Source organism: Dermochelys coriacea, chromosome 4 (assembly GCF_009764565.3).
Source record: "Dermochelys coriacea isolate rDerCor1 chromosome 4, rDerCor1.pri.v4, whole genome shotgun sequence".
Lineage (NCBI taxonomy): Eukaryota > Metazoa > Chordata > Testudines > Dermochelyidae > Dermochelys > Dermochelys coriacea.
The window spans coordinates 123,155,924-123,228,012 of record NC_050071.1 but is presented as its reverse complement, the minus strand read 5'-3'; the positions used below and the strand labels follow the sequence as shown (position 1 = coordinate 123,228,012).

The 72,089-nt window shown below is 42.0% G+C and overlaps 1 protein-coding gene across 1 annotated transcript; it reads right to left on the bottom strand.

Moving 5' to 3' along the window:
- Positions 1-15,690: 15,690 nt before the first annotated feature.
- Positions 15,691-67,887, bottom strand: CPZ (carboxypeptidase Z). Its single transcript, XM_038399860.2, has 11 exons — positions 67,677-67,887; positions 46,279-46,302; positions 44,844-45,218; positions 43,940-44,155; positions 41,739-41,935; positions 40,896-41,057; positions 30,461-30,619; positions 23,710-23,845; positions 22,263-22,402; positions 18,304-18,403; positions 15,691-16,262 (listed from the first exon to the last, which is right to left on the bottom strand). The coding sequence occupies exons 1-11, from the start codon at positions 67,762-67,764 to the stop codon at positions 15,898-15,900; spliced, it is 1,962 nt and encodes a 653-aa protein (XP_038255788.1). The 5' UTR covers positions 67,765-67,887; the 3' UTR covers positions 15,691-15,897.
- Positions 67,888-72,089: the final 4,202 nt, after the last annotated feature.

Sequence of the window (72,089 nt, the reverse complement as noted above, 5' to 3'; positions counted from 1 at the left end):
AACTCAATCTTTTTGCTGTTAGGCTTAAGTTCTGTTTTTATTAAGAGCGAGAGAGAGAGAGAGAGAGAGAGATTTTATTGATAAAAGTTGTTTGTCATGTCTCGTTAACATTTTTTGAAAAATATGAAAGGTTATATGTGAAATGTTTAACCCAGCTGCTGTACTTCCTAGCTCTTTCTCTAGTGATGGTGGAAAATCTTGATTTAAGTGATTTAAAGTCAAAATTGAAAAGATTTTTTATATCAATATTCAATGATGTTTCAAACATATAATTCAGTGGAGTTGTTGTAGCTCTATTGGTCCCAGGATATTAGAGATATACGGTGGGTGAGGTATTATCTTTTTTGGGTCAGTTTCTATTGGTGAAAAAGACAAGCTTTTAAGCTACACAGACCCAAGCAAGAGTTCTCAACAACAGAAGTTAGTCCAATAAAAGACATTAAGGCACCCACCTTGTCTCCATAATTAAGTGGAGAAAGTTTTAGTATCAATAGAATTGAAGTAGAAGGAACAAATTTAGCTGGCCATTGCTCCTCCGTAAATGAGCCTTACACTATGTGATCAACGCACATTTAAATGAACAGTTAATTCATTTTATTGATTCAAGTCTCAGTTGAGTAAACAAGAGTAGTCCCATTGACTACAATAGCCCTACTCATGTATTTAAATTTATGTACTGGCTTAATCACAAAATCATAGAAATGTAGGTCTGGAAGGGACCTCAAGATGTCATCTAGTCCATCCTGCCGCATTTAGGCAGGATTAAGAATACCTAGATCATCCCTTATCAGTGTTTGTCTAACCAGATCTTAAAAACCTCCAAGGATGGGGATTCCACAACCTCCCTAGGTAATCTTTTCCAGTGCTTAACTATCCTTGGAGTTAGAAACATTTCCCTACTATCCAACCTTAAGTGTTTGCTGAAAAATAACATGATTCAGAGCCACAATGCATGAGACAATGAAAATGGCTGAAGTTGGTGCAAAACTTTTGGGAACTATTTTATTACATATAGTCTGATTCTGCAACACTTATTAAAGCTCAGCACCTACCCAAGAACAAGCCAACTCAAGATACAATGGCTGGAAGCTAAAGCTAGATTCTGACTAGAAATGAGACACACATTTCTTTTCACTGGGAGGATAGTTAACCACTGGAACAAATCCCCAGGAATTTCTTCATAGGGAAATAATAATAAATAATTTACAATAAAGTGTTGTTAAAAAGTATGACTTTTTCATGCAAAGTTCTGTGAAATTGTTTTTTTTAAACTTCTTCTAACTCTAGTTATTACTTTCAAAGAATGCACAAAAAAACTGCAGATCAAGGAGAAGAAATACAGCACTCACAAAATAGTTATCTTTGCATATTATTCTCTCCATATTTAGCTTAAGTAACTTTTTAATTAATGAAAATCCTAACCCTTAGTTAACAGAACTGCCTAGTTATATATACAATGTGTAACAAATTGCAGTTGCCCATTTTGCAGCATGCACTCAGTATAAGACACAGTGATTAGAATCGTGAAAAGGAAAACAGTGTTACAGGGCCAACAGTTAAGCAATTAAAATGACACCTATGTTATGCAAATGGAAATATTTTACATATGAATGCTCTGATTGGGATAACAAGCTTCCTGAGTAAAGTTCTGTGGTACCCTATTGTATCTTAGATACAAAAAGCTGCTTGACGCAGCAGATAAATGGTACATTGCTGCACTGAAATAGCAAACTGAACACAATCAATGAAATCAAATGAAGCATTAAGCACTATGGCCTACCTGCAAGTGGCCTGATACTAATGTGATATGGCAGCTGAGAGCAGCTTCATACAACTTTCTCAGCCTCCCTAAGTAATTGGTAACCTCTGACCTCATCTCACATGAGTAGCTGGGGGAGAACTACTCCCAGTTAAGCAGACAGGTCAAGCCGAAGCCTGATTGTCTGAACTTTCAAACATGTGACCCTCTTCCTCAAAACTTTCTTTCTCACACCTAAAGATCATGCCACTGGCCCCTGGTACTGCACTTTGATCACTGCTTGGAGTCCTTTGTTTACCTTATATATTAGCCCAGTCAAATGTGCCTGAACTGTACAGTATCAGTTTTAACCTGGTCCTTTAAGTTTGTGTAAAGAGAAACTAGAAGTGAGCTGTAGCTCACGAAATCTTATGCTCAAATAAATTTGTTAGTTTCAAAGGTGCCACAAGTACTCCTTTTCTTTTTGCGAATACAGACTAACACGGCTGCTACTCTGTAGCCTGATCTTAGCAAACTTCTGTCTTGTTTAGCACTGATCTTGGATATATGCAAAACTAATAGTGTTACTAATGTAATCCTGATTTTGGCATGTGCAACTTTAACACTTGGAGTATCTGAATGTAGTTTAACTGAAGTGATTCACTGAACTTTGGGTACCAGTGAAGAAAGGATCGCTCAGATTTTGGAAAGCAGATTAGGTACAGTGATTTGCTTAGCATATTCAACCTCCAGGTGGAATATGGCAGAATGTATCAATCATGTACTACTTCTGTGAAAGCAGAATTGTAGTCTAAGTGGCCAGTATTAGTTAGTACACACCATAAAAGCATGCTCCCACTGAAGTTTTGCAACTGACTTCAATGAAAGCAGGTGCAGGCCTTGGAATTTTAAAGGCGAGCACAAAGGGTACATCTACACTGCATCTGGGAGCATGCTTCCCAGCAAAGGTAAACAGACATACACTAGCTCTGCTCCAGTTAGCACTAAAAATAGCCGTGTGGCCACAGCAGCACTGGCAGCTGCTCAGGTTAGCTGCCCAAGTACATACGTAGGGCTCAGATGGGTTAATACTCTGGTGGCTGGCCGGAGCTGCCGCCCATGCAGCTACAGCCAGTGTGCTAACTCAAGCAGAACTAGCTAATATTTGTCTCCCTTGAATGGGAAGCAGGTTCCCAGTAGCCGTGTAGACTTATCCCAAGGTTTTGAAAGAAGCCAAGGAAAATTAGGTGATCAACTCCTATCCAGTTCCAAAGGCTCTGGGTGTCTTTAGCCTCCTTTGCAAATCCCATCCAAAATATCTAGAAGTGATGCAAGAAAGTTTGGTATCTCCTCCTCCTTTACAACATCCCACCTTACTTGTGGATAAGTGCTAGGTTGGAATACTTTGTGTAGATATGATTTAGTCTCTGTTCATGTATCTGCATTTAAAATAAGCTTTAGCTTTGTGGTTTTCTAATGCACAAACCTTCTCATCACACAGAATCCTCTGCTGTGGCTCATGTTAAATAACTAATTTTCTCTAATAATTGAGCAGACATTTTGAAGGTAATTATTTATATTTGCTTCAAACCACTAGGAGAAATGATATTTGTCTGCTCTGCCATAATTTATTTTTTCTTTTTTGTTTTTTCCTTTTTATAAATAGCTCTCAAAGCAGGCCAGTAATAAATAAATGATACTGTTTGCTATGTTGTTGTTAATCATTTCTGTTGTTACACGATGGTGAATTTCACATAGGCAATAACTGGTGGACTTTATCCTCTTACGTCACATACTGCTCTAGTTTATCACAAATACTATCATCCTGATTTTACCAGTAAATATGAAACTCCAGGACTTCAAAAATGTAGTACTCACTTAAACTAGTCAAATCCTTTCATAGTTTAGAAAGCCAGCTGCCTTGCAGTGACCGTCAATTTTATTGTACGAATCAATTTGTCTCCACTGACGGAAAATAATTGCAAAGCAAACAAATTATCCATGGTACATTGAACTCCATTCACTCCAGGGACTCTGAGCTTCCAGCTTTAGAAGATTTTTCTCTGCATCTCTCAAAAAATGACCCCGCTTTAAAAAAAAAAAAATCAAGACTCTTATTTCTGGTAGAGATCCTCAAGATTTTTATCCCTGCTTAATTTTACAATATTTGACCAGGCATAAAGATACCACCCCATACAACTAATCTGGAAAATTAAGTCCCAAATCTGCGACTTTGCGTGGTAGAAGTTTAATAAAAGCAAAGAAAACTGTAGCTGAAAATGAAGAATACACATGGAGGGTGAATGTTTGAAAGGCCAAACTCAACCTTATGTATAAATACAATCCATAGGCTACATATAATAATACCTAACCTTGACTGATATTGGTGCACAAATATGGGTTTAGGTACCTAAATTTCTGGGCCTGGGTCTGAACATTTTGGCCTTATAACCTATCTTTGATTGCTGAGAAGCACCACTGCAGGGTTCTCAGGGCACTCCAGTTTCCAGCATGAAGTCTTTAGCTCCACCACTCAGATTTCAATTGGTGGAGGTGAACTCATTCCTGGCTGTATGACCAGGTCACTTCCTGATATCAGCTATGGGGGTCTATTTACATCTAACCAACACCAAATGGAGGGGTAGAGGGAAACATATGGCATGTAGGGTGCTCTCTGACATAAGTTAATTAGAAGAGAACGTTAAAGGCAGTACCTTAAAATGTATTTCAGAAAAGAAAAAATGCAAACACTGTCTCATTTCCATTCTTCGCAGTATTTCAGGCCCAGTTCTGCCATCCCTTTATAACAGCAGCAGTCTCTACTATCTACTGTGACACTTCTCCCCTGTGTAAGGACTACTCAATTCAGAGTTATAGCAAAGCCTTCTCTTTGGTACTTAAAACTGAATTTTTGGGTGCAGCTTACTTTGACCATCTGTGCTTTATTTAAAAAAGTGTCTCTGTAAGCATCTTTAACCAGCTGTGTATTTAAAATGACAAAGTACCAGTATTTTTACTGTTTCCCCTTTTATTGGAGGAAATGTGATCTAGTGGTTAGAGCATGAGCTTGGGAGCCAGGACTTCTAGACAGACTTTCATGGGAATGGGAGCCAGGGCCTGGATTCTATTACAGACTGTCACTGACTCTTGGTATGACCTTAGGCAATTCTCTCTGGAAAATGGATACAATAATACAGGTATAATAATAATAATTAATACTCACCTACTTTGCTCTGTGTTGTCTTATTTAAAGCCAATTAATTAGGGACACATTTTGTTCTTGCGTTCATCGATGTGAATTCAGCATAATTCCATTGAAATCAATAGAGCTATTCTGGATTTAGACTTATATAATTTACAAGAGAAACAAAGTAGGTGATAAGAAAAGGAGTACTTTTGGCACTTTAGAGACTAACAAATTTATTTGAGCATAAGCTTTCATGAGCTACATCTGATGAAGTGAGCTGTAGCTCACGAAAGCTTATGCTCAAATAAATTTGTTAGTCTCTAAGGTGCCACAAGTACTCCTTTTCTTTTTGTGGATACAGAATAACACGGCTGCTACTCTAAAAGTAGATGATGTAATATCTTTTACTGGACCAACTTATAAAAGATATTACCTCACCTACCTTGTTTCTCTTATATCCTGGGACCAACATAGCTATAATAACACTGCAAATAAATTACAAGAGAACTTGGCTCTTAATGTTTGTAAAGTGCTTTCAGCTACTGAAATGGAAAATCCTCTAGAAATACAAAATATTAATAAACATCCTATTTCCAATCATTCACTAAATGACATGCAATATTGTTATAAATCATTATAATATACACTTACATTATACAATATATTGTATTATATTATATATACTATATACTTACTCCTTATTTACATGATAACATTTAAGGTAATGGGAATTTATTAGAAATTGGTAACTGGCATACAACAGTGGATGGACAAACAGGAAGCCAAAAGTCATTCATTTTCTCTAGTCCTTAATTCCAGGAGGGGCCATTCACTGACCTTATTATGGTTGTAAATTGATAATACTAAATATAGATATATAGGTTTAAGGATATTTTAAAATGTACTGGAATTAATTCTGATCTGTTCTGGGCACTTTAAAGAATTAATGGTCATATATTAAATTATTAGGCATTTTTATCCATCTTCCACCATTCAAATCAGCTGATAAACACAGAAACATGAATTGTGTGGTGATCATCACAAGTACTCTGACTCATTATCTAAAGGAACCAAAAGGTGTCTGCTTCTAAAGTCAGATATTTATAAAGTGAATAAACCACAAACTGGCAGACGGTACATTAGGGACTGATTCTCCTCTATGTAATCATTTACTGCTTTAAACCTAGCTTTGTCAATGTCACTGGCTTAACTAAATCAGTTTAAAGTGGCACCTTCATTTAAGACTCTGCATGGTGATTGTCCTGCTTATCAGGCTATCCTAAAAATATGCTGGGCCTGATTATCGACTGATTTACAGCAGTTTAACATCAGCATAGCTCTATTAACTGTCGTGTACTGTAGTTATTCCTGATTTACACCTGCAAGAGTGAACGGATAATGAAGACCATTGTGCTCATTTCAAATTCATATTTATTTTATGGAGTTTTAAAAAAATCATTTCAGGGGAAACACTTTACTAAGGTAATTTTGACTCATTTACGAGCATAAAATGAACAAGGGGCCAAACAATTACAAAGTTAGTGATAGAAAACACCAATTAATGGCTCTTTAACTATTGTGAATAGACTATAGACAACTCCAGGAATGAAATTTAAACAGACTTTTCCATTGTTTAGAGTCATTGGTTTCCTTCACATCGGTTTTTCCCCTGGCACTCATCATAATTAATTGGGTGTGCCATTTATCATGGAGTAATTAAGTGGCTTCTACTGTATTTGTCATTGCGAGCAAAGGAAAAGAGCTCATTTCAGCTTAAATTTTTATCACGGGCAAGCAATTTAAAACAAATAGCTTCACAATTTCCAGAAAAAAGACATGTTAACTCCCAGCAATAAGCCCTGCCCATAGAAGAGCTCATTCCGATGGTCTGCATCTGAGTTATTTGCATTGCAAACTCATTTTTACAGTGTCACAACTTTCTGCAGGAGCAGGATTCCCTCTCATGGTGCTGCTGTGGGAATTTTTCCCTGAATGCTCTGGTGTCTCGTTGTGGCAAAGTTACAGGAGGAGATAATAACCACTACAAGAGAAATCCCTACAGGTGGCCCAGACCCAGGCCTTGCAGCCATATCACTTAAAGGCGTGGCAGGCTAGTGGTAACTGCTGTTACTTCTGATACTCCTTTTGTAGTCATGACAAGGCAGTGTTGTTTCTAAGGGCTTTTCTACACTAGAAAGTTTTACCCACAAAAGTTCTGCCGGTATGGTGCTGTCAACATGGCTATTTCACATTTGGCTGCCTTTGACTGTGCAGTGTGTGCGTTCTCATAGCATCAGGTTGGATCAGCAAAAGATGTTTGACACTGTAGGTAGGCATCCCAGTGTCCCCGCTACACCATCTGGTGCACTACCTTTTGGGAAATTTTTGCAGTGTATTGTGGGATAGTGTCACTTCTCTCAGGGAACTGCAGTAGACTGGAGTCGAAATTCCCACAATTCCCTCTGCTTGCTCTGTTTTTAAAAAATTCCCGCAGTTCCTTCCCATAATCCACTCTTTTTGTTTTTTCTGTTTTCTGCCAAAGATAGGGATGCTGCCCAGATCAGAGGAGCTCTCTTGTCTATTTTAAGGCTCTGCCAAATTATTTTTATTTTCAGAACCACAGCAACTACTACAGCGGCCACTCAGGCAGCTGGGCTACTGAGAAGGCGTGGATGATAAAGACAGAATGAAACTGACCAGCTGCGGATGGTGGAACAATGGGTTCTGGGCCACCTGTAGGGATTTCTCTTGTAGTGGTTATTAGCACTAAGTGGTAGGGCTGGATCGTGATGGAAACCTGGGGTGACCAGCAGTAGCTGCAGAATTTTCAGATGGGGGAGACTATATTCTTAGAGATGTTTGCTGAGCTCTGCAGAGCAGAGACACCAAAAGGAAAGCTGCTCTGACAGCTGGAGAAATGGGTAGCAAGCGCTCTCTGGAAGCTTGCAATACTGGAATGGGCAATCAGTTTGATATTGGAAAATCTATGGTGGGGCTGTTGTCATCCAGTTGTGCAAGGCCATGAGGCATCTGCTGCACAGGATTTTGACTGTGGGCAACGTGCAGGAAATACAATATGGTTTCAATGCAAAGGGCTTCCCTAATTGTGCACCCTTCCATAACCTTGCCTCTGAGTGCATATGTTGAAAGGTTTCAGAGTGGTAGCCATGTTACTCTAGCAGTAAAAAAACAAAGAGTTCTTGTGGCACTTAGAGATTAACAAATTTATTTGGGTATAAGCTTTCATGGGCTAAAACCCACTTCATCAGATGCATGGAGTGGAAAATACAGTAGGCAGGTATAAATACACAGGACATGGGAGTTGCCTTACCAAGTGGGGGGTTAGTGTTAATGAGCCAATTCAAACTAAGTTATGCTACTTCAGTTACATAAGTTAGGAAACAGAAGTTGACATAACTTAGGTCGACTTACAGCGGTGTCTACACTGTGTTTCCACCTCTCGGGGAGGTGGAGTACAGACGTCAACCAGAGAGTGCTCTGCCATCTACTTAGTTTGTCTTTACCAGACCCACTAAATAGACACCTCTGCATCGATCGCAGCAGTGCTGATTTAGCAGGAAGTGTAGACAAGCCCTCAGTATAAAGATGACTTATACTGGAATGCTAGTCCTCTTCCGGAATGGGAATAATTATACTGGTATAAAATGCCTTTGCATTGATAGAACTGCCTCCAGACAAGGGGGCTTGAATGGCTTTAATTATACTGGTATAGTTAAAGTGGCAAAAATTTCTAGTATAGACAAGGCCTCAGTCATAGTATCTTCAGTTCTCCTGTACAGTACAATTTTTTAGGGCTAGATTGGGTATCCTTTACTCACCTTGGACTACTTGAGAGTGTAAGTGTGCTCCATGGTGAGTAATGGCTGCATGATCTAGTCCTTTAATAATTAACTCATGATTTTAAAAAGACTTTTTTTCCTCCATTACATTCATATACTATATGTGCCACCTGCATTTCCTTCTCTGTGTATTCAATTCTATTTATTAGCAATTTACTCCTGCAATAGATTGAAGGTTTCACCTTTACAGTCAGATTTTATGGATTATTCGTCAATTGGGTTTTGAATGTGTGAGGCAAGAGGTGATTGAACCAACCAGAATGTGAACATTCATTTGAATACCGGACACTTTAAAATCAAATACATTTTGCTGTAATATCATTGCAACTACCTTCTTTCAGCATAACAGCTATAGTGCCTGGTCTTTGTTTTAGCTGGTGGTACTTGAGGTTTGTTATTTACTGTGCAAATTTGATTGTGATTTTTATCTATGCAGTTTTATCTTCTGCTGACAAAAGTTATCTTTATTTCCAGTTAAAGATGAATAAAGCAAACAGTGAGTACTGAAGTAATTTTTTATTATTCTAACTTATGTAGATTTTATCAGTCATGTCCTCATTAACCATATATTATTGGTGTCATCTGCAGTCACTGTTATATGTTTAGTTGGAATATAAATCATCATTTTTATATGGCCTTAAATGTAATTAGTGTTATTGGACGTAAATTTAATATTGTTTAGAACATTTGGGCAACAGCCAGCAGTAAGAATTGGTTGCACCTGGCTAATTACATCTTTTTTCTATGAAGCGGAATGGAGATAAGCAGAAGGGTAACTCTGGGGCTGTGTTAGCTAACGAATCAGTTATCAGTTGGTTACTGATTAGACATTGAAGCAATGATCCTCCTGCACCAACTTCACTGTGCTGGGCATTGTATGGATGCCAGACTCTTGCCTCCCAAAACAAGTCCTCTGCTCTCAACTTACCCATGGTCAGAGATCCCATGATGGTCAGAGGCCACAAAGTGCCTTCCCCTCAAAGCTGAAAAGAGAGAGGAGGAAGGAAAAAGAAATAATTTTCTCCCAACAAGCCACTGGCCTGCCACATAATGTCTGTACCCACTGCAGTTGGATTTGCGGTTCCAGGATCAGGCTCCTGAGTCATCTCAAGACCGATATGTAAATCCATGGTAGAGATCATCCTCGAATTGAGGGATCCCCAATCAATGATTAGACAAAATCATTGATGGACATACATAATAGATGAAATCCCGGGTGTTTCGCCATTTACTTCAATGGGGCAAGGATTTCGTCCAGTACGTTAGAATAGAAACTCAGACTTCATATAGTGGACTGAGCATGCTAACAGAATCCAGAAGCTCCCAAATTCTAATCTGGGCTCTAACACTTACTTACTATATATGGCTTCAAACAAGTCATGTAAACTTGTCACTGGACAATTCATTGGAAGGATTCCCGCAAATCAGTGGGAGTAGTTTCAGTGTGTGACACTGGCAGGCCAGCTGCCAGCTCATTATTGAGGTCCCTATGTCTCAAATGAACACTGACAACTACATAGCTGGAATTAATCTAGCTCACTTGTGTGTTCATAGTGTTAAATAGGTATTAGAATTAGAAGAATGTGTTTACTGTTTAAACTCTACTGAATGTTTGTGAGTATCTGCATGCATTAATCCCACTTATATAACATCTATATCCCATATTGCAAGGTAATATTTGAGCGGTTGTATAGTAAAACTCTCTGTGTAAATCACCATACAGGAGAGAGACATAGAATCATAGACTTTAAGGTCAGAAGGGACCATTATGATTCATAGATTCATAGATACTAAGGTCAGAAGGGACCATTTTGATCATCTAGTCTGACCTCCTGCACAGCGCAGGCCACAGAATCTCACCCACCCTCTCCTATGAAAAACCTCACCCATGTCTGAGCTATTGAAGTCCTTAAATCATGGTTTAAAGACTTCAAGGAGCAGAGAAGCCTCCCTCAAGTCAACCATGCCCCATGCTACAGAGGAAGGCGAAAAACCGCCAGGGCCTCTCCAATCTGCCCTGGAGAAAAATTCCTTCCCGACCCCAAATATGGCAATCAGCTAAACCCTGAGCATATGGGCAAGATTCACCAGCCAGATACTACAGAAAATTCTTTCCTGGGTAACTCAGATCCCATCCATCTAATATCCCATCTCAGGGGATTTGGCCTATTTACCCTGAATATTTAAAGATCAATTACTTACCAAAATCCCATTATCCCATCATACCATCTCCTCCATAAACTTATCAAGTAGAATCTTAAAACCAGATAGATCTTTTGCCCCCACTGCATGATCATCTAGTCTGACCTCCTGCACAACACAGGCCACAGAATCTCACCCACCAACTCCTGTAACAAACCCCTAACTTATGTCTGAGCTATGAAGATATTAGTGTGAAGGGCCAATTTTCAACAGAAAGTTTTATGCCTTTCTGAAAAGGAAATGTCTATCAATACCAGCTGGACTACTGTGGGAATGTTACAACTGGAATGTCCTACATACTGTCAACAAGAGGACAAAAGCCTTTTTTTATTTTGCCCTCCTCCCTGTAAAGGTGAGTCATGCATGTGGACTCTTCCTATCATCTGAGCTTGAACTCAGAACACATGGCAGGAGGGGAATAAAACCCCTAACAAGAAGGAACTGATTATCTCTGCTAATTGGACTTGGGGGGCAAAATGTTTCTAGGCATAAGAAAGAGATCCCCAGCTGCTTAACCTGAGTTAGTCCCCTAAAGGACATATAGAGCTTGCTTATTATACAAGATTCTGTTAACTTTTGAAACATAAATCGTGTGTGTGTGTGTGTGTGTAACCTGCTTTAACCTTATAAATAACTAATTTATTTTTTTAGTGTTGTCTTTGGTATAGAATCTAAAGTGCAAATTGACCTGAGGGAAGTGACTGATCCTTTGGGACTGGTAGTAACCTAAATATTGCTGTGTCATCTATCACAAAAGTGCACTCACCTGAGTGGTAAGGTAGAGCAGAGTACCCACGAGGACTGTCTGTGACTCCATATTAAGACTGTTATAGTGCCTGAGGCATTTCCACTTGATAATTCATTTGGTGAAATCTAAGTATAGAATTCAAAACCAATTTGGGGTTTGTGCCCTGGTTCCTAGCAGTCTGCCTTGAGGCAGGTATTCATGCTTTTGAGTCACTGCAGGTAGTGTTGCACATGGCTTTAACCTCTCTGAGTTAAATACATATATCAAATACATATATGTTGATTAAGATATCCCTTCTTTTGAAGTTAAGGCCCATATACATACTTACAATTGCCTTTCAAATATATACTATAGTTATGTTACATCTCCATCAATAATTCATCTTTTCAGTCAATACTGCAGTGATGAGTATCCATAAGTAATATCAATAATATACCAAATTTTCTTTATTTCAAAATGTTGTTTCCCTGTTCAAATATTTTGGCATACATTTCTAATAACTGGCCTTTTGTACTATTAAAAGTTAAAGAAAAAGTTAGAATTGGAGGGGAAAGTGGTGATATTCTCCCATGCTCTGCCCACAAACCAATTTGTCTCACTCATGACATCAAAATGTGACACCAATTCATGGTATACTGTGCAGATCTTAATAATATGATCATCCTTCTTCTTTCATGCATGCAACAGTGAAAGAGTTAATGGTGACATTTAGAGTAGCATCACAAGGTTCTGGGGTTAACCCACTGAGATGAATAAGGAGAATGCCCACCTCTCAGAGATATTATTTCAGTCTGTTGCAGCCATCATTGGTTCAGTTTATGTTCTGTTCATATTGTGAAGGCTGTCTTAACTGCCATTTAAAGCAATTGTTTAAAAAAATTAAACTAAGATCTTAGCAAACAATTGCTTCTAGGAAAAGGGACTGGCTTGCTGAGCTGCTAAAAACCTGTCCACTTCAACAGCTACTTCATAGGACTTTATCAGCATGCAAATGGAGATGTCATTTGAAAGCAGCCTAGTTCACCTGTGTGATGGAAGCATAGTATATAGGTGTGAAAATCAGGAGAGTTATGCAAATATAAACATTATATATTATAGTCAAAGAGAAATGGTCAATCAAAAGTGGCTAATGATTTTGGGGGCCTCCATTTTTGGTTGCCCAGCTTGAGAAATTTTCTTCTCCTTCCCTCTTTGGAAAAGCAAGAGAATTCTTCAGGAGACTGCAGGGACCATAACTGTGGCCACCTCCTACACAGGGGGGACAAAAGAAGGCATTTCTGCCTGCCTTCCCCCGTCACATTGGTGCAAGGGACAAATATAATCTGACCTGGAGTTTCTTTAGAATAATAGGAGTTTTCACAATTCTTGTGAAGTGTAAATTAACTTTCCTTTTCCCTTGGCATTTTTGCTTATTCTACATTATCTCTACTGTATAATTAAAAGAGAAACTTCAAATATAACATTAGCAAACACTTCTCCCCATTCTTCACCTTCTTAAAGGCTATTAATTACCTCTGTATACTGTGAATCCATTGAGGAGTTTCTGCACCGGCATATTAATGATGAAGCTCTCTGAAGAGTGTTCCCTAGACCTTTAGCAGTTCCAAATGCCTGTTAATGAAAAAAGCTTTGTGGATGGCATCCTGCTTGAATGAACAAAGGTAACAATGGAGACTGGGAAATTAATTATTAAGGCGGATGCTACAAAAACATAGGTCAATAATGTTCAATATGTGGTTGGAATGTAATTGAAAAAAACATAGGTTTTGACTTAGAAGGAGAGGGAGTCTCACTAGCATGTGCTGTAATTCACGTATAAGATAAGCTATTTTTGGGTGTGGCGTTTAGACTGATATTATAGTCCTTCTGGGGGACATGTCACACTCCAGAGTAGTTCTGACATTCTGAAAAAGAGACTAGCCAAGTCGAAATGGAGGCTGTCAGGCAACTTTCATTGCTCTTAATTTCTTTTCTGTGTTCCTTAATCTTAGTGCTGCAAGAGGCCCCAATTCATCAAAGCACTTAAACACCTGCGTACATCCACTCCTGTTCAGAAAAGCAGATAAGCAGGTATTTAACTTTAATTCCCATTCCACTGGGAATTTAGCATGCGCTTAAAGTTAAACACACATATAAGGGCTTTCCTGAATCAGGTCATGAGGTTGTTTTTCATTGTGTCCATTCTCATGTATTTATTATCGTAGTGCCTAGAGATGCTCCAAATGCTGAGCACTACATACACATAGGCCAGGTCTACACTATAAGTTAGGGATGTGATTCCCCGCTTGTGTACACATACTTGCACTAGCTCTCATCAAGCTAGCATGAGTATAAATAGCAGCATAACCACAGTAGCACGGTTTGTGACAGCAGAAACATGGCTGAGGTGTGCCAAATACAAACCCACCTGAAAACTGGCGGATATGTATTCAGGAATCATACTCCTAGCTCACAGTGTAGACATAGTCATAATAAGAGACAATCCCTGCCCCATATAGTTTACACACTAAATAGATAAGACAGATCCAGGGTGGGAAATATCACTACTCCCACTTTAGAGATGAGATTAAGATCCCAATTCTAGGGACTACAATAATTTTTACCATCTAACTGGTAATGCTCTGAACCAAGTCGTCGGCTTACTCAATAAGTGAGTCTGATATCCCCTCATCACTACATTTAAGCCTATTACATACAATATGTCCACTTGTAATTGTCAGGAAAAAATAGCCCTTCACAGATTTTAGGTTTATTGAATATTCTCTTTGTTTGTGATCCTAAAAGAAAATCCTTTTTTTGGTTGTTTATTTAATGTGGAAGTTATTGCATTCTCAACAAGGCACGTCTATTCTTCTTGATTTTAAAAAATATTTAAAAAAAACATTGAAAATTATTTTTTTCCCCAGAAAATTGTTGCAACTGAAAAATGAATTGTGTATCTTCCGGAGAGTGAAATAACTCAGGAATTCAGAGAGGTTGAGGTTCCTTCTCTCAAGATTCTACCCATTGTTTCCTACTGGTGTGCCATGTTATCCTTGTTCTATTTCACATTTAGTTCTAATTAGGAAACACTTGAAATCTCACTCACAAAAAAAGCTTCTTTTCAATATGCTGAATCCAGATGCACTTCTACAATTAAGCCATTAATTACCCTGGTATGGCATATGTCACATTTTAACCTAGTTCCCTCATGAATTAGGCCATTTATTCTTTACCTCCTAGTACTTTTTAATAACAAATGTTTTCAGAAATACAAGCATACCTTTAGTATTAAAACTCTAGTAAGGTCAAATACTCTTACTCCCATGAATAGTACCATACTCTCCAAGTATTCCCATTTACTTCAGTTGTCTAGTCATGATGTAAGGCACTAAGCAACACATGGGAGGATATCACAATCTGGCCTTTATCACGTTTCCCTTTATTTTATAAAATTGTATGGGTCCCTTTCAAGCATTACCAGATGGAAACTGAATGAGAATTTCTCAAATAGAATTTGGGAAAATGTGACTTTATTCAATATGTTTCTTTATTAAGAACTGACTCTTTCACTAGTAGCTCATCCTACTGTAAAAATTCCTAATTCAGAAACACAGATTTCTTCTTTCCATATTTCTCATTTCTAGTGAGTCTTTTCTGAAAATTAATGCTGAAATCAAATGAAAGGGTTTTTTTCCCTCTAAAATAATTTTAATCTATGCTGGAAGATTTAATGTACTAAACTTAATATGCAGAAATAATGTATAAAGAAGAAAAGGCTTTTCCAAATTTTCCTAAAGGTTGTTTTCAGTCTGCAATAATTAATGTGATAAGACATGTATGAAAATGCATTAAAAGATCAGGAATATTCCTCTGCAAGTACTTTAGAATCTAATAAATAATAAATCTGATGATTAACTGCATGGGCATAAGGAAAGCACATTACTAGGAAACTGAATAGAACCTGGCCTTTGAACAAATGTGTACTATTTTTTTAATATATAAAAGTACTTGAATATAGTCAATTCTGTGAAAAGAGAAAAAAAAAGAATTACAGAAAGTGATTATGGTGTTAACACTGTATTTCCAAATTAAACAGATTTAAATATTGCCATTAGCAATCAGGGTATTAGGATTTTGATGGAACAGTGTCATAAGAAGGTGAGCAAAACAATGATCTGACTTAACGCTGTTTGAGCAGCCACAGTGGTTTATGCTGGCCTAGAGAGCTGAAGTAAGACCACCACCAAGGCTTCTCATTGTGCCGTGTAGGCTGCCCTCTTTCTTCTCTTCGTTCAGACTGTGCATGTTGGGCATGAGGATCAAAATATTCCAATGGGTCGTATTGATCATATATGTCTTCCATCGGCCCCCAGAGGAAATTTTTAGGCCTTGTATCTAGAGATCGAAGGACAAAATCTACCCTCCCAGCTCTTTTCATCTTGGCAGGCAGAATGACCCTCTTCATCACCTTGCTGTATCCGATAGCATGAGCACTGATTATGTATCTTCCCGGAGGTAGGAGTCTCCAATAGTCTCCATCAGCAGCTAAAGAAAACAGGTATCTCAGTCCTTTGTCCAGTAGCATAAATGCGTACACACATCTATACACAGATAAGCACTGGACATTATAAGGGCAGATTCTAAAAAAGAGCTCAGCACACTGGGTATTCCCCTCTTTTAAAAATCAGGTTGAAGGTGTCACAGTGGGAGCTGCTGGGAGTTGAGCACTTTTGAAAATCTGGCCCTTAGTAAATAATTATATTTCTGATCTTGTAAATTGTATTAATATCAGGATAGATGCAGTGTATGTATTACACAGAAGTACACCATGGCAAACAAAAATGGTGTCTGATTCTGTTTTTGCTTGCAATGGTATGAATAAGAAGTAGCTCCAGTGAAGTCAATGGATTTATACCTGTCTGTAGCTGATGTAAGCGAAAGAAGAATCAAGCTCAATATAGAGATATATTGTGTGTCCGAGGGCATAAGAAATTCCTATTTGTAATATATAATACACATGAGACATGGGGTCAGATCATCAGCTGGTGTATATAGTTTGTCTCTGATGCTGAGGTGAAAATGTCCAATTAAATGACTATTTTGAAATCCTGCATGTTGGTGGCTCATTGACTTCAGTGGAACTATAGCAGTTTCCTCCAGCTGAGGATCAGGCCTGTATTTTAATGCATATGCAGAAGGAGGCAGTGCAAACAATGAGCATTTATGCTAACTTTATGTTTCCTGGATTTTTAATGTTTATCAGTGCAGCGAACATCGTATTAATGCTATTTTTTCATAGAATTTCAATGTCTATCTGTTGCTGTTTTTTTAAGATGAAAATAAAGGAAGAAGAAGGGAAAAAGAAAGGAAAAAAATCAGAGGTATTCCGCTCCTGGCAATCATAATTTCCTTCATTCATAGGTGCTGGAACTAGAGGTGCTGGGAGTGCTGCAGAAGCTCCTGGCTTGACGTGGTTTCCATTATTTACAGAGTTATTATGTAATGGTTCAATGGCTCTCAGCACCTGCACTCTACAAATTGTTCTAGCACCCCTGCCATCATTTTGAATATTTTGGCTTTGCAACTGTTGGGCATAGTCTATCTTAACTAAAGCCTGGTCACCATGAAATTTCTGCTATACAAACTCTTGTCCATTCTGAAATGAAACTTAACACTCCTTTTTCCTTCACAAGGGCACGATATTTTTGGTTAGTTCTTTATGGGCCTTATTCATAGCCCATTGATGTTAATGGGAAGTCATTGTCTAGTATGAGGTTTGGAACAGGCCCTAAATCATGCCCCAATTTCAGCTTCAAAAATTTGCACCATCTCCCAGTTTTGAATCCACTCTAATTTTATAGGTTTACTCAAAGTACTGTCATGCAGTATCCACTATATTTATAAGCCACTCTGGCTTTCCACACTAATATAACAGCCACCACCAGAGCAAAATTTTACCACACACGTGACATAATGTACTTCTGGGACCTAATCCTATTCCCATTGAAATCAATAGCAAAATTCCCATTGATTTCAGTGGGAGCAAGACTGAGCCCTAAATGCTCAGAGCTTTACAACTGCTGATAATTAACAGTTATGTATGTTATTGATTGGTTAATGCAATGTACATAGTATGTAACTCAGTATTCCACTCTTTTCACCTCTGATTGACTGTATGTAGATCATTCATATATATTTATAACATACTATTCACCTGTGCACAGAGACCAAAATATTGCTCTATCTGAAGAAAATTTCAGTTTACTTAGCCTAACAAGAAATTTAACATGAAATTAGAGAGAGTCTGCAAAAAATTCTGGGAAAAATTTTGCACTCAGTTACACTCATGCAACTTCACTGGCACTGATAATAGGGGGGGTGGGGGAAGGGAGGTGGGGTAGATTTTTACCTATGTTTTTTCACATAATTCTAGAAGTAAACTCACACAGTCAAATCCTGCAATTGTCTTCAGGCAAAATGTCCATTGAATGTAATAGGACTTTTGGCTTAGTGAGGACTACAGTTTTTCGCTCATAGTGCATACCATCATTATCATATGAGACAGATCCAACCAATATAACATTACCTGTGATAACATCATGTCGGATCCCTTTTACTGAAATTCGGGCATTTTTTATTGGGTTACCAAATTTATCAGACACAATTCCCTTTATCCCGCGGTGTACCTAACGAAGAAAGGACAAGTTACACCAAATGGTAATATTTTTGTGCCTGCTCATCTTTTCCTGCAAGAAAGCCTATAGGAAGAGGAAGTGTAAGAATCTGTAGGGAGTACTGAATTGCTGCCACCTCAACATCAACACAAAGGCGTAGGCTAGGCTCTTCCATGAGGACCTTGTGAGGCTGGGCTTAGCAGGAAGCACCGTCTAGCAGGACCTGAGGGGCAGCTCCTCACAGCCCACTGATTGGTTGGCACCAGTACTTAAGCCAGTACTTAAGACCGGAAGCTATCTGAACAACAATACAGACTGCCCGCCTGCCTGTCTCTGCTTCAGACCCTGTGTGCAATAGACCCCAGATTCTGCCTTCTGATTCTGCCTGTCTCCTAGGCCTGACTCTTGGTTTGCCCTCTGGCCTGTCTTGGACTCTGGTCCTCTAGTACCTGACCTGGCCTGACTCCTGCTCTGACCATTAGGTCTGACTGCCCATGTGACAGGAAGAAATCCTCATGAGATTCTCTTCAAAATGAGTCACCATCCTTTTCATTGAGAAAGGTAGTTTGCCTTCTAGGGCAACAACTTAGAGGCCTGTGCACAATCTCATATCACTCTCCCCACTCATGAATCGCCAACCTACCAGCAACTCTCTATGACTTAAACTCAACACAGAAAATAAATTTAGGGTTAAAGTTTTTAAAAATGACCTGATACTTCCTAAGTAAAGGAAAAACACACTTTCATAAACTATGGAGTAAATGAGGCCAATTTACACAAGGATCTGACCCTCTGATCTACTAATTGCATTTACTACAAGGAAAAATGCAGCATTAAAGGATATATAGAATAACTAATAACTAACAGTCAAACAGCATGCTGACATCTTGACAATGCAACCAATTAATGCAGCTCACTGCTATGAATAATATTTGCATAAGAAAATCAGAGGCATTAAAACTTGTTGAAATAATAATAAACAAACAAATATTTTTCAGTTATGTAGTACCTCATATTCAAGGATCTCAAAGTGTAAACTGTAAACTATGCGTTAATTAACTGAACCCATCAGCAATCTTATAAGGCAGGCATGCATTATTACTATGCGAAAAATTTCCAGTGATGGAAATACTAGAACAATGACAGACGTTAATAAAAAAAAAACCCTGATGTGAATATTTATATTTTAGAGAGAGAGAGAGAAAGAGAGACACTAGAGCAGCAAACTTGGACTTCAGGGTTGTTATTGTGCTGCACAACATGGCCATTCTGAATGTCATGATAATAGTGTATATAGGACTCCAAGGGCTTGTCTTCACTTACTGTTGATGGACACTGTGGCGATTGATCCATGGGGGGGTCAATTTAGTGGGTCTAATGAAGACCCGCTAAATTGACCACAGATTGCTCTCCGGTCGACTCCGTTACTCCACCGGAACAAGGAAAGTAAGGGGAATCAATGGGAGAGTGTCTCACGTCAACATAGCGTAGTGTGGACCCCACAATAAGTAGATCTAAGCTACATTGACTTGAGTTACGCTACGAATGTAACTCCAATTGCGTAGCTTAGATAGACTTTCCCCCATAGTGTAGACCTGCCATGCACAGGATCCTACTGCTTGAGCTAAAGGGAAATACCCCTATCTGCTAGCAAGACAAAGCTGGTGACACACAGCAGACCAGTTTTAATTCCATGCACAAGATGCCAAACATGCAGTTACAAAATTGCCATTCATAACAATCTGAGCTGGTAAAAAAGTGGGGAGAAAATCATTTTTTTAGAATTTTAGTCATTTTTTTTCCTTCAGGCTTCACAAATGGACATGTATTTATTTATTCAAAATTTTCACAAATATTTATTAAAAAATTCAATTTCAAAATTCTTTTTCTGATTTTTTTCATTTTTCTGGGTTTTCTGTTTTGTAGGTTTCCTCTTTTCCCCTCCTTTTCCTCCTCTTTTCCCTTTCCCCTTCATTGTTTCTCCTTTTCTCTTCTTTTTTCCCCTTATTTTGCCCCAGGAAAACCCAGAAAAGCAGGAAAACCAATAAACAATGAAAAAAAGATTAAATTTTGTTTTCCAATGGAACTAAAATAATAGAAATTTTAAAAAAATCATTAACATATCCAATTTTTTTAAAAGGCCATTTTTTTGGATGAAAAGTTTTGTAATCTAAAAATGTTGACCTGTTCTAATTACAGCACACATTTATTAATGACCCGATTCTGCTGCTTCTACTCATGTTGAGCACTATCCTATCTTTTACATAGTTTAATTTATTTGAATGGGACTACTCAAGGTGTGAGATACTACTGAACAGAAGGAACCAGAAAGGGACAGAATTATTATAGCAGGTTGGTGCAGTTTTCTTTCCAGTCATCCTGCAGCATCAAAGTATGGAAAATCTTAAATTAGCATGAGGTGTTAAAAATAGTGGGCCTTTCTCTCCACGAATTTGTACCTTCATCATTAACATTCCTGTAAAGTGAATGGAAAACACTTCCAAATCAGAAGGACAGAATTTCACTCTCTGAAGAGCTGTAAATTCTCTATACAGGGTACAAGGAAGAAGAGAATCTGTCCCATAATTCAGCAATTCTATTTCAACTTTGCTTTGCTGGATTTAGGTCAGAATCTGTTTTAAGTCGCATTTCTGACATCTTTTTCTGACAGGACTTCAATAATTACTAGGTAGTACAGGTAAGAGTGACAGAATTGGGCCCTTAATTATTTTATTGTTATTGGGTTTATTTTGCTTCCATGAATACAGCCCTGATCATGTATCCTTACAGTCAATGGGAGTTTTGTAACTGCTTTCAATAGGAGACGTATTAGCGCATAGAAATCTATGTATAACTTTTGCTAGTTAAACCAAATAGATTTATGCACACACCAAATAATCTGGTAAATATCAGAATGAGAAAAGTTTGAATTGGTTATGGCAGACTTAATCCTTATCAGGACTAATTCAGTCAATCTTATCTAGAGAGTTTTTGCTTACTGTTCTGCATTTCCTCAAAAGGCTTTTCCAGCATAGACTTCTACAGTATCTCACAGTATAAAAATCTTTACATCTTGAAGGCTTCAAGTGCAATATATATGGATTTAATCCAGTCCCATTTGGACTCACTAAAACTCATTTTCATCAGACAGCTGTAAAATGAAATGAGTTTGGTGGTCTGGATTGTAGTCTTTATCGAATGATGATACTTACCACAAGTAGCAAGAGGTTGCTTAAAAAGGCCATAAAAAAAAGCTAACACACTCCTAACAACTTTAAATTACTACATAGTCTATCAATATAAGGCATGACAGAAAGCTGATCTGCTAATGGCTGAGAGAAAGATGTCTGCCTTGGGTCTCTGTGATCAGTTACCTATTATTAGTGAGGCAATTGTTATTGCTGAGTGAACCTACATAAATTTGGTTCGGTTGCTCCTCCACAAGTTCAGGGCCAGACGTTTATTCTAACAGCTTTTGTTCAGAAACTGAGCTGAAATATTAAAGGAACAGGATTTCCAATGCATGTTTCAGTATTTCTTAGTTCCAACTGTGGCAAAAACAAAACTTAAAAGGTCTCTGTTACAGAATAGTGGAACTTCAGACCAAAAACATTGAATCGGAGAAGAATGTAAAAGTGAAAATTACCTAAACTTTATGGAAATTTAAACTAAGTTTGGTTTAGTTCTTTGAGAGAGAGATTGAGTCTTATTTTTCTGAATGAATTGGTCTGTCTCTAGAATTGGATTTTGAAGAGTTGATTCATAAACCCACCCAAACTATTTATAGAAAAATTAACAATGGAATCCCACCAAAGAATGGAGATGAAAAGCCACAAGGACTAAAGGAATGTAAATAAAAGTAGGGCTCTACCATTTCCATAAAAGTCAGAAGGGCTTCTTTGTTTTCATGCCAGGCTGAATACAGTTCCTCCTCCAAAGGAAACTTTTCACATCCCAGCTCCAAGGTGATTTCAAAACAGTTTGTGTGAAGGTAATTAAAATCTGCCATACCTAAATTAATAGAAAGGGAAAAGGGAAGATTATGAACAATCCATGTCACATTTAATTAGAACTATGCTGCTGCAATTAGTTGATTACCAAATGCAGCCCTGTGGACAAGGATGTATATGTTGTGTAGAATGAATGCATCTACCATATGCATAGGATTCAGGATCTTTGGAGCTTTACAAGCATTATTTTAAACATCAGTTAACTAATTAATGCTCACAAAACCTCTTTGAGATGGGTAAGCACTATTATTATTAAAACACATTTACATTTGTGGAAGCTAAGGCAGAGGGATGGGAGTTGTGTATGATCAGCTTTATACCATATAGTACTGCCCAAGGTCACAGGGAAATCAAGGTTGGAGCTGGGTTTAGAACTCTGGAATTGACTTCCAGGCCTGTGGTCAGAGAATGAGACTTGTTCTTGGACTGGGGAATAATGTCTTTGCTGTCTTATGGTTTCTTCTTCATTTTATTACACCATCTAGCAAAGGTACCATACCCTGTCAGCAGGTCCTTTGGTGGCAGCAAACCTCTAAGAGAAGCTAACATCATGAGAACCTTGTGCCTCTACAAGGAAGGTCATGGCATTATTATGTACTAAAATGTTAATCATAGATAACAGGTACAATTTTCAAAAGCACCCAATTTTCAAAAGTTTTTAATCGCTTAGGAGTCTAAGTCACTTTTGAAAATAGGATGTAGGTGCTTTTGAAAATTTTACCCAAATATCAAAAATTGAACAAGCCTGAAAAACCAAATAATGCTAATGATAAAATAGCACTGGAAACTTGAACACCAATGAATTGGATATCAGCTGTGACATTTTTGCTTATCACGACTACTAATAATAATCAATTATAATTTAGTCAATATAGATTAAAACACTAGCACACTTCAAATCCGTAATGTAAAATATATAAAATTCTGCATTATGAATCTGAAATCCAAATTCATGCTGCTGTTGAGGCATTAATGTTTCATTCCTATCTGATAGAAAATTTCAGATTTTAACACCAGAACAGCATTTCATAAATACACAATACCAAATTTATCCCATGCATAACTCCGTTGATTTCACCAGAATTATGTCAGGGATGAATTTGGCCTGCTCTATTTGAATATAGACTTTGCCATTTAAATCCTCTAAAGACATTTTTGTGCACTGGGGGAAGGGTCTGATCCAAAGCCCACTGAAATTAAGGCGTCTTTCCATTGAGTTCAGTTGGCCTTGGATCAGGCCCTTACTTGTCTCTCTTAAGGGTCTTACTCGGGTTTAGATTCATAAGACATAATGGCAAAGAGATTTACCTCCAGTAAAGCTGTACCACTGAGCACCATTTATAATTCCTCCTCGTTTTACGAAGTTTCCACCACAACGAGCTTCTGATTTGTCTGAAATGATTGGATGTGCACCTGCATAGGCTTTAGCCAGCAATCTGAACATCTGAAATGAAGGATTTTGAAATATATTTACTTCTTCTGTGAACTGTAAGCACGTCTTCCACTTATCTTCACATCACTGAGATCCACTCCAGCACTCTGTTCCTGCTCGCCAGATGGTGTCCTCTAGACCTATGTGCACAGAGGGAACCTCTATACAAGGGTATCCTTCTTAGATAAAATTTACAAAAGTTCCTGAGTCGCCTAGGAGTCTGAATTCTGAGACCTAGGCTCCTAAGTCACCTAGGTGCTTTAAAAAAATCCATTATATGCCCTGCAATTATAAAGGATTCTAAATAGTGGAGCCACTTTTACCCTAGTCTCTACTCACCTGTGATTTCAGGAATAAATAACAATAGTAACTTGTTTTCACTTTATCAAAGGTGCCAAGTGCTTTGGGGTCTAAACAGTTTTTTCACAATGCCTATAACTTGAGGTAACTAATGCAAGTTACAGGCCTCCTTATTTCTCCCGGCACAAACTAAAACTGTTTATAACACCTCTAGCTTAGTGTCATTAATACTAGGTTGCATGTATGCCTCTAATAGAGACTGAAAAGTGTTACAGAGAGACACTTAGCAGTGCATGTGACCAGGTAGAAGATTCTGATGGTAAAGAGTCTGCTTGAGGGAACTCAGCCAATGCTATAGGCCCAAAAAGAGCATATGTGCCATCCTGATTAAGAAGTGGAGACAGCAAGTCTAGGAGTACATGTGACTTCTGAGTCAAGAGCGAGTCTGCAGGTTGGAGGGAGACTGCAAGGAGAGGACAGGCTGCAGCAAGGAAAGAAGAGGTTAGCCTGCAGCTTACAGGGGACGTTTTCTGTGACCTTTTATGCTAAGTGAGGGGGAGTCGATTGGCCCTGTGGGTGAGAACTTGGCGCTTGATTCACAAAGGTACTTAGGTGCCTACCTGACTCTTTAGGTGCCTACGTCTAACATTTAGGCACCACTGACATTTTCAAAATGAATGCTCAGGTGCAGCTTAACTCTGAAGGTTCCTGCCAGTAGACATGTGCAACGCCACGTAAGTCCTGCTGTCACCCCACAGCTAATGAGCTGCTGGGATCCCTAGTGCAAGCTGCATACCATTAGGAGTCTCAAGCTAGGGGTTCTTCTGCCTGCCTTGCCTGTGGGGACCAATCCATTAGGTGTCCTCTGACCACCTAATTCAAGTCTGAGAATTCCACTGGGTGGCAGAGTGCCTTGGAGTCAGGTGTTACAATGCTTAAAGTCCCTTTGTGAATATAGAGATCCTCGTCCTTAATGAAATGAACAATGGGGACAGCAGGCAAATCAGGTAAAATGCAGGCTGCAGAAGCCTGTCCCTCATCTCTGTTTGTCAGAGGCAGGAAATGGGCGACAGGGGATGGCTCACTTGATGATTACCTCTTCTGTTCATTCCCTCTGAATCACCTGGCATTGACCACTGCCGGAAAATAGAATACTGGGCTAGATGGATCTTTGGTCTGACCCAGTATGACCATTCTTATGTTCTTATGTCCACTAAATCACTAAAAGGAATTGGGTTTCACAGTGACTAGGGCAGAAGAAAGTAATGGTCCTGGTTTATCATCTCAGAGGTCATTGCTTGGGACAAAAACCCAAGAACATTCCAATTACTGGCAAACAGAAAGCCAATCAGGGGACTGAAGTGAGAGATCATCTCTGGAAAAATGTGGGACCTTAGAGGTCCAGACAAGGACTTTTAATTTATTCAGAATAATATTGTTATCCACAAGGTTCAGAGTGGAATATTCAAAAGCTCTCAGCACTGACCTGACTTCACCCATTGAAAAGAGAGTTTTACCACTGCCTTCAATAGAAGCAGAGTCAAGTGAACACTGAACATTTCTGAAAATCTCACCCTCGATACCTCATTGGGGCCAAACTGAATGAGTGAAGGGTTTGGGTTTGTTGTTTGTTAGTATTTCTGCTAATCGTGTAGCAGTGTTGGCAAAGGGACAAGCTAGCTAATTGTTGAATGAAGACAAATGAGTATTCATGTAAAATTTGAAGTCCATCTCATTGTTTCTGAGTCAGAGGAGATAGAAAACTACCCCCATTTCAACATCTCAGACAAAATGTTTTTGAGTTTCTCTCAAGCTTAACTATGATTTGTTGCCACTCTATGCACCTTCCCAGATAGTTAAATCTCCTTCATAGTTCAAGGCTCTGTTGGAAGAAAATAGCCAATAATTAAGTACATTTACAAACAATATTTGTGGATAGTTTGGGATCCAAGCCTGATCCTACTAACTTCTACTAAGGGAGTTATGGGCTCAATCTTGCTCCTATGATGTCAATGGGAGATTTGGGGTAAATTTTTTAGAAGTGCCTAAGGGATTGTTTACACTGCTTGACTGGTGGCTGCCTTGTTGGTGGCTCCTACCCTGTGCCAGGCTCAGCTGCTAGTCCCAGCTGGACTGGGGAGGATGGGACTTCCTCTTCCCCTGCACGGCATCTGGGGCCAGGTCAGACCCACCTCCAGATTTTCCCCCCAGTTGCAGGAAGTTCTGCAAACTTCGCCCTGATACCCCATTTCCTGCACCCGTCGCTCCTCAACTGCAGGGGGAGCGATCTGTGTGTGGGGAGCTGGTCCCCCATCCACCCACCCCTGTCCATCCTGACCCACTCATACCTAGACCCTCCCACCAAGCCTCAACCCCCCACACACTCAGAACTCCCCAATGAGCCCCCTCCCCCTGCAGCTGGACCACCCCAACAAGCCACCTGGATCCCCACCCCACCGGCCCCAACTAAATGCACATGGATCCCCACCCAATTGAGCCCCACTCCCCCAGTATTTGGACCCCCCACTGAGCCCCTCACCCCCCCCAGACACCCCCACGCCGAGCTCTATCCCCCCCACACCCAGACTCCCTCCTGCTGAGTCCCAACCACCTTCACTGGACCCCCCTGCAGAATTCCATTACCGTTGCACCCAGAACCCCCAACAAGCCCCTGTGCCTCCAGATCCCCCCTGCACCCAGATTCCCCACACAGAACCCTCTCAACCGACACCTGGATCCCCCCACGCTAAGCCCGTCCACACCTGGATCCTGCTTTGCTGAGCCTGCCTGCCTACACCTGCTGCACCTGGCACAGAGGGGCAGGGCCCTGCAGTATTTCTGGGGGAGGCCCGGTCCTTGCGCTGTGTCAGGGTTGGGTGCAGCCTCACTGCTGAGTCTGTGTCCCGGGGTGGGAGCTGCACAGTGATCTCCCACCTCTGTGCAGCCAGTGGCCTGTGCACCCACTGCCATGCTGGAGCCTCCACATTTATTTGACAAATAAGATTTGAAGAATTTTGCAGAATTTTAAAATATTGGGTGCAACATTTTTATTTTTTTGGCGCAGAATGCCCTCAGGAGTAACGAGCTAATCTGGCCACTAGGGATAAACCAGATACAGCAGTGTCCCACATCCCCAACACCAATGGAACCAGGAAGGGGTAACACAGGGGCCAGAATGCACCAGAGAATATATTGACATAGGTGGGAGTATCACTGGATATTTAAATCTGTTTTAAGTACAATTTGACACATTGGCTCAGCCCAAAAACAACTCAGCAGGCTGGAGAACCTGAGCCTTCAAGTTTAGCTTCAGCAATGCTGTGGTGCTTTACTTTTTGCTGCAACCAAGGATGCAAATTTTCCCTCTTCCTCCTTGCCCAGGTGAATTCCACCAGGTCAGCAGTCAGAACAGAGGTTACAGCTAACAGAACAGCAGCTAAAACAGAGCAACAATATTTCAGGATGCAGGTCCCCAGACAACAGCAGCTGCAGATGAGATTAGTTAAATGCAGGTCACTTAACAGGTGTGGTTTTATAACTCTAACATTTAAAGGGATACTGCTAACATTGCTAGATCCACCATTGCTACAAGCACTGGAAAAGTTACAAGGTTAAAAGAGAGGGGGGAGGAGAGTACACGTTGATCTCCCTCCAATTAAAATAATTTTTTAAAGCCAATTTGAGAGGAAACACTGTTTGGTGCCCCAGATTTAAATGAGGCTCCAGGTGCACAGTCCCTCACAGAGAAAGGGCACAATGATTACTGTAAGATTCAGGAGGCCTGATTCTCCTCTCCACCACCCAAGTGTGAGTCAGGAATATATCCGGAGCAATCTGTGGAGTCCCATAGCTGGAGAGGTGGTAAGTGAGGAGAAGGAAGCTCACAAACATAAAGTCACCGGCACTGTTTATTTTTTGGGGTGTGTGAAATATTTCACTACAGCAAGTATTGGTCAATAGGGATCTGATGCTGCTCCTCTGGAAACTGGCCACAAAAGAGAAATATTAGAGTAATCTTGACCTAGACCTGAGCCTGCAAATGGTTCAGGGTATGTCTGCACAGCAAGGAAAAACCCACAGCTGTCCGGTGCCAGCTGACTTGGACTCACGGGGCTCAGGCTGTGGGGCTGTTTCATTGCTCTGTAGGCTTCCGGGCTGAGGCTGGAGTCCAAACTCTGGAACCCTCTGGATTTCAGCTCGAGCCCAGACATCTATACAGCAGTGAAACAGCCCCCCAGCCCGAGCCTGAGTCGGCTGGCACAGACCAGCCATGGGTGTCTAGCTGCTGTGTAGACATACAGTACCCTCAGAGGCCCATTATGTCACTGGAAGTTTAAAAAAACAGTTCCAATGCAGAAGGCATTCAGCACCTGAGCATTTTTAAAGGGCTGTGACATCATTGTTCACGTGTAATGGTACCTTACTCCACAGATTTCAGAGTAGCAGCCGTGTTAGTCTGTATTCGCAAAAAGAAAAGGAGTACTTGTGATTTTGTTAGTCTCTAAGGTGCCACAAGTACTCCTTTTCTTTTTACTCCACAGAGCAGTCCCTCACTGACAAAGAAAACAAGGCAGAGAACTAAACATCTAAGTGGTGATTTTACAATTCCAGTCACTAAAACCTCAACTCTTTTCTGTTCTCCAATGACTTTTCTGAGGCTAACTATGCTCACCCTTGATTGAAAGCGATTCACAGAACATGCAGCTGGGTGCTAAGTTAGGAACCTTTATCACAGATCAGTGATTTAACATAGGGGATTTTTTTGGCTTTTTCTCTAAGTTCACTAGCTGTAAACCATCTGCTCCTTACCAGATAAAGAATGGATTTCCCCCTCTTCTTATTAACATCCTGTAATTTGCGTTACCATTCAGTAAATCTATTTGTGACATGCTATGTGCTTCTCACTGTTCAGCGTCCCTATTTTGTGTGGTTTCCGCTGCTAAGTATATCACTGAGTATCCAAACAGCAGACTTTATGCAGCTCAAAACAAGACACTTAATACCAGTTTCCTAACTGCAGATCTCTGGTGCCCAGCCTGCATAAGGAATCAACCCGGTCCTGCACTCCTCAACACAAGGGTTTGTGCATCACACTAAGGAAAAGTGGTTTCTTTGTTTATCTGCAGCATTTTTTTGCTAAAGAAAGTGGTGTTTTTTTAAGACGGCCAGGGATTTCTGACATTTCTCAAAAGCTCAAACTTCTCATTACTTACGTCAAGGACTAGTTTTAGGAAATCAAAAAGAAGTAGAGAAGAGGGCTGAAAATTGTGCAGCATATTGAAAGCTCCCAAAATGAAGAATACTCCAAATCAGGGACCGGAAAGACAAATATTCACTATTTCGTCTTAACCTGGAATAACTATTACAATATTGCCCCCTTCTGGCATCCTTTATTTTCTTCGGTTTAAATGAAGATTAGAACTGTATGTTCAGAACTTGTTCCTTGTGAAGCCAGTGGGAGTTAGATTGGACCCTTAACTCCTTAAATATTAAGGGGCAGATTCTCTGTTCCCCTACACCTGGTGGAGTTATTTACACTAATGCAAAGCAGGTACAAAATGCTACCAAATCAGAACTGTAAATATGTAAATGACTCTAGAAGGTGCAGGAAAGTGGACAGTCAGGCCCTCATGTGTTGTCACTGAAATGTTACTTTTATTGGTTTGGCTACAGGAAATAAACTTTCCTATAAGTAGATTTGTAAATAGTTTAACTTTCCAAGCCTTATTCTTTACTCCCCCTGAGTCTGACAATAAGAGCACTCAGCATTAGCACAACGCTGGTCTCTTAGAAGCCAATGTTCAAACTCCCACTGATTTCACTAGGGCCATGTTTACACTATGGGTCCTATAGCTACAGCGGCAGCTCTGGTGCTGTAGCGCCGTAATGTAGACACTTCCTATATTGATGGAAGGGATTTTTCCTTCAATGTAGGTAATCCACCTCCTCAAGCAGCAGTAGCTAGGTCAATGGAAGAATTCTTCCATCAATCAAACAACATCTAGACTAGGTGTTAGGTCGCCTTCACTCTGGCACTCAGGGGAATGAATTTTTCACACCTGGGCAATGTGAATAGGTTTACCTAAATTTTAAGTGTTACCAGGCCTGAGAGTGACGTTAGACAAACACTGAGCGCTTTTGCAATTCCCACCCCTAGAGTGTAATGATTGCAGAATTACATTCACCCTTTCATGGCATATTTAGAGATATTGTTGCAAGTCTGGCATTCAAAAAATCCACATCAGCTCAGAGTTAAAAAGATTGGTTCCAAGTAGTTCCATATCTGGAGTTGTATTAGTTTATGTAGCCATCTGAAAGAAGTATTACCTTCTCATCAGGTGTAGGGGAGAACATTTTCTCTTCTAGTGGATGCCTTGAGAAGTCATAAGGATAGGTAACAACTAATTCACCTCCATGGAGACTGGCAGACAATACAAATGGTATAGCCCTCATCCACTTCATAACTGCTTTTGTCTCCGGTGCTACCTGAAGATTAGAAAGAAAAATCACTTGAATGAACATTCTGTTTAGAATGGATTCACTTAAAATAATTTGGGGCCAGCATGACCCTTCTCATAGAAACACCTGCAGATAGGAGTGTGGTGGGGAAGAAAACTGTGTGTGATTCCCCAGATGTCCCATTAGGGGACGGGGTGGTGGTTGTTTGTCATGTAACAAGCATGGAGTTTGGACCTCAAAATCCAGGACTAGAAAAATTGCTATAACAAAATGGAAAGTCAGACTCACAATTCCTAGCCACCCAGACCCTAGAGGCAATTGACATTTTTGGAAAAAGCATCACAACATAGAGAAAAGATTGCTATGGACTATATTTTTGTTCTGTGTTTATACAGCAACTAGCACAACGGAGGACTGGGGTTCCTAGGCGCTATACTAATACAAATAAATAATAATAAGATTTGATTTGAACTAAAATTCAGATTGCAACAAGATTAAGAGCCATAATAGTGGTCACATTTTAATGAAAATGTAACATGTTGCTTTCAAAATTTTCCCTGGACAAGCTGGAACTCAACTGCAAAATCCTAGTGTTCACCACTTGTTGAGAGACAAAGTAGAAAACAACTTTACATTGACTCTTGTAAGATAATTAAGGATATGATTTAGTCACTGAAGTCACAGATTCCATGACTTTTTCGGACCTCTGTGACTGATTTGGTTTTATCTGTCAGTGGCTGTCTCCAGGACTGGAGCCGGGGCTGTGCGCCCCCGCCCTTCAGCTTCAGCAGGGGCTGGTTCTGTTTGCCCATGCCCTGTGGCTTGGGCTGGTGCTGTGTCTCCCCTTCCCCCATGGCAGGTGAGGCTTGGGCTGTCAGTCTCCCTTCCCTGGGGCTCCAGCTGTAATTCCTTCCCTGCCAGCCCTCCATCCTGGTTATTTTTAGGAAAAGTCACAGACAGGTCATGGGTTCCTGTGAATTTTTGTTTATTGCCTGTGACTTGTCCGTGACTTTTCCTAAAAATAACTGTGACAAAATCTTAACCTTAAAGATCCTCTGATCTGTACACCTGACAATAGACGGAGAAGCATCTCCATATCCATGTTATGCACTAGTGTAGCCATGCGTTGCTTGCAAAAGAGTTCAGTGCATTGAATCTAAGCCATAGGATTCTTCATGTTGCCATTTCATGCTATGAAGTAAACAGTTTCCTCCTGAGGGACTTATCTGGCCTCAATCCTTACTGAGGAATAATTTCATTCAGGGTTACATTATAATTAGCTACTCCTTAAATGCAACAGTGACACCTGGTGGCCAGTTAGGGTAAGCCTCGAAATCAGATGAAGTGAGCTGTAGCTCACGAAAGCTTATGCTCAAATAAATTTCTTAGTCTCTAAGGTGCCACAGGTACTCCTTTTCTTTTTTGCGAATACAGACTAACACAGCTGCTACGCTGAAACCAGCTGTCAGAGAGTTGTTAGTTTTAGGGAGGGATTCTCCTTCCATTTGCACCTTGTGGGATCATTGACAGCTGTGCAATGTGAGTGCCAAGTGGCTGTAAAATGCTACCAAATGAGAACAGCAGTCAAATGTCAAAGACTACACAAGGTGTAAAGTGAAGGAGTGTCAGGCTCTTACTTTGGGCCCCGCTATGCATGGATCTATGCAGGGCTGCTAAAGCCCCCTGTCACCTCATGCTTAAACACCATCAGCTATCAGAAAATAATCAAGGTTGGAGGATGACCATCCCTTGGTCAGGTGGTCACTTGCATGAGTGACTTCCCGAGTGCCCCCCTGTAAATATTGCAGGAAATGCGTTGGCAGTTCAGTAAAAGCAAGTGGCATTCTTATCCAGGTGGCGTAGACACCACTGTGGAATACTGTTACTCCATTTAATGTGTAGTAAGTGCTGGGTAACTGAGGAAGGCAGCTGAAGCAGCATTAGCCTTTATAGTCATTGTAGACTAGCCATTGGTATGGGTGCTTATAACATATTTGTTTAGCAGGGCTGCCATTTCATTTAGAAGAGGGCAGTATGCACACACACACTAACCAGTGCAGAACAACCTGAAAACACCTTTTCTGGTGATAGCCAGGGCAACGGTTTCACAGGACCCATATGAATGGTCCTTTATATTGATGCCAGTTGCTGATTAGGGCTCTTCCGCAGAGCATGTAGCCATTGGCAGAGAGTGGGGCTTCAATTATTTTGTGTCAGTTGTTTGCCAGGTGGCACTTGCAGTATGTCAGGGTGCCAGGCTCAGATGAAAATACTGGATGAATTGTCATCAATTAGATCCATCCAACATCTGGCTGTCAGCTGGCTTGAAAACACTAAGAAAAGTCACTAAAGCCAAAATCTGAAAAGATATTTAGGGGTTGGGATGCTCGATGTTGCAACTCCTAAGTGATTTAGGAGCTGTTTTCAAGAGTGATTTAAGCACTTAGGTGCCTAAAGCCCATCAACTTCCAATGGGATTTTGGTTCCTAACAGCATAAATCCCTTTTGAAAATTAAATTTAAGCTCCTAAATCAGCACGGCAATGCTGAGTGCCGCAACGCATAAATACCTTTAAAAATCTGGGTCTAAGAGTAACAAAAGCTACAGTGCTGGCTCTAGGCAGCTGCAGTGAGAAATCTGTCTGAATGTTTACTTTGTAGTGCACATGTCAGGGTGTATTTTTTGTAAGGCGCTGTGTAAAAATTCATTAGTGAAGGTTTTATAGGCCCTGGACACTGTGGGACAGGTGGCTATGTGGTAAGAACTGGGGGAGGGATAGTGGTGGTCAGAATAACAACACTCCAGGAATCACACATTATTCTTACTTCATTGTTGTTAGCATTTAGCTGGTAGAAGTATTGTGGGGCTGGCAATTAAGTAAAAAACTAAAAGAAAAAAATTAAGTTGGCTCCTGTTTGATCTGTGGTTTGGAAATGGGTGTTACAGTGATGGAAGAAAAGAAGATACAGCTAATAGAAAGGAGAATGGCAGGCAAGCAGAGGAAAGACAGAGTGCTCATGGAAGATATTAGGGGGAACATGAACTTGGAACTCTTAATGATAGAGAGGTTGGAGAGCACACTTTTGTGGTTGGATGAACATCTGATCAGAATGACCAGCAAAGAAAGCCTGGGAGGAAGAGGACAGCAAGAAAGGGCGTGGAAGACTGGTGATATGATGGGAAGACACTGTCAGGAGAAATTTGAAGAGAAAAGGACTGGAACGCCAAGACCTATGAATCTGTGTTAAGGACCAGAAGAAGTAGTGAAGAATTGTGGGCACCTCCGACCCTGTGTAAACAGGAAAAGGAGTAGGGAAGTGAAGTATTGTTAGCATTTAGGAACATGAGTTACAGGACCAGGCATAGCAAATTCTTCTGTAGTTTATCATCATTTGAGATAACTGAAGTTCTACATCCTGGTTATTAGCTATGCTCCAGTTTCTAATACACAAAAAGCCATTAGTACCTTTGCATACATTTGCATGCCAGTATCACTAAAAACTATAGTATTACAGATGAGCCCAGAGAGAAAGATATGCAAGGAGTGGCAGACAGGATGGAAAATATCATCCCCTTACTTCCCCCACCATTGACACAGGATTTTAAAGTGAACCCAATGCTACTGATTCCATGAGAAAAAGAAGCAAAGAGGTCCTTTATCAGGAAGTTATCATTATAATAATTCATTTGTAGCATTGCAGTAGCACAAAGGATCCCTAGTAATGGACCAAGATAAAATTGTGTTAGGCAAAAAGATGATCCCTGCCCCAAAGAATTTATAATAAGACAAGAGATAACAGGTGGAGATAGTCAGACCGGGGAATACAAAGGAACAATGAGACAATATTTGTCAGCATGTCAGGCACACTGGCTGCCTAACGATTGTCAAGTTTGGTAATACGGCAATTCCCCCATATGTTCAAGAGCACGAGAGGATTTTACTCCCGGCTCAGAAGAAGGGAGACCATTTGAAAAGCCCTGGGGAGTTGAGCGCCATGGTAAAGGACACTAAAGAAATCTTTCAGGCACACACAGGTACACACATACCAAAGGTGGGGGAGAGAAAATTGCTCAGGAAGTTTTGTGAGAATGAACTTGGGGAGTCTCAGAGGAAGGCTCCCTTATGGGTTTGCAGTGAGAGTGGGCTTTCCACAGGGAATCTGAGACCTGACTCCATGGATCCCATGGAATTAGTAAGAAAAGTCAGACCCTTCTGGGCCTGGGCCTCCTTCCCAAGACTTGGCTCCCTTTAACTCCATCCCTTCTAAGAAGCAGAAACTGCAGACAATTTAATACAGCCTGGAGAAGCACTGATGCCCTCATGGGTTTCCTCTTGGGATCAGCTGGCTGGCCAATGGAACATGCAGTGGCAATTCCTATGCTTCTCCGTTCTGTCAGTGCCCACACAAAAGCTCTTCTGTAGGCTGTTGAGTAACAGGGAAGCCTGCTGCAGAAGGGGCTCAATTCCTCTTCTCTGGTTTCAGCACACAAAACTGTCTGCTCCTTTGCTCCTCTCTGCAGCAGTGAATAGGCACCAACATAGACCCTGTCCTATTCTTGAGGAAATAGGTACTCTCAGATTTCAGTAAAAGTCTTTTATTTAACTGTTATATCAATATTTTCTGGAACAAGCCCAGAATGTCTTATTCAGAGAACTTCCAAACTCAACCTCTTTCCATGTCTCTCTAGCCTACTTCCTTGTTAGATACCTACATACTCCGCAAGACAGCGAGCCCATTTGTGATACTGACAGACCAGATGCCAGCCCATGCCATGGTCCCTATGTCTCAACCAAATATGAACAAATACCTAGCTGGAATCAGTGTGGCTCACCTCTGTGTTAATATTATTAAAATAGATATTAAAATTACAAGATTGTGTTTAGTATTAAGACTTTCTTGATTGCTGGTGTGTTGCTGTGCGCATTAATCTCACTTACAGCATCTGTATCCTATATTGTAAGATAATATTTAAGCATTGGGAATGTAAACTTCTGTGACATTCTAAATCACTAGACAGGAGAGAGACATTAACTAGTGTGAAGTGCTGACCTCCAAAGCTGTTACATCCTGGTCAACAAGGAAGGCCCATCAACACCACAAAGACTATTGTGGAACACTGAAGAGAACAAAAGACTTTGTTTCTCTGCTCTCTCACTCCACACCCACGAAGAGAAGTTATGCAAGTTGATTCCACCCATCATCTGAGTTCACAGCTTAGAGCACATGGGAGAAAGAGAATAAAAAACCTCTAACAAGATGGAACTGTACCTCTATGACTCCTGGACTCTGCAGGCGTACAGCTTCTAAGCATAAGCAAGGGATCCCCAGCTGCTTAGCGTGGGTTAGCCCTATAGGACATATACAGCTTGTTTATTATAGAAACCTCTATTACCTTTTCAAATATAAAACTGTGACTCGTGTGTGTGTTTTCCTGCTTTCATCTTATAAAGAACTCTATTTCCTTTTCCCTGTTAATAAATCTTTAGATAGTTTATTATAGGATTGGCTACAAGCATTGTCTTTGGTGTGAGATCTAAAGAGCAACTGACCTGGGGTAAGTGACTGGGCCTTTGGGACAGACAGTAACCTGAATATTGCTGTGATCCTTGGTGTAAGGGACCATTTATCACAAAGGTAGGCTCGCCTGTGTGGCAAGACAGATTGGAGTATCCAAGGGTACTGTCTGTGACTCCATGGTTAGGCTGTTATAGTGCTTGATGACTTTCCACTTAATAATTGGTTTAGTGAAATCTAAGTATAAAAAGTACACCTAATTTGGGGTTTGTGCCCCGTTGCCTGCCCTGAGGTTGGTACTCAAGCTCTTGGGTTACTGCAGGACAACTTTACACCATTATTATTTTATTGCTGCAAATTTTGTGGAAAACAATTAGGTTTTGCAACCCATATAGCAATTTAGCTTTAAAGAAACTATATTTTAAACCTACATCCTTCTGGTTCAGCTCCATCAATGGTATAAGACTCTACCCTTTGCCTATTCATAGATTATTTCTTTAATGTAATTTATTAATTCACCAAAAGTCCTTTGTCTTTCAGTCACAGTCAATCATTCTTAAATTATCCATTTTGCAAGAGCAATTTAAGATACAATTAGAAGGGAACTAAATAATTTGTCTATAAATAGTGAATGGCCATCACCCTTTTTAAACCTGATTCCCATTTCTATCAATTATATCGTATTTAGTCACTGTCTCCATGGTCTGTAAAGATGATTTCTTTTTTTTCTTTTAGAACAACTGGACTAGATTTCCTACAGTTTCTGTCAACCTCCACTATAAGCCTCCAAATCCTGTATGAATCAAGGCAATTTAATTTATTTAATCTCTGATAATGTTTCTCAATTTAAACTCTGACCATTTATTACAATAATTGGTAATAACAGAGAACAAAACTTGTTGTGAAGGTAAGGATTATGGGAAGGGAAGGGGTTTTTCTGAGTTTATGTGACTGGCAAAGAGCTAAAGAGCTTGCTTTCAATTTTCCGGTCTCCATGTGGTGCTTTGGAATACCTGCGTAATTACTTTAATAAGCCAGATAATAAATACCATTAAGTAAATGACAGTTGAAAGGCTGGCTTTGAAGCAGACATACTAATGCTTTTACATGCACAAAGCTGAGTTCCATAACAGCGTCCCCTCACGAAGGTAAATGGTTCATATCCCTAGCAAAATTGATGCTCATTACATCAACAACTCATATGGCTCTTCTGTGCCCACTGCTGTAGGAGTAGGTTAACTCCGGACTGAGAGAAAATTCATGCAGTTTCGTCTCTTAGCTAAATGAAACTGTAGTTGTCAGGGAAGTTTTTGTGTGCCTTCAAGGTCACAGGATGACAGGTTCTCTCATTCTCTCTCCACACAGCACACATCGGAAGGTACTTTGTATGTTGTTGAGCTGCTTGTTATGGAGGGAACAAGTTCTCTGTGTGTTTGTGGTGTGTTAAATAGTCACTTCCTTCATAGCTAATTCCCCTGTAAAATGCAGTGAAAGGCCTGCAGTAGAACGGTTGTAGCCTCTGGTATGTTGAAACCCCTCCGTAATTTTGTGGGTTTTCGTTTCTGTTCAGGGCAGGTTGAGACAACAGAGGGGTTAAAATGCCAGTGGCTGCCTATGCCTTTTCTGCACTGGAGCGCTCACATTCTCTGTCACTAGGGGAGCAGAACTTGTGGTAGCAACAGTGGGAAATTTGGGACAAAAATCCTAGGGACAAATTCTGTCACCTACCCAGGCTTCTGTAGGCTACTGTGATGACATACAGGGGATGTAAAGGCACAACAGGAGTCCGGGGAGAATCTGACTAGTGCAGGGCACTCTGTAAGTGACCCTACACTACTCCCCACCATAAAGTCATGTTTAAGGAGCATGCCACACACATGGCAGGGGGCAACTGGGAAAAGACTAGGGGCAAGAATGTAAACACTATGCAATGAATAGTGTTAGAGGAATTCTGGGCTGGGCTGCAGTCCATAGGCAGCCTGGGCTGGGCTAAGTCAGAATGGCCAGAGGCTGCTGCGGCTTATGCTGGTGGCTGCATCAGTCTTCGGAGCAGCCGAGAATATGAGCATAAATCTCTCCTTGTCCCCTCTCTTTCTGGGCTGAGACTTCAGTTCTGCAGCTCTTGGAAGTGTAGACAAGGCAGATGTCCTGGTCCCTGCCTTGGAAGGCTTCCAATCTAATCTTAATGCAGAGGTATGCAGCCCAGTACAATAGTACAGCAGAGGGAAATCTTCCAAATAGGCCCAGGTAAAACTGGTGACAATTCTTCCCTGCCTTTCCCCAAGTGTGTTTGACACATGTATGGCCTATTACACAGCACACAGCTCTGGAGGGACAGACTCCAATACAGAGTTCCCTAGCCAAATGGCACCAGCAGTTAGCTCACCAAGGCTTTGATCCTGCAAAGGGCTCTGTATAGGCAACCCCCCCCCGCACCGGCTTGGAGCCCCATTCAAAATAACAAGGCTCTGTACTGGAGGCAGGGTCTGTCCACATTGAGTTATTTGCATGGTCAGGGCTCAAGACCACTTCCCAGGCCCTTCCCAGGCCTTCAGAGACATTACTCAGTGCAATAACAAAGCACAATTTTAAATGTAAATGTATTTAAATGTATTATTTAAATGTAAATAATGTCAATGACTGTGCACTATTGGGATTAACAGGAAAAAAAGGGTGCCCAGCTCTCAGGGCAGCAGAGTTCTGCTTTGTTTGCAATCTGTCTCTCTCTATTTCTCTCTCTCTCTCTCTCTCTCCTCCTCTTATATTATCTTTTGGGACCTCTCCTATTTATCTCTTGGAACCCCTTTACTAGGCCTCCAACTCTGCTTCAAATGCTCTAATGCTGGAGCTGAGCGAATAATTGATTGTTTTGGTTCAGTGGCAAATCTCTGAGGGAAAAAAAGTCATTTCGGGTCACCCCAAAACACCAGTTTTTCAGGTTCTCACCAAAACACAAAGATGCAAATTTAATTTCAAGTTGAATGAAACGGTCTGTTTTATTTTTGGGTGTTTTTCTGCCTTTTTGGTTTTTAGAGATTTATTATTTATTATTATTATTATTATTTTAAGTTAAATCTAGCTACATTTCTAAACAAAACATCAGTTCTAAATGAAAACTCAAACATTTCACTATTTGCCGTGTTTGACCCTAATTCATGAACAGTTTCAATCTATCTGAAATTGCCTTTTGTTTGGGAGGGGGATGGGAATAAACTATTCATCAAAGAAATTTTATCTAGTTCTATCAAGGTCATTTCTTCTCTTCTGAGGCTCCCTCAGTCTGTGCTCTGAGGCTTGCAGTGTGCAATGTTTCACAAGCCCCCTATTTGCCTTCCACCATCTCTCTTTATTAGTTCATTTGAAAGCTGAAAATCATCAAGGCCCTGATCCTACAAGCTGCTCCACACAGGGGGCTTCTATGCCTATGCAGAGCCTCGAGAGAAGTCAGCTGGGCTCCGGGCTCCAGCTACATGGCGTACCTTGCAGGATCAGCACATAACCAGCACATTTCTCACAGCTGTCACTGAAGGTGTGGGTTTCTATGGCACCCATTATGGTAGTATCTGAGCAACACACACTCTGTAATGTATTGATTCTCACAACACCCCTGTGAGGTAGGGCTGTGCTATTATTGCATTGTACAGATGGGGAAGTGAGGCACAAAGAGACTAAATGACTTGCCCATGGTCACATAGGAAGGTTTGTGGAGAAGCAGGGACTCCCCAGAGTACCCTGCTAGCATTGTAATTTCTGGATCATCCATCATCTCTGGGACTTTGAACATTTGGGATTGCATGCTGGCAAACAACTGAACCAATTTCACTGAAAACCCACCCAAATGAAAACCAAGGTTGCATGGGGAATTGAAGAGAGAGCAGGAGCTCTCAGACTCAGGGCTAGTGTTTTGCCTCACACTTACAGTAGGTGATGGATTCTGTGTTTCCTCTGTTTGTAGGGAGATAAATTGTAACTGCAGCCACTGGAGCTGGGGGAAACCGCTCCCTGCCCCATGACAGGGATATAGCCTTTGGTACACCTGTCCTGTGACTGGGGCTACTCCTGAATATCACACTCTTACTATGCAAGCACATGCCTTACTTAAGTTGCTGATGATTAACTTCAGGCCCAGTGCTGCTTCTGCTGCTCCCCGTACCGGGGAGGAGAGGTAACAGCTGCTTTCTCCCACCCACCTTCCAGTACTGCTGGTGAGGGGGTGAACTAGTAGGCACTGAGATAACAGCTTCAATTACTTGATCTGTTTGTTAAAATATCAGCTTGGTCATTTCCAAGAAATGCTGAGGATACATAACTCCCAGTGAAGTCACTGTGAGCTCCGTGGGGCAGGGACCAGCGTGGTGTTCTGTCTGTTCAGCACCAAGCGATGACCGGGGCTGATAGATCCTATTGCAATACATATAGTACATTTAATAATAATAATAATTAATTAATAATCAAGTCAATATGAGTTGTGGGTGCTCAGCCCTTCTAAAAGTCAGACCCTCCCAAATTGTTTCTGTTGTACAATAGCATATAGTTTAATTAAATTCTGAAACCTGTGATTTGTGACATTTTTGTTTGCTAGTCATTTGAGACTTTTGCCTTTTCTTCCATGACCAGCCCATGACTTATCATACAAATCCTATGCACGTCCAACTAGTCCTCCTTATAAGAATAATAATATTAAGCTCAAGCAAGCATCGAGGATAACTTCATACTGATTTTTTTAAATATTCATAATTATCTGAGCCTTTATACAAAATATTTGATAAAAAGTCTGTAATTCATACCTTACCCTCCCAATAGGATTGTGGAATGGGGATGTGGTCTAGGCGTGCCCATCGGAGCCCGGCTCTGTTGTAAACTTCAGATGTCAAGTCAGGGAAATTTCTGTTAAGATCAAGGTTCTGAGCAGTTTGACGTCCATTAATCCATCCATTGTAACCAGCTCCCTAATAAAGAAAGAAGCCAATTAAATAGATCCAATCCTGTCTGTCTCATAATGTTTGGGGTTTTAAAAATGTTATTTGCTAATGACCAAGTGGAAGTTTTAAATGCCAAAAAGACACCGGAGATTTGTTAAAAGTGTCCAGAGAGTGGAAATAATATATTTATTTATAGAACACCCTTTATCTCAAAGGACCTCAAAAGCACATGTGAGCACCACGGATGTGACTCAAAGGTCGAACACAACAGCTGTGAAACAGGGTTTAAATCAGGGTTCAGCAAACATAATAAATATTAATATTTAATTACATTTGATCTTCTAGCTGAGAAAGAAAATATATTAAAAAAAAGTTTGTATAAAATAAAAGGATCAACTTCAATCATCAAAATTGGCTCATTGGGCATTTTGCTCAAATATTGATAGGGCAGGCTACTGAATGTGCAAAAAAGACTTTCATCTGTATCAAACCTCCAGTGTGCAAACAGGAACAATGGAAAATCTGGTCCAAATTACCTGTTAGTTTTGTTAATCTGGGCACTACGAGCAGCCACCCATCAAATCAGATGGGAATAAAATCTGTTAGTCAACTATTGTCAAAACCCAAATCCCCCAAACCCCAGATTTTCTTTTCTCTTTTGCAGGGTAATTTTATAACATATTTACTTCATTGCAAAAAGTTTTTTACCTCTTCTGCAGCAAGTTCATACCCATCTGGGTTCAGTGAAGGCAGAAAGTGAATTCTAGTGTTGTTTATCAAAGTCTGGATCCTGGGGTTCCCAAGGAGATATTCAGAGCACAAGTATTGTGCAAGGTATATTAACAATTCTTTTCCAACAACTTCATTTCCATGCATGTTTCCAATATACTTAAATTCTGGCTTCACTGTGAAAAGATGGAGTAATGAGATGATTTGTTGTAATTCTGAGAACATTTGGATGCCTTCCTAAAGCCTTGCAACTCAGATAGCTGACCGATGAGTCAGTGAGTTTTATTTACAGTAATTTAACATGCATTTTCCTGTAAACATCATGTCAATTCCAGATCCATTTGCACCAACTTCAAGTCAGTTAACAAATTAAATATATTTTCTTTATACAATAAAATGAACTATTCGTTAAGAATTCACAAATGTTATGAGGCAATCACTGCGGTTAATGATGAGAACAGCTAAAACTAGCTGTAAATCAGAATATTTTCAGAGGACTGCAAACAAAAACATCTAGGAAAAGAGTAATTGGCTAAGACATCAGCTAGACTACACTGTGATGGGATCTATCAGGCCTTCTCTACGCTCTGCTGGAGACATGAGAGTCCTGACACTCCATGCCCAAGGAAAATCCATCTAGACCAGGTGACCAACAAGGCAGTCCTCCAGAGGCCTAGAAGGGCCAGGCGGAAATACTGACCTATCAAGAATCAGCAGGCCAGTTAGGACATTTGGCCAGCTTTTCCTTGAGGGCAGAGCTGAGACTGGTACACAGGAGGAGCACCTAAGTGCTAACCCAGAGCCCAGGCCAGGACCTTACTCTAAGCCCAGCAAGTAAGCACTTGCATTCTGAAGGATTTTTTCTTCTTTGTTTAAAGTGGCAGACAGCCAACTCCTGAGCTGCTATTTTTCTTTGGAAACTGACACCCAGCTTACCGCACAGGTTACCCTACCTCAAGCAGGTGGCCAAACTTTGCAGACCAAGATGGGGAGTGGATGCAATACAATGTGTGGCGCTGAAGGTGGCGCCACAGAGCCACCTTGCCTGCCACATGCACACATCACCATAGATTCTGAAACCAAGTATACAACAACAGCATGTATATAGTATTATGGCCTTGATTCTCTGTTAGACCATCCCTGTGTTTGGAGCAGGAATCAGGTTAGGGTGCAAATGTAGCTTTAAATTCTATTCTGGGACCTATGAGGCCACTGGTGTAAGTTAGAGTAGCCTCAGGATGCTCCTATATTATGCTCTGCATCCCATGGTTCCCTATGGGTCATGGAAAATAGAGCAGAGCTGTAGTGCAGTGCATTCTAACCACACCCCTTCCCTGTTCCCAGTCTGCATCCTCATCTTTCTCTCTAACCATAACAAACTCTGTATGCCTGAATCAGGGAGGAGGGATGGAGTCAAGCCCTCATACCAGCTTTACATAGGTCATGAAGGCCTCCTGCTCTGGGAGTTATTTTTGCCCTCTTAAAAGCCCCATTATGCTGTTCAGAGTGATGTAATTGCCTGCTAACGTATCATTTTTACGATAAAACATGTTGAATTATGGTTTTATTTTAAAACATGTTTATTTACTGGTTTGTAGGCTACCTAACCATTCTACTGGCCAATGGAACATTATATTATTAAGGACAGTGCTACCACTGTTCCTTTAATTGGAGGTGAAGGATGGCCTAGTGGTTAGGCTTCTAACATGGGACTTGGGAGATTCAGATCCCTACTCTGCTACAGACTTCCAGTGTGACCTTTGATAACAGAGGGCTCTTCAATCTATCAAAGAAAGGTATAACAAGGTTAAATGGCTGGAAGTTGAAGCTAGGCAAATTCAAACTAGAAATGGGGTAAAATATTGAAAGGGGGGGTAATTAACCATTGAATCAACTTACCAAGAGTGGTGATGTATTCTGCATCACTGGAAATTTTAAAATCAGAATTGGATGTTTTTTTCTAAAAGATATGTTCTAGTTCAATGACAGCTATTGGACTTGAAGCGGAATTAATCTAGGGAAGTCCTATGCAGAAGGTCAGACGAAATGATCACAATGGTACTTCTGGCCTTAAAATCTATTAATCTATAGAGAACATGATAGAAGTTCACCATATCTCACCCTAAGAGGTTAGCTGTCAGAGTTATGTCCACACTGCAGCTGGGAGCATTATTACTCACTCAGGTCATGGTGTCCAGGATTGGTTGAAAACTCAATCACAAAAAGGTCTCTCCCTTCAAAGCTACGGCCAATGCTGTAAGTTCTTGCAATGTGGGAGCACCTAGAAGCAGTCTTCTTCAAAATGCTCACCATTTTGTAATACGAATGATGGGTGAACTGAATTAAAGTTGTAGGAACCTCCACAAGTAAATCTTCCTCAGCTAATTCTGGCTCCCCTGCAGAGAAAAATTATAACTGCAACTAAGTGAGGTCAAAAAATTTGTGCCAGAGTGGGGTTATCAAGTTACAGTGAACAAACACCTGCCCCTCTGTTCATAAAACATACATTTCCAATAATAAAAGTATGAAAATTAGAAATGAGCCTGAATCAAAACATTAGATCTGAATAAGAACCTCCTCCATTTGCTCTTCCGTGTGAGGTAGAATCATAGAATATTAGGGTTGGAAGGGACCTCAGGAGGTCATCTAGTCCAACCCCCTGCTCAAAGTAGGACCAATCCCCAACTATGTTAGTCCAAGTCTCCAAAACCAGCTACTGCACTTGCATGGTGACAGCTATTTTAAGATGTGCAGCCATATTTGCTGTGAGCTTCACCAACTAAAAACCGGCCTGTAGTACACAGGTAAACTTCAGCCTTCAGCATAGAGACTGGTCCTTTAAATCTATTGGATCAAATTCATCCTTGGTGTAATGAAACTGACTTCAGTCACCTGCACTATATACCTCTAAACAAAAAAAATAATATTCACAAAGGCAATTTACCTTCCATGAGATAGTATTGTGCATTTCCTGTTGTTCTAAAATTTCAGGTAAGACTTAAAGATATAATACTAAATCTGTAGGTATATTATAGCAATCGTGGATAGTTTCTTATGATGTGCATGTATAGCTTCAATTCTTACCTCGTAGCTTTGCCAGTGGATCAAAACAACCTTCTTCTTCACCAGCAAAGAAGCGATCACAGTCTAAGAAGTAGGGCCAAGCCATGTCTATTGTGTCAAATGCAGGAAGGCAATTTTTTTTCAGGTTTTCACAGACGTGCCTGCAGGGCTTTATCATTTTGTCTTTTTCACACTGTGGGGCCAGTATTGAGCAGCTCAAGAGTCTCAGATCAGGATTACATTCTCCCTGAAGCAAGTTGTGTAGCACACTCATGAGAATATATTCAGAGCTGAATTCAACCACTCCTCTGGACTTCTGATCCAGCAAATTAGGATATATTGTTTTGGTGTAGGGAACATCACCACAAGAGCCTAAGGTGATGTCCACGCATTTTGCTACAAGAAACGATAAGATGAACATGTGAAAAATACCTTGCTCATTAATCACACTGAATCCAATACAGCTGCTCAAATAATATGTATTGAATAACAGGCTCAGTTAATTTAATCTGTTTGCTGTTCACAGATTGTCTGGCAATTGATCACAATATTCTCAGATATATTTATTATTTGAAACTATTTGCCAAATGATTCTTAGTCAGTGGCTTGTTTGTGAGTAGTTCATTGCAAGTAGCCAGTATTCAAAATTTCAATTAGATTTTCAATTTTTGTTGGACACATGGTAATATTTCTGTTCTCTGATTCGCTAAATCTAACTTTTAAAATCAGATTTCTGGTGTATTTACAAATTCAAATTTTGAAGTAGTTAAATGGACAGATTCTGGCCACCACAGTGGGTGCTTTGAAAGTTTGGATGCCTGTGGACTCCCCTGTCATTTGGAATCCCCATGGGGCCAGAATAAGTAGCATGGCCAGAGAAAACAGTTAAGATGGACAACTGGTGTAAGTTAGAGTAACCCCAAGACTGCTCTATATCACATCAGGAACAAGAGCTTGAGCATATCAACCCCAGCATGGTGGAGCTGAAAAGGTGGCTGACATCTGCTTTCTACCGTACATTTGTACTGGAGGATATGGGCTAAAGCAGATTCATTTTAAAAATTCTAGCAAGTAGAAATGTTTTTGCAACATTTAACCAATTAAACAAACAAAAGGATAAACTGGTATTTATCATGTATGGTAGAGTTATTGGATACTATGACACTGGGCAACTTGGATATCCAAGTTTGAGTCTTACACTCTGTGCTGAGGTCCCAGGCTGGTATGAGATGATATCACAGTAGTGAAAGCAAACTCTTGCCCTTGGAGAGAGAGAACATCTCCCATTGCTCTCTAGTACCTGACTAGGGCCAATGCATGGAGCAGTATTGTCAGGATCCAGGATCAGCTGCATCCAGCTGAAGGAAAGAATAACAAGGAAATAACTAGGAAATACTTAGGGTGCTGAGAGCCCTGGGAGGGGCAGGCGGGGAGAAAAAGAGAAGCTATGCCATACCTTTTTCTCCTGTTTGGCATAGTCCTGCAAATAAAGAGAAGATAAATAGGGATTAGCATCATGAACAGGAGAGAAGGGCTGCTGAAATACCTGTCTAGTACCGTAGTTCTTGCTGCATCTCAAATGTTTGAACTCAGAGTTAAACATGTCTAGTTAAGAGACTTTTTACAGACACAAACAAAGATATGTGGCAATAAGTTAGTGGGCTTGAATACTAAAGGGAAACACAATGCAATATTACTGTGGCTTGTGCGGAAGGAAAGGAAAAGTTCAGTGTGATGTCAAAACCTCAGCTCTCCTGTGTCCCGCTGACATTCCAAACAGGAAGAATATGACCATTATTGTCAGGAATGTCAGTCTAATCCAGTGGTTCTCAAACTGTGGGTCGGGACCCCAAAGTGGGTCATAATCCCATTAATGGGGGTTGCCAGGGCTGGCTTAGACTTGCTGGGGCTTGGGGCCTAAACCAAAGCCTGAGGGATTCAGCCCTGGGAGGCAGGGCTCAGGTTACAGGCCCCCTTGCTGGGGCTGAAGCCCTTGGGCTTCGGCTTTGACCCCTTCCCCACCTGGTGCAGTGGGGCTCAGGCTTTGGCTTTGCCTTCCCCCACCCCCACCCCGAGTCGTGGGACTCAGGAGGGCTGAGGCTTCAGTCCCCACTCCTGCGGTTATATAGTAATTTTTGGTGTCAGAAGGGGTTGTAGTGCAATCAAATTTGAAAACCCCTGATGTAATCTAATATAATCTAAAGCATTTATATCATGCTCATCACTGTAGTAACTGAGCTCCTAACAAATCTATCAACACCACACTATATAGGCCCACACATGATCTATGTCCCTTTCTCTCTAAAGCAATTTTTATTTTAAATCTTCCACCACCTCTTCTACCTTTTTAACTTTTCTAACTTTGGCAACTAAGGCAAAATGATGCTACTAAAATAAGACTCAAACTGTTGGGTTTTTTTCAGTGCCCCATTGGAAGTAACAATTATGTGCAAGCCTCATAAACATCAAAGGGTATGTTTTCACTGCTGTATATTGGGGATCTAGCCATGTAGCTATAGTCAATGGGAGACTGGCAGCTAGCTCCTCGTGTTTGTTCTTATAAAACCAAATGTATTATGTCCACTAAGAAAAGTGTGAATTACTACTCCCACCATATTTAACAGTTATTATCTGAATTCACTCTGTTAATCACTCTCCGGAAACCAACTAATTTTTCACTCTCTGGAAACCAAAGCAAAATTATTAACATGAAAACAAAATTAGCCCTGGATTTGATCTTGACAATGGGTAATTTAATGGGAAATGAGTCTGGTTATGTATCCTGAATTATCATCAATTAACATTACTCTGTAAAGTATTTCTGCGGCTCTGTGCTATTATAAATATTTAATTTTTGACACCAGCAATTACTGGTAACCAATAATCTTGTGGTAACTTTTTGAATATATGCTATTCGTACGGGCTTTTTGTCCTGGCTTGGTAGATAATGGTAATAACAATAAACAATACTTAGTGCATCTATATCAGAGGTGGGCAAATTACGGCCCACGGGCCACATCCGGCCCGCGGGACCCTCCTGCCCGGCTCCTGAGCTCCTGGCTCGGGTGGCTAGCCCCTGGCCCCTCCCCTGCTGTTACCCGTCCCCCACAGCCTCAGCTCACTGCCTCACTGGCGCAATGCCCTGGGTGGCAGGGCGGCGAGCACCTGGGGCAGTGCAGCTGCAGAGCCCGGCCTGACCCAGTGCTCTGTGCTGCGCGGTGGCATGGCTGGCTTCAGTCGGGGGGCACGGCTGTAGCACCACCAGCCACCGGTGCTCCAGGCAGCACGGTAAGGGGGCAGGGAGCGGAGGGGTTGGATAGAGGGCAGGAGAGTTGTGAGGGTGATCAGGGGGTGGGGGTGTGGATAGGGGTCGGGGCAGTTAGAGGGTGGGGAACAGGGGGGTTGAATGGGGCAGGGGTTCCAGGGGGGCAGTGAAGAAGGAGAGTGGGAGTTAGGTGGGGCGGCAGGGGGCAATCAGGGGACATGGAGAAAGGGGGGTTGGATGGGGCAGAGGTCCTGGGGGGGCAGTCAGGAATGAGAGGAGGGGTTGGATCAGGTAGTGGGGGGCAGTCAGGGGTGAAGGTTCCGGGGGTGGTCGGGGACAGTGAGCGAGGGGGGAGGGGGGATGAGGCAGGGATCCTGGGGGGTGGGAGCCGACAGGGAACGGGGGGTTGGATGGAGCAGGAGTCCCAGGGTGGGAGCCGTCAGGGGGCAAGAAGCAGGGGGGATAGGGGGCGGGCCATGCCTGGCTGTTTGGGGGTGGCACAGCCTTCCCTAACCGGCCCTCCATATAATTTCCGAAACCCGATGCAGCCCTCAGGCCAAAACGTTTGCCCGCCCCTGATCTATATAGAGTCTTCTATCAGAGGATTTAAGTGTGCTTTCATTAACTCAGCCTCACAATCTCCCTATGAGGTCGTTATTATTAACTATAGTTACAGCTGAAGAAGCTAAGGGACAGAGAGACCAATTTCCTAGTTTTTGTATTGAGACCCTCAAACCTGCCTCTTGCATCCACAATGTTATGACTGTAGGTGCGTTCTGTAGCATATAGGATGGAAAGGAACAATCAGGTGGTCAGATATTTCATACTGGGAAATGCACCAGGAATTATTTCTGCCTATATAATCAGAGGACATTTTTCAAAATCAAGCCTCAAGAGCCTCTTCTCTGCACTCACAGAATGGACCCATTTCCCACAGTGATTATTAGCAATAGTTCCTTTGTTTCATGGGTTACCTGTTAGGATGGATGAGACAAAAATCATTTCCAGAAAATGATTGTTCCCTGTCCACTCTAGCAGGTCAATCAGGTTCAGCAGCAGTGCAGGGGGAACTGCTACTGACAACCATTGGTGAGTGTAAATAGGGCTTGTGTGACTTGTCCAAGTTCATGTTCTTTATTGGTCTTGGTCCATAATCACAAATCCCCTGTAACAGGGTATATATGGCCCTTCGTACCCCCTGCTGGAGGCCGGGGCTGGCCTTAGACCAAATGGTACCCCAGGTGAAGAGCATCTTCAGCACTCTCCTCCCCCATTTGTTAAATTTTTGAATGCCTTATTTTTATTGCACCTGTAGCCATTTCATGACTTGGATGCATGATTTGCATGCAGATTTATCCCTGGCATATAAGAAGATAAATTTGCACACTATGATCTGCAAATCTGTATTTATTCATGCCATAGATAAGCAAATAAAAAATTTGTTTCTTATAAGCTTATAGAAACTTTTAAATTTTAAGAATAACTGAAATATACTAAAATCAAGAAATTGAACTGTGCACTAACATTGGGTGGACCAGTATTAAATAGCGTTACATTAAGTGTTACAGTAGATAATAGCCTTAAAATATTAACCCTACTCCTTTAGTTCAAAAGGTCACTTTTCTCACCTTTGCCCTCACAAACTGAAGCAAAGCGTCAGAGAGATCCAAAGACTGGCCAATGGCATTTTCAAGCAATAAAATAGCAAGTGATGTCAGTCTCTTGTCATCCATCATTGATCAAAGATATGTTTTAATGAGCCTGAACTTTGAAAAGCTGTGCTCACCACTCACAAATGTGACCGGCAGCATGAGCAGAATCCTCAAAGCTTTCTACACATTAGGAAAAGTGTCCTTCAGCTCTGCATCATGAATGAATTGTAGAACTTGGAGTGGAGAATGTTTCTCGTGTGGCAAAGCATGATGGATGTTCTCCAATTCGACACAGAAGTTTTATCATTGACATCCAAACATTCCCCATGTGTCAGCATCCGGTGAAACTCCATACAACTGTTCAAGAGTATTTTCCAGTCCACCAGCAGCTTGTTAAGGTCATACAAAAAAAACCTGGTCTTTTTGTGGTGCTTCATTTGTCCAAACCTGTCTTTGACAGACACTCGAGCAGTGTCAACAGACAAGCAAAAAAACTCCCTCTTGAATTTTTTCTTCCGAGCTTCCCATCAACCCATCTCTGCTCTTGTAACCAAACTGTCTGTTCTTCCAATGAATATGTGTTTCCTTGAAGATAGGATAAAATCCTAAGTTTTCCACCATTTCTTTGGCAGCAGTGATGACATTTTTTAATCTGTTATTTCTGTAGGCCACAACAAAATCAAGGCAGCTTCTCATCAAAATAGTAGCAGTCGCAATGTCCATTGACTGATTTTGTAATGTCTTGCCTACAACATTTACTTGATACAAGATATCAAGATATTGTGCCAACCCACAATTGAGACCAGAAATTTAAAGTCAGCTATATAGTTTGCCAGGCTTTGCACCGTGTCTCAGATTCCAGCCTTGGCTTTACTCAACTGCAGCAGTTCCATCAGGGCATTTTAAACCTCAGTCACTTGGTACCTCACTGGCCTTATGCTGTCAAGCGGCTCTCCTAGCAAGTGTCACTTAGCGGCTTCATGGTCAGATTTATAACTTTGTCTCTGAGGCTCCGCAGGCTCAGATAAAAGGTGGTGCAGGGCCTTCGCAGGTCAGTTCCTGACTGGGACCAAAAGGGTGAGGAAAGGTGCTCTACTCTGACCACAGGAGCTCATCTGGCTACATTTACTATTACTGGGGGAGTAGTAATTACCAGATATAAAGGGACCAGGTGGGAAGAGGCCCTGGGAATGCAGTAGCAACTAATCAAAGGAAGCAATACATACATGCCTGTTGTTCATAGGGTCCCTCTTGTGGGATCCAGAGTAGTGGGCAGGCCTGGATTTCCCCACTGGTCACTGGGAAAGTGGCCTATGCCCCATGAAAGAGAACATAAGAACAGCCATACTGGGTCAGACCAAGGTTCATCTAGCCTAGTATCCTGTCTTCCAATAGTGGCCAATGCCAGGTGCCCTGAAGGGAATGAACAGAAGAGGTAATCATCAAGTGCTCCATTCCTTGTTGCCCATTCCCAGCTTCTGGCAAATAAAGGCTAGGAATACCATCCCTGCCCACCCTGGCTAATAGCCATTGAGGGACTTATCCTCCATGAATTTATCTAGTTCTTTTTTGACCCATTATAGTCTTGGCCTTCACAACATCCTCTGGCCTTTTTGGAACCTTTTCTAATTCCAATATATCTTTTTTGAGATGGGGCGACAACGTCTGCACACAGTATTCAAGATGTGGGCGTACTATGGATTTATATAGAGGCAATATGATATTTTCCATTTTATTATCTATCCCTTTCTTAATGATTCCCAACATTCTGTTCACATTTTTGACTGCCACTGCACATTGAGTGGATGTTTTCAGAGAACTAGCCACAATGACTCCAAGATCTCTTTCTTAAGTGGTAACAGCTAATTTAGACCCCATCATTTTATATGTATAGTTGGGATTATGTTTTTCAGTGTGCATTACTTTGTATTTATCAGCATTGAATGTCATCTGCCATTTTGTTGCCCAGTCACCCAGTTTTGAGAGATCCTTCTATGTGCCTGACAATTTTGTTCTTTACTATAGTTTCAACCATTTTGCCCAGTATTGAAGTCAAGCTTACTGACCTGTAATTGCCCAGGTCATCTCTGGAGCCCTTTTTAAAAATTGGCATCACATTAGCAATCCTCCAGTCATTTGATACAGAAGCTGATTTAAATTATAGGTTACAGACGGCAGTTAGTAGTCCTGCAATTTCACATTTGAGTTCCTTCAGAACTCTTGGGTGAATACCAGCTGGTCCTGTTTATTATTGTTTAGTTTATCAGTTTGTTCCAAAACCTCCTCTAACGATACCTCAATCTGTGACAGTTCCTCAGATTTGTCACCTAAAAAGAATGGCTCAGGTTTGGGAATCTCCCTCCTATCGTCAACCTTGAAGACCGATGCAAAGAATTCATTTAGTTTCTCCACAGTGGCCTTATAGTCCTTGAGTGCTCCTTTAGCATCTTGATCATCCAGTGGCCCCAGGCGTTTTAGCAGGCATTTTGCTTCTGATGTATTTAAACATTTTTTTGCTATTACTTTTCGAGTCTTTGGCTAGCTGTTCTTCAAATTCTTTTTTGGCCTTCTGAATAATTTTTTGACACTTCATTTGCCAGAGTTTATGCTCCTTTCTATTTTCTTCACTAGAATTTAACTTCCTCTTTTTAAAAGGATGCCTTTTTGCCTCTCACTCCTTCTCTTACTTTGTTGTTTAGCCATAGTGGCTCTTTTTTTGTTCTCATACTATGGTTTTTTTTTAAATTGGGGTATACATTTAAATTGAGCCTCTATTATGGTGTCTTTAAAAAGTTTCCACACAGCTTGCAGGGATTTTACTTTTGGTGCTATACCCTTTAATTTCTGTTTAACTAACCTCCTCATTTTTGTGTAGTTCCCCTTTCTGAAATTAAATGCTACAGTGTTGGGCTGCTGTGTTTTTTCCCATGCCACAGAGATGTTAAATTTAATTATATTATGGTCACTATTATCAAGCGGTCCAGCTATATTCACCTCTTGGACCTGATCCTGTGTTCCATTTAAGACTAAACCAAAAATTGCCTCTCTTCTTGTGTGTTCCAGGACTAGCTGCTCCAAGAAGCAGTCATTTAAGGTGTCAAGAAACTTTATCTCTGCATCCCGTCCTGAGTTGATATGTACCTCGTCAATTCAGGGATAAGTGAAATCCCCCATTATTATTGAGGTTTTTATTTCAATAACCTCTCTAAGCTCCCTGAACATTTCATAGTCACTATCACCATCTTGATCAGGTGGTCAGTAATATATCTTTATTGGTATATTCTTATCATTCAAGTATGGAATTACTATCCATAGAGATTCTATATTCGATATTCTATGGATAAAGAGACAAGGCTTGTTTAGAAGCCCAAGTGAAGGATGCGATTTAAAGGGCCCAGAGACAGGGTTTAAAACCCAGGTGAGGGCTGACAGTTTGTTGAACTCTTTACTACGCCGGAAGGGGTTCATTCCTTTTTGACTGTATGACTTGGCTGGAAGGCTGAGCCACCAAAGACCCACCTAGTGAGGTTGGCAACCTACGGGGGGGGGGGGGGGGGGAATTGCAGCACCACACCCATCCCATAAGGGGCACTCAGGAGACGTGAGTGTCTCTGTCATATTCCCCTTGTGTTTTTCTTTCTAACAGACCTTGATCATTAAATGAAACAGTTGGGCATGCACACTTTGCCAAATTCTATTCCATCGCTGACCAGAAATGTTACACCCATCAGTCAGTGTGATATGTGGCTTAAAACTAGTATCAGTGGCAACTCAGTATTCTTCCCACTCACCTGCAGTAAAAGGTGTTCTAGCAGCAGCTGGGGACAAGAGGAGAAACCCAAAGAGAAAAACATAGCAAGCTGAAACTGCTATAATACTGCTGGTTCCTTCTTTCCTAGCCATCCAAGAAGCAGCAGACTTGCTAAATTTAGCAGCTACCTAGTCCCTCCCTGGCTGGCCGTAAAGAAAGTTGCCATGATGGCAATTGATGGAAGAGATGGAAACACTCACCAAGTCATATACAGTGGCTGGATTCACACAAGGGCCAGATAATTTTGGGAGCAGTAATATATGTAAATATACATTTTATGAGTGGGGTAAACTAGTCTCATGCTTCAGAGCATAAACTGATTATCTACAGAAGTCAGGAGGGCTTCCCTCCCCCATTATATACAACACTGAATATTTGCTAGATGCCTTATGGATTGTTCTTGGACTTCTTTTCTTCACCTGAAACTTCACATACTGACTAGAGTTGGTCAGAAAACAAATTCTCTGCCCTGTCAACAATGTTGAGATTTGGGGAGCCGGAGGGGGGGTTGGAGGGAAGCCTCACACATTAGGATGAAAAGCCAAAATTTTGAAATTTTTCATGGAACAAAATTCTATTTTTTTTCCTCAGGTCAATCAAAAATATGTTTTGATAAATTTGAACTATTTCATTTCAATTTCAACCTTTTTAATTTTTAATATAAAATAAAGTAAACTTAAACCTTTTTGTTCTGAAAATATTGAGAGAGAACATTTTAACATTTTCATAATGCTTTTCCCATTTTCTTATAAAAATTTCATCAAATCAATACAATTTCTCACAAAGAATCGGTTTTGATAAAAAAGCATTTTCTTATGGAAAACCGTTTTGATGAAATTTTTCCAGCTAGCTCTAATGTTGACAACTGTTCGGTAGGTTTCACAGACTTGATGGTTCAGAAATAAGATCTCCTACAACAAACTCTGTGGCATATTCCCATGAAAAATGAGCGAATTAGGCAGTTAAGGTTAGATTAAGTTACTTCTCATGCTGTTGGTTGGACAGTATGGAGGACAGCAAATGCATTATGTGTCTCCATCATTTTCTGTCCTGATCCAGATAGAGCACATGATGGGATAGAATGCCATCTGTTCACATCATTCTGCCATTGTGTTTTAAGTCTTCCAGGAGTCTTTTTCCATCCTGCTTTCATTGGGTCAAAGTTAAAGATTCTCACAGGGAAGTTGGAAGGCATTCTGAGCAAATGACCAAAACACCTTAAAGAGCGTTGGGTCACCATTTGAGAGAACAGGACCTCATTAGTTAGAAAATGGATCTCTTCCTTCTATTTGAATTCATACCATTTGGTGCTTCATCTTTGTCCAACTTCTTTTCAGTTTTGACAGTGAGAGGCCTTTTTTCAGTCCCATCGGTCAGAATACTGACCATCAAAACATTATATATCCTCAGCTTCATCTCTGTACTTATCAGGGTGTTCGGTTTGCAAAAGATATTTCTGATGAGGCACCCCATTACTGATGACACTCTTGCAGTGTGGGCTTCAAGTTTTTTCTCAGTGCCATCCATGTTATTAACAGTAGAGTGGAGGTAGGTGATATCACCAACAATCTTGACTGCGTGGCCACCCACAAAGGGGCTAGTGCCTCCAGTGTGTTCAAAATACCTATCTGGAAGAATTTTGGTTTGATTCTAATTAATTTTGAGGCTGACTTTTGCCACTGACCTTCCTAGGGCTTTAATTGCTGCAACTAGCTCATCCATTGATTCAACAACTAGCACTATATTAACAGCAAAATCAGTGTCAATGAGGTTCCTGTCATCAAGGGGAATGCCTAAACTGCATTTCCTTAGTGTGTGGTCTAGCATGTAATTTATGACGGCATTGAAGAGATCTGGGGCAGCAAGGCATCCTTGTCAAACACCTGACCTAATTCAGAAGACAGCAGTTCCTTTCCCACTTACAAGAATGCAGCTTGAGGAGTTATCATATAGAAGACAGAATATTCCACAAAGCTTGCCAAGGAGGCCTACAAATTTCAAGCTCAGCCAAAGCGATACAGAGTCAATCACGGCCTTGATATTCAGAAATGCAATGGGAATGGGTCCTTGAATTCTCATGCCTTCTCGATAAGCTAGTGCACTGTAAAGATTTGTTTTGTCATGGAATGGCCAGGAGTGAAGCCAGCTTGTTGTGATCTTGTCTTAATGCCTTAAGATACCATCAGCTTAGACCAACAAGAGAGAAGAAAAAACTTTTCCTGGGATGGATAGAAGAGTAATGCCTGAATAGTTATAAAAGTCTCATTTGCTGCCTTTATGTTTACAAAGTGGTAAAATATTACCTTTTTGCCAGTCCGACAGGACTGACTCTTCTCCCGATGATAATGAACAGTGTCTGCAGCCACAAAAGAATAGTTGGTCCTGCACTTTTTAATAATGCCATAGGAATTTCACAGATTCCTGCTGCCTTATTTCACTTCAGCATCTTTACAGCACTGTGATTTCAGTGATTCACTGAATTCACCAGGATAGTTTTGTGCTAAATGGGTCAACTTGGCAGCAGAATTAATGTCAGGGTCCAAAGAAACTGGGGTGCATTTAGCAGCTGTCAGAAAATTTCCCTTCAGCCTACCATGAACTCCATTTTTTCATTGATTATCTGACAAAAACTGGAGTAGACCACACCAAATGAATGACCTTTCTCGTTAGGGAGATTGCACAAGTGTTTATAGAAGGGAGGCTACATTGTTCCTGGCAGAAGTTTCCTCAAGTGAGATGGCTTTGGCTTTCATAAAAAACTTTTCAGTTAATGCACATTGATTTATTATGAGAGTCATTTAGCTTACGACATATGATTGTATCAGCTCTCATACGTGATTCTGTTCAATGATGATTAAAATATTAACAGAGATCCAGGGCTTCCTGGCTTTTTGGGAGGGAGTAATGAGAGTCATGTCTGTATCAATTATCTGAGATCTAAAGTCTGTCCAGTGGATTCAGCATCAATATATTCTGATAGCCTCTCCAACGTGTTCAGGATTTTAACTCCATAGTGGTTATGAATGCTATTGATTTCTAGATTAGATCATTCAAATTTTGGTAACCCGATGGTTGCTTTACCTATGCTCTTTTGTCTGAAATGGAAATTGGTGAAGACTAATTTGGGGTCGGTGATAGTGAGTGCGGCAGACCAATAAGTACTGAAGTTTCTGATGGATAATTTCGTGCAACAAGAGATTATAATGCAATCAATCATCTTCCTTGTTCATTCCATCATTCAGCCAAGTAAATTGGAGATTTTGCTTCCTATAAAACCTGGGGTTCTTAATGACAAGCTCATGAGAAATGCACAACTGTACAAGGCATTTGCTGTCATCCAGGATCCAGGTATCCAAGATAACAGGTCCATTTTTTTTTCTCATGCTCCACTCGAATTACCAACAGTAGCATTAATGTTACCAAGCAGAGTGATGATTAGATAGATCTATTAATAAACAAATAAAGTTGACACAAAAAGATATTCTAATTTTTAGAAAATGAGCAGAAATCTGCTGTCAGTAGCATGGATGCAATGCCCAAGTCAAGTTAAGTTACTTATGTCATCATACAATTGGCTCCATAGATAACTCTACAAAAGAGATCGTTAGAGATTTGCTACTTAGTTTGCTGTGTTTCTGATAAAGAGATTAGTATTTCATGTACATAAAAGCAGGGGACAGAAAAGTTGCAAGACCCACCCCAAATGTGCGTTTTTGATTAAATAGTTCTTTGGAAACTATCATGATCCCAAATTCCAATGCTTGCACATAAACGAGAAGTTATGATTCAGCATGGGACAAAAATAATTGTCCAGGGCCCATACTTAAAAATAATCAGGGATGCAGTTATCTGGGCCAAACCCTCCCTGCCCGTGAAAGAGTCAGTACAAAACTCCATGAGGGCAGCTCCCTGAAGTTGCTGCTGTGCATTCTCCTCCCGGGGAAGGGTCTGTAGCCCCTGATCCCCACAAAGCCCAAGGATCTGTAGGGAAATAACACAGGTCCTGGGGCTCTGCACAGAGATGACATACTTTGCAGTGCTCCACCTGCTGTGTTCTGTCTCAGTGAGGCTCCTGCACAAGCCGTGCCACTGACCATACCAGATCAGCACCTCCACACTCCATTTTAGAGGCCCATGAAATTGGAGGGGATGCACAGAGCACTGATATCTGCCATCTCCTGTGGTTAACCCTGAACCCTGCTCCTAGTGATCCCGTCCTTTACGGGTGTTGAGCAGGGACTTCCGTAGGGTGAATGCTGCAGAGACATTGCTCCCTTTCATGTCATTGTTTTCCCAATTTTAGACCCTTCCTCAAACAGAACTGGATGGGTACAAAGAACCGATTGTCTTCCAGATCCAGTGGACCTTGTATGTGTTGTGTTTATTGTTATCTCTGGTTGCTCTGCAGGAGGTGCAATAAAGTTTGGGAGAGTACATCTTGTATTTAAAAATATGGATAAAATCCCACTTTTGTAGAGCTGGTTGGAGCTGCCTGAGTGCTTTCTATAATATACTCTTCTGCTTTCAATTTGCAAAGGCAAATTTGAAAACCTAGAACGCAGCCATTCTAGTGCCGAGCTTACATTTCTCCCCCTCAGATGATTCAGTGGTGAAAGACACAGGCGGCTAGGATTAACCCTCACCCAGCCAATGTGACTCTATAGATATTTCCAGTATCATGGTTTAGTTTATAGTGGATTTTAATGCAGTCAGTAGTGAAGCCAATGGGGATCTTGTGTGAAGTCGGGTTGCAGGTTCAGTCCCAGAATTGTTAATGAATCTAGACCCACAGAAGTACCTCAATGTGACAATGCAATGGTGTCTTTATGGTTTATTGAATGAGCCAGATTAGATCATTTGTGTTATCATGACTGACACATCCACTTCTTGGTTCACTGAGTTTCTTTGTGAGTATGAGATTAAAAGCCTGGGCTCTTTTGTTGGAAATATTCATTCCTTTTCTAGAAGGGTTTATAGACAAAACATCTGCTTTTCAGAATATACTCAAAGCATTTCAAATTCCACGGATATTAGCTTTGTTTTGGGTTTTTTTTGCCAGACTATATGATTAACCAACTCAGTTTTCACAATGAATGTTTTCCTTGAAACATTATCTAGACAAAAGCTGCTATTAAGCAATAATATGCAAAAGAACAAATACCGTTGGGTAATTCTGCTTTGCAAAGGAAAGCACAGAACAGCAGCTGGAAACAATAAGTGGAAGCCTGCCTCGATGCTCTACATGGCCATTGATAATAATAGGGGGAACTGAAGAGACAGGAGCCACTTTCAGGGACCAGAACTACCAGAGAGAATGGAGGTGACAAATGCCAAAGGGAGAGGAATTTCCAAGAGACAAGGGAATGAGGCAGCTGGGCAGTATGTCAAGGGAGAAAAGAACAAGGTGGCCAAGCAGTGTGTCCAGGGCAGAAGGGAACCAAATGGCAAGACAGCATGTGCAGGGACGAAGGAGAAGAAAAACCCCAGGAAGCAGATAAATGTTCCCTGAAAAATAGGATGAGAGAGGCACAGAGTGGAGCAGGTGTCACAGGGAAGTGATGTGATTGCAAATAAGAAGGGGTAGGCAAGATCATGAGTGGCAGGCATGCAATCCATGAGATAATGTCCTCTCAAGACCTGGACCACAGTATGAAGAATTTTGAGAACCTGAGATATAGATTAAGGCCTAATCTCCCTTTGCTTTGAAAAATAATTCATAGCAGTATGAGAGGAAGAAGTAATTATCTCTCCTCTAAACCATACACCAAGGATCGGCAACCTTTGGCATGCAGTCCGCCAGGGCAAGCCCCCTGGCAGGCCGGGCTGGTTTGTTTACATGCCGCGTCCGCAAGTTCGGCCAATCGCGGGGCTGCAGAAAGCGGTGTGAGCCAAAGGATGTGCTGGCCACCCTTCTCGAAGCCCCCATTGGCCTGTCCCAATTGTGGGATTTGGCTGCAATGAACTTGCACAGTATTCCCTTTAGGGGCTGGTTACAACACTCCACCAACCCTCCTGTTTGGAGCTGGCAGACTGAGGTTCTTGTGGACTTTGTTAAGTAGGGAGCAAACTTCATGCAGTAGCCTTAACATGAAGGTGATGCCTTAATCAGTCAGCATCACCCTGGGGATGCCTACCTGAGAAAACGCCTTTAGCAACTCATCCTCAACCATCTGGGCTGACACTGACTGCAGGGGAATGGCTTTAGGGTACCAGCTGGTGTAGTCCAAGATAAATAAATAATATATAGCAGCATGCCCTGGCCATAGGCTCAAGGGGCCAGATTAAATCTACCCCAGTGCAGTCAAATGATATATCTACCAGGGAAAGAGGAACCAAGGGCGCCCTTTGAATAGATTGGGGACTCACCAGCTGGCATTCAGGACAAGAGGTGCAATAGTCCTTAACCTCTTGACATATCTCTAGCCAAAAGAAATGAGCCCATACCCATTTCTGGTTTGGTTTGGTTTTTCACGCCTAAGTGACCAGACCAATGTATTTTGTGGGCCAGCCTGAGGAGCTGGGAACCAGCAGTTGTGACTGGCATATCCCAGTTTGGACTCTTTGACCACCTGAATCAGAACATCTCCCTCAAGTTCGAAGTGAGGGTACTGTGCATCCCATACCTCATGCACCAGGGTCCTGTTCACCCTGGCCAGATGCCCATACAAACAGCTAAACACTCCATCATTTTGGTGTTCTTGAACAAAGTCACTGGAGTTGGTGAGAGACTAATTTTCCATCAACAGGATCATCAAAGGTAACAACCCTTGTGTGGATCTATCAGGGTGTCCAAATTACTCTGCGTCATTGTGCTCGTCTATATTTGTTGCACTGGCTCTGGATCAGGATCTGTAGGGCCCCTGGGACCCTGAGGTGCCCTAGCTTGTGGTATCTGGGAGTCTGACCTCTGCAGGGTTACTACAGGGGATTTGAACCACAGTGGGTGGCAGTGGATTTATGGGCCCACCTCCTCAGATCTTATGTGGTAATACAGTTCGCTTCTGGGCAAGATGACGCTCCTTATGTGTTTTCTGCATTGGGGTAGTAAGTCAGAATCAGCAAAGAGGAAGCTCTTCCTAAGCAGTATATCAGCCTCCTCCTGTGGGCTGGGATCCAGGCAGGATCCTGTAGCAGGCCCATTACCCATCCCCAGACCCAACCCAGCACCACTGGATATGACAATTCTTTTGGCTCAGTCACCACCAACTTTGCAGCTCTCCTGTTTATGGGCAGCTTAAATTGGATAGTGGGATATGGTTGGAAATACCCATAAATACAACCTATCAGCAATTCCCCCCCCCACATCCAATCCTTGGGAAATTGGGTCCCAATAGTTGCTCATGGAAAAATGTCTGGCCAGAGCTAGAGTCAACCAACCCCATTGACTGTAATGGGGATAACTAGAGCACTGAGCTCCCTGAGGAGTGCTGAGGTCTTGGAGGAGCAGGCTATGACATAGTCACATTCCATAAGGGTGCAGAAGCTGTAGCCATGGCCCTCCTCCCCACAGCTGAAGCAGATCTGAGCTCCTTCCTGTCCCTAGGGTTATACAGTACCCCTCTGGTCAGTATTGGACATCAGCAAGGAAGCAGCTTCTGCAGCTCCTGTCTGCTCCCTTTCTCTCACTGACCCCTTTAATCCCCACCCAATTTACCCTTTGGGGACCATTGCCCCAAAGGAGGAGTAGTCTCCAGTGGGGGGGGGAGTGGCTGTCCCAACCCACAGAACAGCCTTCCCATGACCCTTCAAATCCCTGCATTGTCTCCTCTTTCATGACACCAACACCTTGCAGGGGGAAGCCAATGGACCCACTTCTCCTGATTCAGGTCAGGCAGGTGACCCACAGTCTAGTTCAGCCTCCAAAAAGTTCTCAACCAAACGCACTGCGGTCTCCAGTTTGGCTGCCCCATGCCAGTAAATCCACTCCTGGGATCCCAGTGGGCACGACATGACAGAACTACTTGAGTACCACCCGCTTGATGATTTCCCTGGAGAACTCAGATTCTGGCCTTAGCCACCAGCAGCAAAAGTCTAGGATGCATTGTGCTGCAGCCCAGGGGTGAGAGCCCAGGGTGAAGGCTTCAGCCTGGAACCGTTGGTAGTAACTCTCCAAAATGAGACCCAGATGGTCCAAAATAGCAGCCTAAGGGCTCTATAATCCTTGAACATAGTGCAGCCTTAGGCCCTGAGCCTCCTGTCAGATAGGGGGCCAACTGGAGGGACCATTGCCCCTGGGGCCACTGGTGTGCCAGGGCCAGCTACTAAAATATCTCCAAGTACCCTTCCCGATCATCTTCCGGCCCCATCTTGGTCAGGGCCCCTTCCCCACTCAGGTATCTAGGGACTATGCATCTACCTCTACTCCTTGGACTCCAAGGGATCCCTGGTTCACAAGACAGAGAATGATCTGCTGCAGTTGGTCCATAAATCACTGGAACTGGAGTTGCTGCTGCTGTTTCACAAGCCATTGGAGATGGGATTCCTTTTCCATTTTGGCAGCACTGGTGTTCAGTTTCAGGCCAGATCAGCTGCCCCCGTTCTCTACCATATGTGATCTGGTGTCATGTTTTCCCAGTCCAAATAAACAGTCAGATGGCCAGTCAATCAGTCCTGGTCCCTTCTCCTCAGTGACCCATTTATGGGAACTCATAAAAAGTTTAAATCAACACAATAGTAGCAAACCAAGGCAACAGCCACACTCAACGTTCAGCAGTCCCTCCAGCTCTACAAACCTTTGGGCATAGGTGCAGCTCACACCCAGATATTTTCCCCCCTTGCTGTCTCCAAGGCAGCCCTTTATATTTCATCTGCTTCCTCTAATAGGTCAGGGTTCACTGGCTGCTGCCCAAAACCTAGAGGATCTGGGCTAACAAGTGCCCTTGTACCCAGTCACAATGCATAATTCAAAAATGCATGACCCAACGTTGTATAAACATTCAGAGGAAAACGTCACAGGGCTGAAGTCATACTTGAAAAATTTCATCAGAAAAGGATCCGTTCAGAATTTAAGATTTCACCATAAGGGAACTTCCCCATATAGTTTGTAGTTTCTAGTCCCACTTTCCTTGTAAAATATAAACCAGAATATATTACTATTTATATTATTTAATCTATACCATATGTTGTATGGGATGTCCACTGTGGCTGGGTTAATACTGATGGAGAACTATTGGGCCAAATTCTCCTCTGAGTTACACTGGTATAAATCCAGCATAACTCAAATGAATCAATGAAAAAACTCCAAATTTGAACATGTGTAACCAAGACCAGAATTTGGCCTATTAACTTAAGTATGTTTGAGTTCATCACTTTGGTGTTAGTGTTTGTTTTGGCATGATTTCATCTGAGTGTGTGTGTGTAGATATATACATCAAGGGAAAAGTAGTTTTAGAAATACCTAAGGCAGATAAATCATTATTCACATGTACTATAGTCAGTGGTGAGCTGGAGCCGGTTCGCACCAGTTTGCGCGAACCGGTTGCTAAATTTTGAAGCAGTTTTTAGAACCGGTTGTTAACCCGCTTCCCTGCAGGGGGTGCTGAGGCTTTGATGGGCTCCGTCCGGGAAGTGATGTAATTGCTTCTCTGGCCGCCAGGGGCGCTGCACTGCGGGAGCCATGTGGGCTGCCGCCTGGCCCTGGGCACGAGCCCTGTTGCTGCTGCGGCTCCCCTGGCCCTGGGGCTCCCGATGCTGCCTGGTGGGTCCCCGGCTGCTCTGCTGGGCCTGGGCTGCGTCCTGCTGCTCTCCCCATGAGCACCCACCACCCTGCCCGCAGCCAGCCCCCGTCTCCAGCCACCCCCGTACACCCTGCCTGCAGCCAGCCCCGCACTCCCTGCCCACAGCCAGCCCCTGCCTCCAGCCACCCCCGCACCCCCTGCCCGCAGCCAGCCCGTGCCTTCAGCCACCCCGCACCCCCTGCCCGCAGCCAGCCCCTGCCTCCAGCCACCCCCGCACTCCCTGCATGCAGCTACCCCCGCACCCCCTGCCTCCAGCGAACCCCTGCCACACCCCTGCCCTGCCCACACCAGCCCCTGCCGCACCCCTGCCTGCAGCCAGCCCCTGTCTCCAGTCACCCCGCATCCCCTGCCCTGCCCGCAGCCAGCCCCTGCTGCAACCCCTGCCCTGTCTCCAGCCACCCCCTGCTGCACGCACCCCTGCCCTGCCCGCAGCCAGCCCCTGTCTCCAGCCACCCCTGCACCCTCTGCCCTGCCCGCAACCAGCCCGTCTCCAGCCACCCCCGCACTCCCTGCCTGCATCCAGCCTCTGCCACACCCCCTGCCCTGCCTTCAACCAGCCCGTCTCCAGCCAGCCGTGCACCCCCCTGCCCTGCCTGCAGCCAGCCGCTACCTCCAATCAGCCCCTGCCCTGTCTCCCCCACATCCCCTTGCCTCCAGCCAACCCCGCATCCTCCTGTCTCCAGCCAGCTCCCCACCCCCTGCCCTGCCTGCAGCAAGCCCTGCAACCCCTGCCTCCAGCTAGCCCTGCTCCACACCCCTGTCTGCAGCTGGACCTACGTCCACTGGTGCCCTGAAGTTTCCAGGGCAGTAACCCTGCACACCTGTTTCAATGAGGGGGACAGGGAGCAGCTGGGACCCACATGTGCACACCTTAGGGTGACGAGACAGCAAGTGTGAAAAATCAGGACAGGGGGTGGGGAGTAATAGGAGCCTATATAAGAAAAAGACCCCAAAATTGGGACTGTCCCTATAAAATCGGGACATCTGGTCACCCTAGCACACCCCCAGGGAGTGGCGAGGACCCACACATGTGAAATGGAGCTCATTTCTAGTTCAAGCCCATCTTTTTAAAAAAGAACTTTAGACAGGGTTAACATACATCCATATTTTCCCGGACAGGTCAGGCTTTTTGGTTCTTAAATCACCGTCTGGGAGGAATTTTTAAATTTTAAAAATTTTTAAAAACCCGGGAAAATATGGATGTATGGTAACCCTGTTGGTACAAAAAATACATACTGGGGCACATCCCTTAAATCAGAACTTTTTATAGGGAACCAGTTGTTAAGATTTTGGCAGCTCATTACTGACTATAGTACATTCATTCACACACAGAGATAGGGCCTTTTCCAAAGCCTATGGAAGGCAATGATTTTCATGGGCTTTGGATTTGGTCCATAGAGAAATATATGTTTTGAAAACATTTTTATAGAGATAAAATATATTTCCAAAAACATTTGGTTTTACCTGCCTTCTCTGGCCTGCAAAGGGTCATCGGGTGTGGATGGGAGTGTTTTTGATCTCGGGGCAAAGTCAAATTGGCCCTGGCTGTCCAAGTTTAATATTTAACTATAAGCTTTCTGGAGTGTGACTGGCACAGGCAATCACGCTATGCTTAGCCCAGCTGGACAAGGTTATCTGTAGGAGGTATCTGGCATATTGTTAATAGTGAGATACCTGAATATGGATTTGTGGGGGAGGTTTTCATTGAAATTTAGTGGGATCTGGATGCCTAAATGTCCTTTATACCTTTGGAAATCTCCTGCTTAGGGGCCTAACAACTTTAGGTATTTTATATCACAAATTGTGATAATATCTAACATAATGCTGCCCTTTAACCACTAGGTGGCACTAGAGACAGCTGCGAAGATAGTTACATTTTCTTCAAATACACATACACAAAGACTCCTTCCTATCCACCTAAATATTTTATATATTCTCAGCACTAGCCCTAGGTATTTGGATGAGCAAAGTGATTTGCTATAGGCAAATTGCAAAATGTATGCCCCTCACAGCTCACCTGCGCTCATAAATAAACATTTAGGATGGGATTTTCAGAAGTGTTCAGCATTGCCCTAACTGTTCCCACTGAAGGAGCTGTTAAAGCTCCCATTTACTTCATTGGGGGGGGGGGTTAGGACAATGCTGAGAACTTTTGAGTACCCCATTCTTAGTAAATCTATTATCTTCATTAATTTGCTCCCTAAAGCTTTATTGCTTATAGTGTCTCAATAGCAGAGCTGGCCCACTCTAAGAGGAAATCGTCCACTTTTAGTATTTTCAGCCATGTGATTGCAGACTGCCTCTGTTTCATTTTTATTCTTCCTGACACTAATGATAAAGTGATGTATTCCAGTTCCCAGTGAAATATACCATTTAGCTAGGGCATTATCCACGACGCTCCGGGAAACAGGCTGTGTGCCAGAACGGAATCCCATTCTCTCAACTCCCTGTCTTGTTCTTGGTCTGGATTATTATAATAAAACTCTTATATAGATCTGTATCATTATCCCCAATTTACAGATGGGGAAATGGAGGCACAGGGAGGCAAAGTGACTTGCCCAAAGTCACACAGAAGACCAGGGGCAGAGCCAGGGATGGAACCCAGATCGCTGGAATTCCAGGCTACTGCTCCTCTCCTTTGCCAGTGGCAGATGCAACTCCCTCACACTCCCTTCCATGGGGAACTGAAACCATCTTACCTTGGACCCAATGGCCAGTTCCTTTTCTGTTTCTAACATCCAACTGCATTGCCCTACTCCGGGCTGGTGTATAGCCTAGATCTCTGCATGCAGGGTGTGCATAATCTGTGAGCGTGACTATAACTACCTTTCCTTTCTACTCAGAAAGGTGACAGTTCTGTTGCAGTGAAGGCATTTTGCAAGCCTGTGCTGCCAGTTGAATTTTACCTTTACTTATTGTACTTGCCCACACTGAAGTCAATGGCAAAACTCCATGTGACTTTGTAGGATCAGATTATGCTCCAATTAAAGAAACTGTATACTGTACCCTATATAGTCTCTTCCCGTAACTAGCTCTGAATATTCTGTGATACTTATCTTTGAGCAACATGATACAAAAATAAACCCCTTCGGTCTATGGCGGTCATGTTGAGGTTTGTGAAAGCTGCACTGACAGATTGTATGCACCATTGCCCAAGAATTGTAGTCTGCCATTTCAGCCTCAAAATAGAATCTATGGGTTATATTTAAAAACTGAAATTATAGCTGAACTTCTGTGGGTAATATTTAGGTCAATTTCAGGTTAACTTCCTTTCTCCCCTGACAAATTCCCAGTTATAAAACAAAATATAATGTCTTTTATAAACCATTTTAAATTGGAATCTACTGGACATAATTTCCTCTCCCTTACCTTTGACTTTTCTTTGGCGTAACTCTTGGTTCCACTAGAATTACTCTGTATTTATACCCATGTACATAAAATCAGAATTAAGCTAATTAAAAAAAACCAAAAAATGCTGTATACATTTTTTTAAAGGCTACTAAAGTTTTTCAGCAATGGTTAGTTTTAAGTGTAACTTTAGTTACTGAAATAAAAGGTTTCAATTCATTTTAACCAAGTGCTCCTATATAAATCTAGCCTTTATTCCAGTGTGTGTAAAAGTGTCCATCAAATCAATCTATCCAAACTTTGTATGGATTATGCTAAAATCTACAGCTATCCAGCACATTAAGCTCCTAATAAAATTCATTTGGACTAAATAGAAGTTCTTTTGGACTTAATAAGTAACCAAAAAGTAAATGTGAGAAGAAGATTTTCTTAAACACAAAAACACACACCAGGTCGAAAGTTCATCTTCCAGCAATCTGAGGCTCACTTTCTTAGAAAGAAAGGCCAGAAAGAGGGAGAAACTTCTGTGTTCCCCAAAGCAGGAGTTAGAGGGTCCTATATAGGGTGACCAGACATCCTCTTATTATCAGGACTATCCCAATATTGGGAGCTTTATCTTATATAAGCAGCTATACCCCCCTCCTGGAAAAAAAGGGGTCCCAATTTTTCACAGTTGCTATCTGATCAGCCTAGTCCTATAGATTGTAACTTTGTAAGTACTTCAGTAACGAGACACAGCCGCACATGCTCTACAAAATGCTGATGGGGAAACATTTTACATCCACCACCATCAGATATTTGTTCCTCTATTACCAAAGCAACACAGTTGGCTTCCTTCTCATTCAAGCTTAGAACATAAACACGTTACTAGCATTGCAAGTTTGTGTGCCCTTCCAAAGAGCAATCCGATCCCCACATCTGGAGGGGAGGGGGGGGGCGGCAGAACATGGTTCATTTCTCCCCCTCCCTCCAGTCTGGTTTCCTCCAGAAGCAGAGCTGGGGGAAAGGAATGAAGGGGCGCTTGCTAGTTTTTAGCCTTACCTAAGGTTTCCTGGCCGGGTTCACAGCGTGGGGCAGGCTCAGTGACCCTAACCAGGGCACCAAGAAACAGCAGGAGCCTCAGAAGCATGCTGGAGCGCCTTTATGTGCGGTCAGAATAGTGATGTGGCACTGGCTGCCGGAGGAGTTTCTCCACTTGGAGCCTCCACGGCGCGCGCTCTCCCTCTCTCGCCAAGCTGCAAAGGAAATTAGTGCACTGCAAGTGCATGCCCACGTCTTACAGGATATACGGGCCAGGAATCATGTTACAGTTGGCCTTAGTGTTTTGAAAGCGAAGGATTTTAAGACAGAAGGAGGGAGAAGCCCCTCTCCCCTGGTAGGCTGGCGTTTGAGTTTGTTAAAAGCTTCAGGGGGGTCCCCACAAGAATCCAGCCGCCTGCTCCTTGAGTCACTGGCCCCTCCCGCGTGTTTGCTCTTTGTACAGCAGAGAGCCCCAGGGAACTGAGAACGTCCTTCAAGTGTGTGTGACATTAGAACTTGCTGAAACTGACTGACTGCAACTGCCTGGGAAGGCACCAGTTAAACCCCAGAGGAGACACAGTCGACGCCTGTCCTGTAACTGTCTTCCCACAAATGATACCTCACCTGCTGGACTCATGACACATTTAAAGCAGAATGCACATTAAACTATGCAGAGCCTTGATGTGGTTATCTATAAGAACGGCCATAGTGGATCAGACCAATGGTCCATCTAGCCCAGTATCTAGGGTGACCATATTTCCCCAAAAGGAAAAGGGGACACCAACTGGGGCTAGCCCCAGGACCCCCTTCGCCCCAGTGCAGAACTAGCCTGAACCCTGCATCGCCCCTGCACAGGGCTGGCGGAGGTCCCTGGCCTGAGCACCCGCGCCTCCATGCAGGGCCGGCCTGAGAGGCCCCCTCCCACCCACACCCCCCCAAACACACGTGGGGCTGGCATCGCCCCCCGCCATCCACTCAAGTTCCTCTGCATCCTGCTGGGGTGCTTTTTTGGCAAAACTGGGCATTTGTGCTGTTTGCTCTTGCCAGTTGATGGGAAAAGGGAGGCAAAAGGTTGTGTTAATCCAAACAAAAAGTCTAGTGATATAACTTAAAGATTGTACTAAGGTCATGTCTGGTAAACAAGAGGCGTGGGACTTGACCCCATGCTCTGAGTTTCCCTAGCCTCTGCTTGCCAGAAGCTGGGAATGGGTGACAGGGGATGGATCACTTGATGATAACCTGTTCTGTTCATTCCCTCTGGGGTACCTGGCATTGGCCATGGTCGGCAAACAGGATACTGAGCTAGATGGATCATTGGTCTGATCCGGTATGGCCGTTCTTATGTTCTTAAATCAATGGACAAAAATTGGTGTGTCAGAAATTAAACCTATTTGCTCAGCAGAATAATGAAACCATGGGCTATTCCAACCATCACTCCCTTTTGAGATCCTAAAAAATACTTCGGAGGAGGGGAACCAAATTAACTGGCTGGTTGGTGGAGACAGATGGTCTGGGAAGCAGCAAGCATTACCATAATGGCTGCTATTCCCACCATCTTCTGGGTCCCAGAGATCCACCATGGCATCATTGGGCCTTTGTTGACCTGATTCTGACCAGACTGGGCCAGAGAAAAGGACCCAGATGACATCATCACCTCCATTGGTTTCTGCTAAATCCCAAATGCCATGTGGCTGTCACACACCCCTGTATATGGCCTTTTCCTTCCCCACTTTATTTCTTCCCTCTTCTTTCCCTATCCTTTTGCCTTCTGTCTAATAAAAGCCTGTCTTAGCCAGCCAGGTCTGTATATTTTGCTACACTGCTGGGAGCCTGTGACAAGTAAGACAATTAAAAGCAATGCCCTAAACAGCCTTACACAAGTATGACTTCTCCAGATTTGAAAGTGGCTAAGACCATATGCTATGTCAATGTTTTTCCAGCAGTGAGGTTGCAAGTGAGAGTCAGCACTGGAGATGGAATCTGTGTTTTTCTCTTCACTATTCTTCTCTTTTTCCTTTTGTGTGTTTGTCTTGTTTTGTCTTATTAAAAGTGGACTGGACTTCAACAACAGCAATAACAACAGCTCCAGCCCATCTCAGCTTACTTTTCCTCCCCAAACAATGGTGTTTTCCTTATAGAAACTCTTTACAGCTAAAGGGAAAGGGAATAAGGAGTATTGTTAAAGCAAAAGCCTTTACTTAATACTTCATATTTCAAGTACTTTAACTGTTTTTCCTTCTTTTTTGTATCTTTAATAAAAAGTTTAAATGATGTTTAATTATGTGTTTGCCATAGCACTAAGCAGGCCAAGGTCTCTGTACTTGAAACCCTGAGCCGTGTTTAACTATTTAGTGTTGTATAGTGACAGGGTTATGTTAACACTTTTGAATCTTGAATTTTGTTCATAGTAATGATCACAACAGGGGCATGGGAGGGGTGTGGCCAGAGCGTGCTGTGCACCGGCTATTGCCTGCTAGCATATGGTTCATGGTGGACAATAACCTGCCTGCAGAGTTTAAAATAGCCCTGCAGTGCTGAGTGGATCCTGGCCTAACAGAGAATCAAACCTTCTAATCATAGTAGACTGACTCACACTGATGACTATCAAATATAATTGTAAGTAAAATATTGCACTGTATGGTAATGTAATCAAAGGGTAACTACCCCATCCCACAGAGAAGCCCACAGGACAGGAAAATATCAATAGCGTCTGCAGAAGCATTTGATTCATCTTGGAATTTGGAATGGGTGAGGCAACCATGTGGCTTCTGGGGATCAGCAGAATAGGAACCTCTTTTGCTCCCCAGATGCACAGAGACAGGAGACATTTGCACAAGCACCTCCTGCCTCCATGCTGCTCCACTACTTCCTTCTAGATCTGAGGAATGCAAGATCCATGCTGGGTTCCAAGATGCTATGGTGAAGTGCACCATAGACATGTGTGATAACTACAACAAAGGTCATAAGCAATTCATTAAAAAAAAATTCTAGGGAGACGCATTCCATTTGTATGGCTCTTTTCTGATCATATCTGTGTGTGTGTATTAACAAAAAGAGCTCCTCTCTAGTCCCAGTAGTGGTAAGCTCCTTGAAACTGATGGGGTTGCTCAGATTTTATTTGATGGTTGAATTTGGCCCAAATTATCTCTAGAACTATTGATTTTTTTCCATGAAATCTCTTAATTTCCACCAGTTAAAAGGGCAAAATCTACAACCCTTATTCACCTTAAATGGCACTTAATCACATGATTAGAAGGGTTCATTTCAATGCTATTCAAGGGTGAGGAAGGGTTGCAGAACTGATCCCTAAATGTTTGGCTCCTAAAAGCTTTCCCAAGTCCCACTGCTTTTTCCTACAGTGCCCTCTGATGTCCTTCCCATTGTCTCCCATTCCTATGCCTGGACCACATTTCTTCCCTGGATTCCTTTTTTCTCTCCACTATACAATTTTTCAGGTTCTCTACACTTATTTATACACCACAGATTCTGTAATTTACATTTTCGGCAGCTAAGCAGATCAGAAAACAGAAGCTCAGTTTATTAGGTTCTGCCAAATCATTCTGTAAACCACAGTATCCAGCTTTCAGCAGCTGCATTACTCAGCTATTTGTTTTTATAACAACTTGACCCTAATGTCAAATATTAATAAATAAAGTAACGATTGCCTGTCATTCTGGGAATACTTATTCAGATTATTTTGGAAATAACCACAGCTATCAATTATTTCTCTGAAGAAAGTATTCTGGGGAGCCACCTCATTAGATCGGCTTTCTTTCTGAAAAAGATTTTATGCATTTAAAATTGTATTGTATGTTGTATACAATTCATTTGCCTGTCCCAACAGATAAGCTGTCATGTGCAGTGAATGAGATCCTATTTAGCAGTATCAAACAGAAGACAATAAAGGGTCAACTCCTCAGCTGACTTCAACAGAGCTCTCCCAGGTAACACCAGCTGAGGATTTGGGCCCCAGTGTCTTAACAGAAATGCTCTACCTGGTTTGACTATCTTTGCCTTGTGAGCATCTGATACTCAGAAAGTTAGAGAGCCAGCATTCTGTATTACAGCAGCACTTAGAGACCCCAACTGAGACCATGTCCCCATCATACTAAGCACTATACTACACATGTACCCCTCTGGCCTGGTCTGCCCTTGAAGGCGCAGGTAAGTAGAAAACAGTATAGCCCAAGCATTGCACTCCCCACAGTGTGGGTGAGTCCTAAGGTATAAGGAGGGGATTCAGTTGTCAGAATTAAACTCTAAAAATCTCTAAATAAATAAATAAATAAAACAAATACCTACTTTTCCCCAAAGAGACTGGATTGTAGGAATGTATATTTAAGACTGAGAGAGTCAATTGAAGATACTCCCAGGAACAGTTTTATTACAGTCTGTTGGATGTCAGTTTGCAGGAAGCGCCTACAGTTTTATTGC

Excerpts from the sequence above, each read along its gene's own strand:
- CPZ (XM_038399860.2), bottom strand. The coding sequence starts at position 67,764 with ATGCTTCTGAGGCTCCTGCTGTTTCTTGGTGCCCTGGTTAGGGTCACT. Across the intron at positions 41,058-41,738 it reads ATGAACTTGCTGCAGAAGAG|GGAGCTGGTTACAATGGATG; the intron begins GTAAAAAACTTT and ends TTTCTTTATTAG. Across the intron at positions 22,403-23,709 it reads GTGGTACAGCTTTACTGGAG|GTATGGCAGATTTTAATTAC; the intron begins GTAAATCTCTTT and ends CTATTAATTTAG.